General features: G+C 37.9%; 5 protein-coding genes and 1 long non-coding RNA gene across 7 annotated transcripts; 3 read left to right on the plus strand and 3 right to left on the minus strand.

The window, feature by feature from the left end:
• Positions 1-18178: 18178 nt before the first annotated feature.
• LOC131018016 (uncharacterized) lies at positions 18179-21066 on the plus strand. The gene is made up of 3 exons (XM_057946760.1): positions 18179-18749; positions 19047-19176; positions 20566-21066. The coding sequence occupies exons 1-3, from the start codon at positions 18225-18227 to the stop codon at positions 20784-20786; spliced, it is 876 nt and encodes a 291-aa protein (XP_057802743.1). The 5' UTR covers positions 18179-18224; the 3' UTR covers positions 20787-21066.
• A 1346-nt stretch (positions 21067-22412) lies between these two features.
• Positions 22413-26445, plus strand: LOC131018017 (glycosyl hydrolase 5 family protein-like). The gene is made up of 3 exons (XM_057946761.1): positions 22413-23105; positions 24604-25195; positions 25957-26445. Exons 1-3 carry the CDS (start codon positions 22521-22523, stop codon positions 26379-26381), a joined length of 1602 nt encoding a protein of 533 aa, XP_057802744.1. The 5' UTR covers positions 22413-22520; the 3' UTR covers positions 26382-26445.
• A 12396-nt stretch (positions 26446-38841) lies between these two features.
• On the minus strand, positions 38842-41206 carry LOC131018018 (UDP-glycosyltransferase 83A1-like). The gene is made up of 2 exons (XM_057946762.1): positions 40667-41206; positions 38842-39759 (listed from the first exon to the last, which is right to left on the minus strand). Exons 1-2 carry the CDS (start codon positions 41175-41177, stop codon positions 38852-38854), a joined length of 1419 nt encoding a protein of 472 aa, XP_057802745.1. The 5' UTR covers positions 41178-41206; the 3' UTR covers positions 38842-38851.
• A 1320-nt stretch (positions 41207-42526) lies between these two features.
• Positions 42527-52313, minus strand: LOC131018500 (uncharacterized). The gene is made up of 7 exons (XM_057947218.1): positions 52105-52313; positions 44967-45499; positions 44468-44648; positions 44197-44208; positions 43089-43137; positions 42918-43003; positions 42527-42835 (listed from the first exon to the last, which is right to left on the minus strand). The coding sequence occupies exons 1-6, from the start codon at positions 52311-52313 to the stop codon at positions 42989-42991; spliced, it is 999 nt and encodes a 332-aa protein (XP_057803201.1). The 3' UTR covers positions 42527-42835; positions 42918-42988.
• A 3980-nt stretch (positions 52314-56293) lies between these two features.
• Positions 56294-57663, plus strand: LOC131018019 (uncharacterized). 2 transcript variants are annotated; one of them, XM_057946763.1, is made up of 3 exons: positions 56294-56429; positions 56633-56687; positions 56815-57663. In XM_057946763.1, exon 3 carries the CDS (start codon positions 56827-56829, stop codon positions 57637-57639), a length of 813 nt encoding a protein of 270 aa, XP_057802746.1. In that variant the 5' UTR covers positions 56294-56429; positions 56633-56687; positions 56815-56826; the 3' UTR covers positions 57640-57663. The 2 variants fall into 2 exon arrangements, with proteins under 2 accessions (XP_057802746.1, XP_057802747.1); XM_057946764.1 differs by lacking the exon at positions 56294-56429 and having other exon boundaries at positions 56682-56720.
• A 13158-nt stretch (positions 57664-70821) lies between these two features.
• LOC131018020 (uncharacterized) lies at positions 70822-71956 on the minus strand. The gene is made up of 2 exons (XR_009099984.1): positions 71794-71956; positions 70822-71705 (listed from the first exon to the last, which is right to left on the minus strand). It is a non-coding gene; the product is annotated as an uncharacterized LOC131018020 (long non-coding RNA).
• Positions 71957-72089: the final 133 nt, after the last annotated feature.

Here is a 72089-nt window from a genome sequence, read left to right on the forward strand (position 1 = left end):
AACTTTCCAAAGACACTGTTCTCTAAAGCTTCCAATTCTTCTTCAGTGAGAACTTCATCAATCTCCTTGTATTGAGACTTGGGCAAGGTTTTGACAAAGATGAAGAAGAAAAAGTAGTTGACAAGATCCCGAAACTCTTCAGGATTCAGGGTTGCAATGATTAAGGGAAAAGTGGTTGTGACACAGAATTGGGCCAGTTGTGTCACGAAATTTCTGAGGAGAGCAGTTTGATTGACAGAGGATGAGGACGAGGATGCAGCATTGATGTCAGCAGGCTCATCAAACTTCACTTTCTTGTCGAACCCTTCCAGGCAGAAGTGGAAGAATCCTCTGAGAGAAAGTTCTTCTGAATTAGTTCATCTGTTGTCAGTTGCTCGTGTCTCCTTCGGCTGTTGATTTCCTTCATCTTGTGGAGGAGCAGTGGGAGACTGTTGTTGAGACGTTTCAGTGCTTGAAATCAGCACTTCTTCTGAAGCTTTCTGTGCAGCTTCTTCAGGATCCTCATTGGGAGACCTTTGAGTAGTGTCAAGTAAGATCTTGACTGGAGATGACGAACTGTCAAGGTTTCTCTTGATTGAGCCTCGAGTTTTGTAGCGTGGCTCTGCAGTGGAGAAAGGGGTTTCAGTTGACAGACTGACATTCCCTTTGGTTGAGCTTTTCTGTCCTTCGAACAGAAGAATGGTGGAAGACACTTGAGTGGTGTTCTTCCAGAAGCATCGAGTTTCTTTCACACTGTGAAGAATCAGTGATGAAACTCTGGTTCCCTGACGGAGAGGCTTGGAGGAATGGGATTCCTTCTTTTCTTCAGCAAGGATTTGAAGATAGACCTTTTCCCAGTTGAATGGGCCTTTCTGGAGCAAGGCAATTAGCACCAGTTTGTGTGGTCTCAAGAGATGACCAGGAGATCCAAGAGTGCCAAACCAGCATTTCTTGATCATTTTGGCGATTGGTCTGAGATGAGGATGTAGTCTTGAAATGCTCAAAACATTTGTGATGTTGTGGTCGACAGGTGCATCACTCATCAGTGTATCTCTCATGAGATTCGTGGCTTCGTCATAGGTGAAGAATGGTGCGGGTCCGTCAGTTGGGAGATTGAACACTTCTCTTGCTGCTCGTGAGATGTTGATGGAGACCTTCGTGAAATCTGAAAAGTTTTCATCGGTGAAAATAGTGATTCTGTTCTGAGATCACCAGTTGACTCATCAGTCTTGATTAGGGATGTCAAAAAAGCCCGAAACCGACGGGTCGACCCGAATAGACCGAAAAAAAAGGTGGGTTAGGGCTGAAAATTTTTAGCCCGAAAAAAAATTAGCCCGAATGACCCGAACCGAAAATAGCCCGAGCCCGATAGGGTTGGCCCGAAAACCGAGTGGGTTGGCCCGATTAACCGACAATATTCTTAATAATTAATTTTTAAACTTTAATACTTTACTTTTTAATTCGATAATAACATTTTGAAGCTTGTAGAATATGTTTTGATTTTTTCCAACGGTTAATAACAAACATCTATGATATAAAAGTCAACGAAAGATAGTCATTTATGTTAAATCTATATACAATTTTTATCAGAAACGAAATTAATGTTAGATATTATGTAAACTTATGTTAAAATAACACTATTTTTTGTATCTAAAATAAATTGAAATGTCTTGATTTAAAAAATACGACATATTTTTATTACAAGAATATGATTATCTATACAAAAATTAAATATATAAAAAAATCGTAAAACTTGCGGGCCCAAACGGGCTAGCCCGAAACCGAGTAGGTTAGGGTTAGGGTCGAAAAATTTTAGCCCAAAAAATAAAAAAACCGACTAGCCCGAACCGAAAGTAACCCGAAACCGAATGGGCTGACCCGAAACCGAGTGGGCTGGCCTGATTGACATCCCTAGTCTTGATGTTATCATAGAATTCTCTGATGGTCGACTTGTTGAGAAGAAACTCCGTTGAGCATTGAAGGAACTTCATCCATCCATGGCGTTCCAAGATTTCATTAATCTTGTTGAACTCATCAAGACTTTGGAGTGACTCAGATGTTACGATGGATTCATAACATACAACTTGTTGAGATGCGGATTTTGCCATGTGGAATTTGAATGAAGAGAATTTCTGCAAAAATCTGTAAATTGTTTCTCACGGAAATTGAACTGTGGATTTTCACTGTTAGCCTTGAAGAGAAAGCACACTCAAAGAGTTTTGCACAAAAGATTTCTCTGAGATTGAGTAAATCTTTTTCCGAAGATGAAACGTTTTTGAAGAGAATGTGAAAGATCGTGCAAGGCGGTTTCAATAAACTTTTGAAATCCGTGCAAATGGAGACGTGGCACGACGATCAATCCGCTTGTTAGTAAAAAGGGTGGGATCGTGTGATCATGTGTCACCCATTTTTGAACGAAATTTCTACGTGTCATTTAAAAGGAAATGAGAAAGTAAATCTAATGACACGACAACCTAAAAATACATTACAGTCGAAAAAGATAAAGAAGATCAGTCAAAAATGCAAGTGAGCTTGTTGAGAGAAGCTTACACAGTGACTACCACTAGATTAGTCGTTGACTGAAGTGCAAGTTCCCCCTGGAATGTATGACTGGTTCTCCTTCAGTTACGAATCTGTCGACTGTTGCTGCACGTTCTTTTCTCGTTTCATCATTCTTCTGAACTGAAGTGTTTCTTCATGAATCACTTCTTCAAAGACTTCTGACGTCCTTTTAAATTCTGTCTCTATTTCCTCGAGACGTGACAGAAGTTCTTGTTTCTGAGACTGAAGCAGATTCAGTCTGTTGATTAGTCTGCGCTCTTGAACATCCCTTCTGTCAGCTTCGTCTTCATCTGAAATAAAGTAGCGCATGATGATCCTTCGAGCATCTTGCACATGATCGATCTCTCTGATGATCTGTATTTTCTTCCTAAGGAGATTTTCAAATCTCGTTCTTAGGTGTTGATACTCTAGTCGAGTTTGATCATATCTGCTCGTTCCTTCTGACTGTGAGTGGGTTGGACTCTGATTTTCTTTTGGAAAGATGAATCTGTCATCTTGGTCAGAATCCAATGTCCCAATCTCAAGTCCGTTGACTCCTTGAAAGTATGTGTGGACATAGTCGCTGGAGGAGTCTTTCTTGTTCCTGTACATTGGAGAGAAAACAAGGAGAAACACACAGGAAGCAAGAAGAGAACACGGAGCAAGCAATCTCAAGAGGAATCTTGAGAAAAGATTTTGATCAAAAACAAAATACCCTCATTAGGATCTAGTTCAGTTAGAACCTAATCAGAAACAGAGTGTTCTTGCGAACAACCTGCTCTGATACCAATTGTTAGGTCCGGAGGGTCTCGAATAGGTGTATGGGGGGAATACACCTATGGGCTATTTTTCTTTTCCTCAAACTGAGGGATCTCAAGATAGAGATCAAAACGAAACTTTACACGTAAACAGTGATGCCTGTTAACTGAAAACAGTTTTGACCAAACAGGGTTGACGACTGATACTGAAAGCACTTCAGTAAGGAGTTATCAGTTAAGTTACTGGAACTTAACTGATGCACGTAAGGGCTTCAGTCGAGTTTGCTAAAACAGAGATGATAACACTCTTCCTGACTATCAGAAGATAGATCAGTCAGACTGATATCATACGCAGCGAAAATTAAACTTAGTTTCGCAATAGCCTTGGTTGAGCATGTTGTTGGTCTTAGGTTTCTCTTTGCAGTTCCCCTTGGGATGGCCTAGTGGTTAGGGTAGTTGTCTGTTGTCCAAGAGGTCACAGGTTCGAGTACTCTCGGCCACAATAATCACTAGGTGGGGTGTGTGTGTGGTTTGTATTATTTATAATGTAATTTCATCAAAAAAAAATCATTATAAACACTACTATTTTAACCAGGGAGCTTAGCCCACTGGCCACCGGGTCCTCACTTATGTGAAGTGACCCGGGTTCGATCCCTCTTGGGAGCGAATTGGAGATTGGAGATATAAGGTGGATTTGGTGAATGGAGAGATAAGGTGGTTCTTGGAGTGGATGGGGAACTAATTACTAACATCTAACATGACTTTGCCCGATCAAAAAAAAAAAAAAAGTTTCTCTTTGCAGTTATTCAGTATTCAGTTTATCAATTGAAACAACACAAGTAGGAATGTAAAACTGAAAGCTGTAAACAACACAGAGACTTTTACGTGGTTCGAAAAAACCCTTTCCTACATCCACGGTCGGTTGATCAGACCAACAATCCACTCCGCAAGTGCTTAACAGGTGCACTGCAAACCAAACCGTGTGCTTGCCGGGTGCACACAACCGTACCACTGAAGAAACCACTTCCTTAGTACCTACACATGACTCGTGTCGGATTTCTCTTGCTTAGCACAACCCGCGCTAAGACACTCAGAGTCAGAGTACCTTCCTGAACTCTGAATCACTCAAACACTCAAATCTTTCTTCCTGAAAGGAGGTTTAAACAGGTGTCAACTATACTGCAAAGAACAAGTTCTTTGGAGCAAGTTTGACCTTGGCTTTTGGGTAAACAGAGGTTTGCTTAAGGTCTAAGAGAATGTATGTAATTAGCAGTGACTAATTTTGGCTTTGGAATTCTCTTCTTCGATTCAAGCTTTGGGGAGGTTAAGCTTTAGGCTGAGTAGCGATTTTGGCAGAGCTTCAGCTTATGTCGTTGAATCGGTAAAGGTTGAAGTGATCCTCGAGCGCTATTTGTAGGAGAACTCTTGAATAGATCCATTGGCGTAGAACGTCCTCAAGATTTGTTCCGTTGGAGAGCAATTCGAATTTGGGCTGAGGCTTCAATCTTTGAGGTTCCTTATCTGGTGGAAACGGCTCTCTTGAGGGACGAGAGATGTGACGTCTCTGATAAAGTAGCCACCAAATAGGAATGACCTCTGCAGAGATAAGGAGATCCTGAGATCTCTGCATTTAATGCGGCTGTACTTTTGTGAGTACGTGGCTTCCTTTGAACGTTGGAAGATCAGTCCGAGGAAGAATGTTTAACTGATACTTGACTTTAGTATCAGTCCGCTGAGTCCACGCGGTACGCATTAAGTAATCAGTTCCGAACTGATTCTTCAACTGATACTTCAGTTGGTATCTTCAGTCTTCAGTCTTCAGAACCGCAAGTTAAACTAGAAACGAACTCTTAACACTTGAGTTCAAAACAGTTCTAGTCTATTACAATTAAGACCTATGAATTTTGGTATCATCAAAACAAGGATTAGGATATTCCACAAGGTTCCCAACACTATCAATAACTGATGTATTTAAATTGGGGAGCTACAAATAATCTAGTGGTGATTACAATTAGATATTGTTAGTCATTCTTTTGTATTTAAATAGATATTGAATGTTATGAAAGTTTGTGTACAATCTTATGAGCAAACAATATATGTATTTGATAGTACATCTGTAGCTTTATTGTTGTTGTTTAGTTGAATTTAGATCTAAATACGAGCACGTCTTAGTAAAACTTGTTAGATGCTGCGACACACATAATTTAACTTAAATCTTGACTTATAGACTAAAGTGTGTCACCATATGGGACACAGTCATAGTATTACAAACAAAAAAAATCAATACTGTTGGGTATATGTTTGCCACCGAAGATTAATTAATAATTGTTTTTGGAAATAATTATAAAGAAATACTAGTACTATATTTAATGGGAATTATTCAAATGACCCAGAAACTTACAACCAACTTTCTAATTTAAAGGCTAGAGCTTGTATAGACACTATAAACTGCTGCAGTAATTTTGTGTTATTTAATTCAATAAATTGAGTAATATAATCATTAATAAATGGGTAATCAATGTAGTACCATTCACCTATCTAGTATTAATAAGATAAATAAAAAGAAAATAGGTTTATTGGCACCTAAATACGAACATTGGGTTTATTTTAATTTTTTCACGAACTTTGAAAGTTGTTAACAAATACACGAATTTTGACTCATTTTATTTTTTCTCACGAACTTTGAGAATTATTAAAATATACTCAAACTTTGACTCATTTTATTTTTTCCCACAAAATATATTATTATAAAAAATTATCTAAAGAATTATTTTATTTAAAGCAAAAAAAAGTTATATTTTAATGTTATTTTTAAAACGTCGTCGTTTTAATTACGAAATATATTTAAAAATTTTAAAAAGAAAATCATGTCACCATAAATAATTATCATCTATCATTAATTAAATTAGCTAGTTAATTATAAAAGAATTGATGAGGGGTAAAATGTGCAGACTTCTAGAATCATGACACGTGTCTTAAGTTGAATAAAAGCAAAGCCCAACCAGAGGCCAGACCAGAGCGGAGCAGAGCAGATCAAGGAAAGAAAGGCCAGAGCGAAGGGATACCGGCAGAACTGACAGAGCGAAGGGTTAGAGAGTACGATCTAGAGCAGACTCATGTCCGGAGAAGGAACATTCGAGAAGAGGATATAAAGCCAGTTCTGTCCAGCGAAGATAAGCACTCGATGGCTCGCGCTTCAGCAGCAGGTCAAGCTATGTAGGCGGTTAGCACGCAATAGGTGTGACTCTGTAGAATTACTATTTTACCCCTAAGATGTACTCTATAAATACCTGTAACCTTGAAATGGAACACACGCTCTCTCTCTTTTTCCCCTTTTACTCCATTCTTTTGTTTTCTTTCTAAGAACTCTCTGAAAAACCTGAGAATCATGGGAACGCAGGTAAACGATAGTGAATCCCCACCATAGATCCGATAGATTTAATTATAGACTCATCAACTGGCGCCGTCTGTGGGAAATTGAGCTAAGACATGAGTGTTTTATGATTTTTTGGTTACTGTACATCGGAAGAAGAAAAAATTTCCAGATCTCGATTTTCAAAATCGGAGCATGAGCATCTACTTGGTCGATCTCTCTCTAGTCTCTCCCAGTGCCAGATTGGATCGGCTACCACCATCTTGAATTCCGATCAGTGCCGTCGCGAGGGCATCCTACCGCCACTCTCTCTCTCCCAAATCCAGATCGGATCCTTCTTAGCTCCCAGCAAAACTCCCCAATATTGTCGCCTCCAAGTGGGTCGTACATCTGATCCTTGCAATCAATCCATGTTTCTCAACAATTTCGGGGATCCATGACTGCTTCACGGCTTACTTTGCTTCTCCCTTCACCTGGATTCTCCTGGGCGTCGACCACCACGACTAAATTGGAGGCAGTGCCACAATTATATTCGACGAAGATCTAGTGCCCCTAAACCACCTCTTTATCAGACTTCGTCAGGGTGTCGCGCGCTGCCATCGCGCACGTCGACGGCTACTCTGTTAATGTTTCAAGGCTCCGTAGCCCACTGGAATTGTGTTGATCTTTCTTGAATCGCGCCGAGGGATTTCTCTAACTGAATAGGGAAGATTTTCATTTATTAGCAATTTCCTTGATTCATTTCATGCTGGAATCAATTCCCCCAATTTAATTTTCTTACAATCTTTGACGATTACGTTAATTTTTGTACAAGGGCATGTCAATTCTATTTACTGTCATCTTCACCGGAGAAATCTGGATTCGTCGAGTGCAAAATCCCAGACTAAGTTCTCCCAATTTTCAAGCCAGAGCACACCAGCCATTCTCGCCACCGCGACCTCTACTCGTAGGGGTCCTGGGTAAAAAGTTCATGAACGTGAAGGCAGCGAATCGCCACAAAAATTATTGCTCCGACGAGCGGCGAAAACTTCACTGACGTCCGTCCCTTCTGATTCGACGAAACAGGGCAGTGGGCTCTTCTTTTCTTCCTCTCTTACATGTTCTATTCCATTACTTGGTTATTCTATGCCCTGAGCATGCGAAATAAGATGATAACATTGGTATATCTTGTTTGAGTGATCTTTATTCTAATGACCAAGCTATTCATGGACTGCATGAAATTCCTTTGCTGCTGGTTTTGCATGAGCTCATGTCTCTTTGGATTTTGTTTTCGCATATATCTCCTTGGTAGATTGTTATAGAATATAAGATTTTGATGATAAATGGACAGAGCACAATTTATTTATATTTGTCCGTATAAGTTTGTTGTTCATGGGTTTAGATGAAGATTAAACTCTGCTTCCAGATGGGAGCAGAGATTATTATTCAATTGTGATGTGATGTCAATATAAAGATATCGAACAAGGCTCGAATACGTAAGGGAATTGCTAAGGAAACTAGGCGAAACACCACTAGAGCACGATGCTAGGCATGCGTCACTGCATCTCAGCCTCTGCGCTGATATCTGGTCTGTTTCTGATCCGTTATGATAGAGATCTCTCCTGAGCTAAGGTTTTAGTACATTAAATGCGTTGTTCACCAACATGGTGGTCTGGTGTGAGCGATTATTTGAACATTAAGGCTATATGTCTGCATTGAAGCATGGTGATATGTTTATAATATGTTTTATTTAATGGAGCATACGTGTTGATATATGGGTCTTCTTGAAGGGATTGTGTCGATCTGAACTTTGGTATTTGCTATACATGTGCACATATTTTTCTTTAATATAGCTTATAGAAGGATTTGAACAATTAGAGGGTTCTGATTGGTGAAATTTATCATATTTGATAATCTTTTATTCAACTTGTGATTATCTCCACCTATCCATTTTCAGTGCAGTTTAGTTGTAATCAGAATCTCATCGACTCTGGCTTTGTTGATTATTCTCCTAGGCAATTCTGGCGTTCTTCTCTGATCTTAAGCTGCAAAGCAGTTCTGACTTTGCTCCCTGGTCTTAAGCTCCCAGGCAATTCTGGCGTTCTTCTCTGATCTTAAGCTCCAAGGTAATTCTGAGTCTCTGACATTCTCCTATGATCTTAAGCGGAAAGGCAGCTCTGATTTCATTCCTTAAATTCAAGCTTGCGCTTAATTCTCTTCCTAGCTCACGTCTGCCACACCCCCTCCAGAATCAAGTGGGGTTGCTGCCCAACTGTGTGGCGCAGCTTGGTCTGCTCATCTTTGCAGAACTTACGTCAACCAAGATCGAAAAGCTTCAGTTGAAATCCCCAGTAAAGCACCGTTCGTTTGCTACCACAAACCACATCTAGATCCATCCGCAAACAAGTTGGGAAACGGACTCTCAATTCTCCAAACTCTGGTGGAGTCCTGTTCTATCTTTGGTCCAACCAATTTTCTGGTCCTCCTTCACTTCTGGTATCATGCGGGATTGCCAGCTATGGTCCTCCCTGAGCCCTGCGCCAAGGTAGCTCGGGTCTTGAGTAACAATGTCAGCCCTGATCCTGAGCAACACTAGCAGCTCTGATATTTTCTCTGGTCACAACCTAATGTCAGCTCTCACCAAGACAACTTTGATCCCTTAGAAGCCACATCTTAATGGCAGCCCTGATCCTCCCTCTACTCTGGTACCAAGCTGCCAGCTCTGATCCCTTAGAGGCCACAACCCGACCGCCATTGAACCAGGCTGCCCAAAGGCTCAGCCCTCCAACCATCACCCCATTCGAAAATGGATGAATAAAATATGCAAGTATGGGACATCAACCTCGCCGAGGGCAAATTTTGGGAAATGAATTCAATCCGAGCACCATCGGAAATTGCCTCACATTGCACGGCTCGATCGTGGATCAGAGCTACAATTAAGAGAACTACGGCCAAATCTACCAGAGTAAACGCTAAGGAGCAAATAGCTATGCAGACACCTCTGATTGTCGGAGCATTAGAGCAAGAGCAAATAGAGCGCAGCTAAGAGCAAAGCTACAGAGCATATCTATAAAGCAAACTGCTATGCCGACACCAGATGGTTGTCAAGGCATCAGGGCATGGCTAAGAGCAAAGCTATAGAGCAAACTGCTAAACCGACACCGAATGGTTGTTGATGCATCAGCTAAGAGCAAAGCTACAAAGCATAATTAAGAGCAAAGTTATAAAATACCATTCCAAAACAAAAAATAATTATGGAGTACAACTTTCATAGCAATAACTATCAAAGTTAAATTACAGAGCTGACGGAGAGCACAGAACATACTTGTCGGAACAAAAATTACAGAACATAAAGGACAGAGCTTAACCGCGTAATCAACAAAAATTATAGAGCAAAGTGCCAGACAGAGTACTCAATACTACACGACAAAGTACTAACTTTTCGAATCGTGCTTGACTTCTAAAGTACGCGCACGACACTGGGGGGGACTAGGGATGGATACCCCACCCCGCGTTTTCTGAAATTCAGAAACGAGTACCCAGAATACGCAGAAGAGGAACAAAATTATTAACTGAGACATTTACCCGGAATACACATTTCAAACATACAGCACAAGTTACCAAAGTACATACATAACAGAGCAAACAGCTAAAGCAGAGACAACTTTGGTTATCAGAACATCAGAGCAAGAGCATACGCTAACAGAGTAGGTAAAGCAGAGACAACTCTGGTTGTCAGAGCAAGAGCATACGCTAACAGAGCAAAAAGCTAGAGCAGAGACAACTTTGGTTGTCAGAGCATTAGAGCAAGAGCATACGCTAACAGAGCAAACAGCTAAAGCAGAGACAACTCTGGTTGTCAGAGCAAGAGCATACATTAACAGAGCAAACAACTAGAGCAGAGACAACTCTAGTTGTCAGAGCAAGAGCATACGCTAACAGAGCTAAAGCAGAGACAACTCTGGTTGTCAGAGCAAGAGCATATATTAATAGAGCAAACAACTAGAGCAGAGACAACTCTGGTTGTCCGAGCAAGAGCATACATTAACAGAGCAAACAGCTAGAGTAGAGACAACTTTGGTTGTCAGAGCATCAGAGCAAGAGCATACGCTAACAGAGCAAATAGATAGAGCAGAGATAACTTTGGTTATCAGAGCAAGGGCATACGCTAATAAAGCAAACAGTTAAAGCAAAGACAACTCTAGTTGTCAGGGCATCAGAGTAAGAGCAAACGCTAAAACCCAGAGCAGAAAGTTATGTAAATAAGGGCAGAATGTTACGCATTATCTCTGGAACAAAGAAACAAGTTATTGTCCTTGTCAAAAAGTAGGATATACTTCGAACACTATTTTGACTCACACGTATTATCTCTGGATTTATTGGTTTGCATTCCACATGATTTTGCACGCTTTTTCATTTTTATTACTTCATGGCTAAAGTGGTTTTTGAAAGGAAAGAATTCTTATGATTGATGATAAAATATTTAAATTGGAAAAGTAGCAAGTATTAATATATTGTTGGCTATCCTATAATGGATATACATCATAATAACAATGGATCATTTGATAAGTTGATTTTCTTGCTTATGAACCAAAATAGTATGCTATCAAGAGCAGAGCTGACGGATGATCAGACTCTGGACGGTCTCGTCTGACCATACCAGGGAGGAGTAGCTATTAGCTTCAAAATCAGAGCAGAGCTATGATCAGACTCTGGACGGTCTCGTCTGACCATACCAGGGGGAGTAGCTATTAGCTTCAAAATCATAGCAGAGCTATGGTCAAACTCCGGATGGTCTCGTTTGACCACACCACGGGGGGAGTAGCTGATGAGGGGTAAAATGTGCGGACTTCCATGATCATGACACGTGTCTTTAGTTGAATAAGAGCAAAGCCCAACCAGAGGCCAGACCAGAGCGGAGCAGAGCAGATCAAGGAAAGAAAGGCCAGAGCGAAGGGATACCGGCAGAACTGACAAAGCGAAGAGTTAAAGAGTACGATCCAGAGCAGACTCATGTCCGGAAAAGGAACATTCGAGAAGAGGATATAAAGCCAACTCTGTCTAGCGAAGATACGGACTCGATGGCTCGCGCTTCAGCAGCAGGTCTAGCTATGTAGGCGGTTAGCACGCAATAGGCGTGACTCTGTAGAATTACTATTTTGCCCCTCAGATGTACTCTATAAATACATGTAACCTTGAAATGGAACACACGCTCTCTGTTTTTCCCCTTTTACTCCATTTTCTTGTTTTCTTTCTAAGAATTCTCTGAAAAACCTGAGAATCATGGGAACGCAGGTAAACGATAGTGAATCCCCACCATAGATCCGATAGATTTAATTATAGACTCATCACCTAGAGTTGTAATCCCAAATTTTAAGAGGACGTGCCCAAATGACGTCGTTTCTCAGTCCATCTTTACATATTCACATCATCTAAGTTCGTTGTCATATCATTTAAAAATTTGCCAGAAAGTCGCGCTATGGGAAATTCCAAAATAATGATTTACTAGTACGTGCCCGCTCGTGCGATGCACGACTACCATCGAAATTGCACAATAATTTAAATAAATAAATATAAATATTAAAATATTAAACATTATATATATATATATATATATATATATATATATATATATAAGTTAATACAAACATAAAATGATATCAATAAAAAATTAAATTATCCACAATATAATCTCAATAAAAATATGAATCTGAAAATATTCGAATTTTCAATTTTTGAAATAACAATTAATTGATCTAATTCATAATGTGCATACATATGTAAATTATTAAATATCATTGGAAAGTGAAAAAATAAAGTTTAATATGAGATATGTGTCGTTTATTTTCAAAATAAAATATATGCAATTTCAGTAAATTTAAATAAACGTGCTTCTACAAAATTACTCTTCAATTTACTTTTATTTATTTTTTAAAAGAAAATCGATAATTGTTTCAATTAATGATTTTTCAATGAATCATTTTGAAGCTTAAAAATTCGATTTTTAAGCTAAAGAGTTTTAAAATGAATAAATATAAGTTTCATCATTGTAATTGCATTAAACTGATTTAATAACAATATAAATAGTAAAATATAAAAATACTAATATAGAGTAAAAACATACAAAATAAAATAAAAAAAATATGAAAAAATGAATGAAAGAGAAAAGAAAGAGCCATGACATTTTAAAAAATGAGAAATGAGAGAGGATATGATAGAGGAGAGAAGAGAGATGAGAAAGAGAAAAAAATAATTTTGTGACTTTAAACTATAATAATTTATTATTTTTAAATTTTATAATTTTTAAATCAAATTAAAGATATCGTCATTATCTTTAATTTATCATCCATATTGAATATTTTTTTATAAATCAAAGTTGATGATTTTAAACTTATCTTTTATACTCCCTCCGTCTCACTAAAAGTGATATGTATTCTCTTTTAGGCCGTCCCACTATATGTAGCCTATTTCCATAAATAGAAAAATTTTAATCCTTCAAAAAGTATATGTCAAAGTTTTGAGCCACTTTTAATGGGACAGAGGGAGTATTATATATAGATTTAACATGTCGGTGATTTTCTTAATAATACAAAATAAATTAATATAAATCATATTTGAAGATTGAAGTCCTATTTATATATTAATATATGTAAACATCAATCTTATATTGGATTTAATTGTTTAAAAGACAATAGCAAATATATTTATTTAAATAATAAATAATTTATAAAAAAATATAAATACATATTAACTAGATTTAAACCATATAGTATGAAGAGTGGATTTTGAAAATAGCCACTTTTATATAGTAAAAATAAATTTTACCCACTAATATAAAAACTTTAAAAAATACCCACATTTACCATTTTACCCTTACATATAAAATTTTATAAATACCCACTGTTCACTAGTTGTGAATTCGACTCGAATTCACAACTGAATTCAAGTATTGGTTGTGAACAACAAGTGTTGGTTGTGAATTCGCGTGAATTCACAACCAACATTATTTCGAGTTGTGAATTCACAACCGATAAAACTTAAATTCACAATCAACATTATTTCAAGTTATGAATTCACAACCAATACAACTTGAATTCACAATCAACACTATTTCAATTGTGAATTCACAACCAACGCCGATAATTCAGTTGTGAATTCATAAACCTAGTTGTGAATTCAAGAACATTTGTACAAAGTTATGAGCCTCGATCTCATCACATCATTCATCATGCAAGTTGCAACACAAATACCAGAATCCACCAAGAACAAATAATTACAGAAAGAAAAACTCGAGATTGCCAATTGAATCAAGGTAAAAGCTCATTTCTCAAAATTTCGAATTCCAATTGCGTGATTATGAATGCAAATCACCATAAAACTAAAAAAAAAAATAGCCGGAGATGAAATTCATCTTTAAACATGCTGCTCCACCACAATAGCTTTCGTACTGACTATTCTTGCATTTCAGTAAAGTAGACGGCGGTGCGGCAGAAGGCGAAGTCTCTGGTGCCTCTGCAGATTGCGCGGGCGCTGCAGATCCGGCGGCGATGCAGATCCGGGGTGGCGCGGCACTGAGGCGGCGGCGTGGTGAAGGACAGGCGTTGAGGCGATTGGAAGCAGAAATCGAGACAGATCGAGAGAGAGAGAGAGAAATCGGCGTCGGCTGAGATCCGACGGTGGATGCGCCGCTGCCGGGGTTGGTAGCTCTGCTTCTGGCCTCGTCGTGGGCGACAGAGTTGGCGGTGGCCGTGGGAGCATGCGGCGCCGCCGCTTGGAAGAGAAAGATCGAGAGAAAGAGAGAAAAGAGAGAGAGCGTGTATAGAGAGAGAGAGGAGAGAGCGGTAGAGAGAGAGAAGAGAGAGAGAGAGAAATGAGAGAATGAGAGGAAATTAGGGTTTGCCCATTTATATAGAAGGGTAATTTAGTCCTTTAACACAAAAAGTGGGTATTTTTTTATGTTTTTATTTGAGTGGGTAAAATTTATTTTTACTATATAAAAGTGGGTACTCTTATATATTAACACTAGTATGAAATTCTATTTTTAGGTATATAACTGCTTATTTATTTATAAATTTATATTAAAACTAATACAAATTCTACTTGACATTTAAAAAATTGTAAAGTTTAAAGTGAACAAATATAATTTTCTTCTCTCTAATTGCATTAAAAAAATATTTTAATTAAAGATATATGTAAATAAGAAATACTATAAAAATTGATATCTAACAAAAATTTTAAAAATTAAATTAAATTAATATTAAAAAAGAAGTACTGTAGGTTAATAAATTCATTAGGCCGTGGGGACATATTGGGGACTTGGATCCACATTTGCTTTCCCAATATCTCGTGCTGCAAGTCAGGAGAAGTGGAAATTGAACTTCTATTTGCTCTTGGCGGCAGCGAGTAAGTTTCAGAAATTAAGAAGAAGGTAGAAGAGAGATAAAAGTTTTAAGTTAAAGAGGCAAGAGAGAGAGACAAAAGTTTTCTTTCGGATGTGATCTCTATAATCGATTGTTCATCAAATTGTTTTCCTCTTCTATGATTTTTTGTATTCTCTTTGTTTCTACTTCTATAATGATGAGAGAACTATTTGCTTGAGCTGAGCGTGAGCTTTCTGGAGCAGGTAATTGTAATTCATCACAGTTTTTTTTTTTTTTTTTTTTGCAAAAGTTTGTTTTTCTCTATTTCTCCAATTTCTCGTTCTCAACATATTTCCCAATTTCCTTACCTTTCTTGTTTTCGGTTGATTCTCTCAATTTCTCGCTGTCTCCGGCAGCTTTCCCAATTTCCTTATTTTCATTATTTTCGGTATTTCTCTATTTCCTTGAAATCTCCACATCATATTTTCAATTTCTTAAGAAATTACATAAATTTAAGAGTATATACACAACTGCTCTTAGAAGATAGAAACACAATTTGTATTGTTTATATGTTGGAAGAGATCTGTTTCTTTGTTGGAAGTCTATACTACATCTATAAGGCTTTTAGAGGAATTAAACTGCAGATACGAATGACACACACGTTTTTTCAAAATTAGCTAAAATTTTGGGATGTAAAACTATCAACAAAATTGTCGGGAATATATAATACTCCCTCCGTCCGCCAAAAGTATGGCACTTTGGCCGGGCACGGAGATTAATAAAATTGGTGATGATGATGATGTAGTGGAGAAAGGGTCCCACCACTTTTTGAGATGTGTGGTTGAGATTGAATTTGAGGTGGGTTTTTGTAAATAAAGAGTGTTTGTAAGGATAAAATATAAAGGTGGATGGTGGGACCATAGCTTAAAAAGGAAAGTGGAATACTTTTTGCGGACGCCAAATATAGTAATTGTGCCATACTTTTGGCGGACGGAGGGAGTATGAAACAAGAACGAAAGACTTAGAAAAAATTAAAATATTAAAATTTATTATAGTTTTTGATCAAATTTATCCTTACTTTTGTTGAAATTCATATTATTTTTTAAGGATAATTGCCTGTAAATCCATAACGTTTACTCGGAATTGGTTTTTGCTCCCATTTTCGAAGGTGTGGCCTCTAAATACATAACCTTTTATTTTGTCTCGTTTTTCTCCTGTCACCGGTTTTTTCTTACGCCGGCGCCGGAAATTACACCGTGGCAGCCAGAATTGACAAGGTGGCAGCCGAAAATTGACACATGGACATATTATTAACATGTGGAATAAAATTAAAAAAAAAAAAACAAAATTCTCCCAACTCCATCATCTTCTTCCCCTTCCTCCCCTCCCCCCACCCTCTGCCAGCCCCTCTGCCGCCTGCGACGGCGCCCGCCACCCTATCCTCACCTCGGCTCAGCGGCGACGTGGTGGCTATTTCGCTGGAGGGGAGCCAAGGCAAACGCGCGGCGGCGGCGGCGAACCTAGGCGTCAACCTTACCAAGTTTCGTCAGCCCTTCCCACCACCACCACCAAATTCCGTCAGCCCTTCCCACCATCAAATCCGCCATTTTCGCCCCATTTCCGAGGAAGAGAGCTTCACCCAATTCCCCTTCCGCCATTTCCTTCCAGACCTTGAATCTTCCCCAGATCTAAACCCTTAAATCCGAAGCCCTAAATCCCCAAATCCGGTCTCCACCCTCGTCTCACACACCTCTCATTCTCAGGTAACGTCTTCCGCCGCCGCTAGAGTTCCAGTGGGGAGCAGCCGCCTCCCTCTCTACTGATTTTCACAAATTGACAGCGAAGTATCCTTCGCCTATGAACTACCCTTTTGCCTGCTATGCTACTAAAAAATATCGTTCATGAACGGAGCTCGCGAGAGAGGTGAACGGACGAAAGGGGTGGCATCCTCGGCCGGGCACGTCTTCGTCGGCGTGTGGTGGAAGCGGCAGGTGGGGGGGAAGGAGAAATGGGGAAGAAGACGATGGGGTGGGAGGGGATTTTGTTTTTATTTATTTATTTTATTTTTTTATTCCACATGTTAATAATATGTCCATGTGTCAATTTTCGGCTGCCACCTTGTCAATTCCGGCTGCCACGGTGTAATTTCCGGCGCCGGCGTAAGAAAAAATCGGTGATAGGAGAAAAACGAGACAAAATAAAAGGTTATGTATTTAGGGGCCACACCTTCGAAAATGGGAGCAAAAACCAATTCCGAGTAAACGTTATGAATTTACAGACAATTACCCCTATTTTTTAATATATTTGTTTTTTAAGGAATGGGGGAGTTAGGGATGTCAATCGGGCCAGCCCACCGGGTTTTCGGGCTAGCCCTATCGGGTTCCGGGTTAGTCGGGTGCGGGCTAATCGGGTTGGAGATTTTTTCGGGTTGTAAATCTTCAACCCTAACCCTAAACTTTCGGGTTTCGGGCTAGCCCATCGGGCTAATCAGGTTAAAGGCGTAAAAATAAAATTATCATTTGTATTTTATTATTCCTAATGATCTAATGTATAATGTATAAAATATACATAGATATTAAAGATATAAATTATATAGCAAAGCATGAAATGCAAAAATATAAGATATTCAAGATTACATAAACAAAATTATATTAAAATGAGATAGTAAAATTTAACATGTATCAATGCACTAGAATCAAACTGGATTATTATTGAATAATTAGTGGATTTGCCATGCACGTCTGACAGAAAAAAAAAATTGGTATCACTTTAAAATGAGATACTAATAATTAATTTCTAACTAATGAGATACTAATAATCAATTTCTACAAAAAATCCGTAATTAATTTCACTTTTTTAATGAGATTGCGCACACACACACATATATATTCTAACTAATTAATTTCACTTTTTTTTAATGAGGCTACATATATATATTTAAGCAAATACCATAGATCTAAACATAGCAGAAGTTGTAACAGGATGCATCAGTCGCAATTCCGTCAGCCCACTGGGCCAGCCCATCGGGTTTTCGGGCTAGCCCTATCGGGTTCCGGGTTAGTCGGGTGCGGGCTAATCGGGCTGGAGGTTTTTTCGGGTTGCGGTTTTTCAACCCTAACCCTTTAATTTTGTCGGGTTATTCGGGTCGGCCCACGGGTTTCGGGCTGCATTGACATCCCTAGGGGGAGTATTAGAATTGGGCGTTTTTAAAGTGGAGTAGAGTTGGGCTTTTATATGATAGTATTAGGCCCAAAAGTAATTATTTGGAATGTGAGCGACGTCTCTGTTGGTGTCACCGCTTTCCCGTTTGTATCCCTCAAAACCCTCCTTAACCCCACCCCCAACACCTCCGATCCAATGCTGATTCGCCGAGCAGCAATCCACCATCTCCGCCGCTTCTCCACCGCCGCGCTCCTCCAGGAAGTGGACGCTCTTCCTACATTCACTTACCTGGACGGATTCCCCAGGCCCGACCCGAAGTACCACGAGACCATCCATGCGATCCCACGCGATGCCTCCGGTAAGAGCATCTCGGCCGAGGAGAGGAAGGCCGGCCGCGTTCCGAGCATCGTCTTCGAGGCGGAGGATGGCCAGCACGGCGGCAACAAGCGCATCATTTCCGTGCAGAGCAATCAGGTTAAGAAGCTCGTGAATCATTTAGGGCGGTCTTTCTTTCTCTCCAGGCTCTTTGATCTCGAGGTCCGGCCGGAGTTCGGGTCCGGTGAGGTTGTGGAGAAAGTCCGAGTATTGCCTCGGATGGTATGTATTTGAAAAAGGCGAAAATGTCTTATATTCGATTGATGTACTGTTTAAATATTGGATTAATTTGGTCTGATTTTGAGAAATATTGGGGTTTTCTGTGGTGAGATGTGGCTGAGCTAGCTCTAAATGGACATTGAACCTTTGCTGAGCGAGGGGTTTTAGATAGATAGGAAGCTGGATTACATGAATTTAGAAAATGATTTATCATTTCTATAATGCTATTGAGTTTTCATACAGCACTGGTTGGAAATTCTTGGGTTATGCACTGATATAATCTTTCTTGATAAATGTCAGCTCCATCTTCATCCGAGCACAGATGCGGTGCTTAATGTTACATTCATAAGGGCTCCATCTAGTGCTTGGTTGAAGGTTGATGTTCCTCTAGTATTTAGAGGAGATGATGTTTCCCCTGGGCTCAAGAAGGGTACGTAGAAAATCTTATCTTGTGATTTATTACCACTTTATGCAAAGCTCACATTTCTCTTCGTATTTATTAATATAGGATTTGTTTTACTGTAATGAAATGTTGTGTCTTCTCTGTTTCCTGGCTATCTTTTTAAGTAAAAATGCAGATAACTGCTACTGCATTCCTTGAGTTAATTTATTTCTGGTGTGATGTTAATCAGAGAATTCCCTTTTCTTCTATTTTATCTTTACCAAACACATCTTTCTGTGCTTCCTTTATGCATACTCTTTTCCAGAGAAAAGTGGATAAGCTCTAGTTGTGAATTCATTGCCGAACATGTGCTTGAATACCATTTTGCTAGGTTACTGTGGATTAGGAAATGCCAGCTTAGGTTGTATTTTTTTGGTTGGGGTATTTTTGGTTAACATGGGACAAATATATTGATGGTTTTTTGGGCAAAAATGTAATACTATCCTGTGATTTTCATTTTCCACATTGCTTTATCCACTTAGTGGTCTTTCAGTACTGTCACTTAGATATTAAAAGGTGCTTCATAATTTAGCTAATCACATTACTGACTTACAATATCTCTATGGCTATTAGGGATTAGCTACTGCATTTTTCACATGCAGTCAGATGATTTATCTTTTTCTTGTAGCTTGTGGCCAGTCTGCGGTCCATGGGATGGGTTTCTGACCAAAAGAGTTATACGTATTTTTAGAATTGAATTATTTTGAATGCAATGTCACATAATTTCGGATTAAATAGATAAAAGGTAGAATCAATTGGAAGACATGTGCTGGTCACCGTACCTAAAAAGCACCGTTGATTCATATAGGACAATCCTGTAAAGGTCAGATCACTTCCAAATATATGGAGTGGCATCTGGTTCTTGGTAGCCTTGAACACATGTTTAGGTTGCATTTTTTCGGGTGTATTTCTTGCTAGTTGTTTTTAATCATATGCTAGCCTGCAGCCAAATCTGGTCAGAGCCTTTAACCTTTGGATTTTGGCCCTACTGGTCTGGACCCAACTTTCTTGTTTCAAGAACAAGTTTCCTTCAAAATTAATGGATAACCAAGTGGGTTAGGAACTAGAAGAACTAAAGCGAGTTTAGACTAGAAAAGATTCTGTCTAAGACTCTAACCTTGAAAGATGTTGATGGAGGAAGAAGTTGGAAGACTTAATTAGATTTCAGGATGCTAATAGAATTTGGAAACATGCAGAAAAAGTAATTCACCGAAATGTGTTTGTAGGCTGGCATGTCATTGCTATTGCTGATTCAAATCACGTTTTCCTTCGCTCTAGAATATTGAAGCTCAAGCTCCTTAAACAAAAATAAAACATCTGCCATGATACTTCTGCATTTCTACTTACGCCTTGCCAATTGTTCTTCTTGTTCTGCAGGGTCATCTCTAAACATTATCAAGAGAACTGTGAAGTACCTTTGTCCTGCAGATATAATCCCTCCCTTCATAGACGTTGATTTAAGTGAGCTCGATGTTGGCGAGAAGATCGTTGCTGGTAATCTTAACGTTCATCCTGCTCTCAAGTTGCTAAGATCGAAGGATGAAGCTGTCGTCAAGATAATGGGCGCCAGGGTTTCCGAGCAAAGGAAATCCAAGTAAGTTGTCAGGTTCCAAATTTAGTCTTTTGGTAGAGAAATCTTCAATTGAAAAGAATCCCTTAACTGTATAAGGCCACGCAGCCGATATGATCTTTCCATTTTTGCGATTTAGAAGAGTTGCTTTAGCTGAATTCTATCTAGGAGCGATTTTTCCCTCTCATCTACAAAGAAAGCGTGGTGTTATTGAAGCCTACATTTTTAGGGGAAATTGTATCCTATTAACAGCTTTCGCATCGATGATAATGATATAAAAAAAAGTAGTGTTTTCGCAGTTGATCAAATATGGTATAAGCTCATACATTTTCTTTCTAATAATAATACCACGAACTTTGTACGATATAATTGTTGATCATTTGAATAAACTATGCAAGATTTGTACAAAAAAAATGAAAAATTTACACAAAACAAGATAATAATACACAATTCTTAAAAAGTTAAAAAAAATAACCTTACCTTTTTTATTTACAATGAATTAAATTAATCACAGTCTTAATTCTGTTAGCTTTTTTTCAACTGATCACTGAAAAATGCTGTGAGGTTTCACTATGCGCCATATCATCTTTTAGTGGCTGGAAAAATATGGGCAATGGAATTGCTACAAATTTAATGTGAGTTCTTTATTAACTGTCTTAAAAATGGGCTTAAATTGTAAATTAGCTGAAAGGTGGTGCATTATTTGACAATTAACCCTTGTTCTATAACATTTAATATGGAATAATTTCATCAGGCTGCAAACACAAAATAAAGGTGACATTCAAATGTCATTGCATCTTATGAAATGATCTTTTACCCAACCTATATAAAACGTTAGACTTACTATAAATTTACAGCTTGAGCATGCTGTTCTATTTTTAGAACTCAATTCAAATAATTGAATCTAATTTGCCTATTCTCGCACTGTACCATATCTCATAATTATTCTGGACCATCACCAAGTTAGAAAATCGGCAAATTTTTTCAGTAGTGTTCAATTCATGCACTATTACTTGCACCACATTATTTGTATTATATGACCTCATTCACTTAATAAAAGTGGCTAAGAAAATGGTTATTTGTGTGTAAAATTAATATTCAAACTTTCAATGTTTTCTGATTTTTCATGAGAACTTTTTTTAAAATCCAAATACATGAATTTAATGCATATTTAATTTTTTTCTCATGAAATTCATTTTTCCTAACCCCCACAATTGATACCGACGTGTTTCAGAGCTGCCAACATAGTTAAATCGACCAATGGTTAAAACAATATAACTCTGATTTCTTCTAAACATCATCGTTTTAAATGAAAAATGCAATTATTTCTATTTCATGAAAAACGACGTTGTTTTCTACCTTAGAATACAACGTTGTTTTGTCCTCAGCCCATACTGTTGACATGCGTACGCCATGTGGACATGTCAGGTCAATAATATGCTACATAGAAGTCATGTCAATTTTAATTTAATTTGAATTGCTCGCCGTAGAAAAAATCAGATGGGCACTAAGTTCATATTAGATTGAAAATACAAAAATTATTGAAAGTTAATGTATTTACGTGTAAATAACCTAATTAATAATAAAAAAAAAACCTGATTTCTTGTCAATAAAAATGGAAACTAGCACTCAAAATCCTTTGTCGTCACAGAATTTTACCACAAAACAAATTTAAGCAAATGTAATACATCCATATCAACAAACATTAACAAATGTCTATAAATAAGAATGAGATTACTTGAAAAAGGAAAAGTTATAAAAAATGGCAAGAGGAATTCGGAATGACGAAGCGATGTTGGCGTTTCTGCTTCTGCAAATCGTTACCTTTTGCAGCTCATGGCCGCTGTCGACGAACTCGCGATGGATAGTGGACGACGCGAGCGGGAAGCGCGTGAAGCTAGCGTGTGTGAATTGGCCTTCGCACTTGGAGCCAATGATCGCAGAGGGCCTGGAAAAGAAGCCAATCAACGTTATAGTGAAGAAGATAAGTGAAACGGGGTTCAACTGCGTGCGGTTCACGTGGTCGACGTATATGTTCACGAGGCCTGATTACGGGAATCTCACGGTTTCCAAATCGTTAGAGAGATTCAACCTATCTGCTGCGAAAGCAGGCATAGCCAAAAATAACCCTCGATTTTTGAACATGAGCGTCGTCCAGCTTCACAAGGCTGTGGTCGATGAGCTCGGGAAGAATAAGGTGATGGTGGTGCTCGACAACCACGTCAGCCGCCCGACTTGGTGCTGCAGCGGCGACGGCAACGGGTTCTTCGGCGACGCCGATTTTAGCCCGGAGGAATGGCTGCGAGGCCTAGCTGCGGTGGCCAAGGCATATAAGGCTCATCCTGCGGTCAGTACATTCATTTGCTGAGTTTTATACTTTGGTTGCGTTTTCTTTATTCAAATATTCTCTTCGTATCTGTTCTATTGATAATGACATACTTTTAATTTTGATTTATCTCATTAACATTGAGACATTCCAAAAATAACAATAATTAAGGCCCTAATTCTCCTTAATTTCCATGTGTATTTTACACAAAAACGTAACTTTACATCCTAATAAACAACTCTTGGTTAATTCTCGTGTCTAAAAAAAATGTGTCATTATCAATGAGACCAATATAGTATTTTTTTTATTGAATATGTGAAAAGAGTGAAATAAAAAGTCAAAATATAAGTTTTTCATTTCATATATACTATTATAGGGTATCAATGTGATAATATTTTTTCATATTTTTTTTTCCATCCTACACAAAAAAAAAAAAAAAAAATTGAAGACCACTAAAATATGATAACTTTTTTTCTATTTTTATATCATAATTTTTAATAATAAATTTAATTATAACAAAAGAGAACATATATATCATAATAATTACTTCATTCTTTCAATTAAAACTGACTTGTATTTCAGTTTGGCTGTCCCTATTATAAGTGGCTTGTTTCCTAAAAATAACACATCTAGCATATTAATTACATGTATATATATTAATTATTACTATGGCTTTAATTTGAATTTGTTAGATTGATGTATGACTTCAAATTATATTTATCTTTTAAAAATCTTAGTTAATTAATTTTGTAAAATTTAATTATTGCCCGTATCGAAATTTCCAACATAGTAGATTTCCAACATATATGAGGTGAATTGTGAAATCAAAGCAACAATGCCAAAAATGAAATTCCACCTCATTTTCCTCAAATGGGATCACGTCTCTCAATTTTTAACAAGTGTGCGTCACTCTTTTTTTTTTTTTTTTTTTAAAGTCTTAATATTCTTTTCTTCTTCAATTTTAATTTTTTAATATATTATGTTTTGGTATAATTTAAAGATAATAATTAGGATTTACTAATTATCCAATCATGGTTTATAATTTTTAATCTATTTCAAATTTTTAAATTAATAATCTAGAGTCAATTACTCTAAAGTTAGTATATATATATATATATATATATATATATATATATATATATATATATAATTTCAAATTTTAATGATAAATATTAATAAGAATTCATTATATAATACTATTATTTAATTTTTGTAATAAACATTTTAAAATAGTAAAACTAATAGTGTGATACTATAAATGGTGGGACATGGAATCTCTCATTCCTGTAATTTCATACTCAAATTTATGTCGTAAGAAATTTTGATACGGATTATATATTATACTATCATTTTGCAAAATTAAGATCATTTAAAAATAAATTGAACTTCGTCTCGAATAAATAAATAAATTGAACTTGAGGTAATAACCAACGTTAACCTTCATGTCTTAAACTATATATTTAACCCCAAATATATATGACATTATGATTAAAAAAAAAGAAAAAAAATTGCTGTGAAGGTCGTAGGTATGAGCATGAGGAATGAGTTACGAGGTAGCAGACAAAACGAGGCAGATTGGTACAAATACATGCAGCAAGGAGCTAACACAATTCACGCACAAAGCCCAGATTTCCTAGTCATCGTCTCTGGATTAAACTTCGACAACAACCTTGGATTTCTCAAGTCCAAACCGTTGGCAGTTAATGTGAGGAACAAATTGGTTTACGAAGCGCATTGGTATTCCTTTGGCATTCCTGCTGAAAAATGGGCTGCCCAAACCAACCAGTTATGTGCCACCGTCACCAAATGGGCACGAGACAATTATCTTTTCTTGATTGCAGGCAACAACTCTTTCCCTCTATTTCTGAGTGAATTTGGCATTAACCAAAGAGGCGACGATCTGGCCGACAACAGGTACATAAGTTGTCTCTTGGCTGCTGTAGCTGAGGCCGATCTCGACTGGGCTTTGTGGGCTTTACAAGGCAGCTACATACTTAGAGAGGGACACGTTAATCTTGAAGAGATTTATGGAGTTCTTGATATTAATTGGGATCATCCCAGAAATCCTGCATTTCTTGATAGATTGCAGGTTATTAGGCAGATCAATCAAGGTATGAAACATGCAATTACAATATGCAATTACAAATGTTATAGCTTTGCTAATGATGAAACAAGTGAAAATTAAAAATGCCCACTTTGTTAAGTTAGGGTGCGTTCTCTTTGGTTGTAAATTTATCATGAGAAAATGAAGGATAAACAAAATTTCACTCTTTAAATCCTTCCTTTTTTTTCCCACATTTTCTATTTGACTCTTACTCATTCCTCATTTACACTACAAATGAGGGATAATATCATCCCTCCAAAATAGTGTGATAATATTATCCCTCCTTTGTAGTGTAAATGAGGAATGAGTAATGGTCAAGTAGAAAATGTGGAAAAAGAAAGGAAGGATTTAAAGGGTGAAATTTTGTTTATCCTTCATTTTTCCATGATAAATTTACAACCAAAGATAACACACCCTTACATGTAGAAACTACCAACTTTAATAACAACATGGTAGAAGATTGAATGCGATAAAATTTGTGGGAACAGTAACACTAACACTGACAGTTTGAAACGTATTTTGTCGACAAACACTGACTAGCCGGTCGATCGAATAGTGGAAGGTCGACAAACTAATGAATTCGTCGGCCAAAAAAATATGTTTCAAGCGGTCAGTGTCAGAATGTCGCTGATTTTCACGCAAATTTTGTCACATCCAAGGGCTTTTTTATCCCTTGACTTCAAGTTTGGATATTTTCTACCTGTTTTTATATAAGTGAAAGTCGATCCATTTACACTTATAATAATTATAATGTTGAATCTCATTCAGATTTCAAGTCGAAGCACCCAACATACTATATACTGTTCCATCCTTTGAGTGGGCAATGTGTGCATGTTGTAAAGAATGGCATAGTTGTGGCAACCTGCAAAAATGCAAGCCGATGGGATCACCACCAAGATGGTGGCCCTATCAAGTTGGCGGGAAGTCCATGGTGCCTCGGGGTGGCCGGAGACGGGACGACACCCCGTGTCTCGAAGGATTGTTCGAGCAAGTGGAAGCTTGTATCAAGTACTGGTCTCCATTTGGCTGCCCAAGATGGGAGAGGGAAACACTTGTGCTTAGAGAAGAATGCTTCGGATTCTAAGCTTGTGACTAAGAAATGTCTTTGTGTTGGAGATAATCTTGCTGATTTACCTACTTGTGCTCAGAATCCAGAGGCACAATGGTTTAAGCTTATTCCAGCAAATATTTGATGCATGCAACGCATTATGTTAGAGAATTTAATTTGCATTGACTTGAATAATTAATAGTACGTGTTTGGACTATATTTTAACTTGAGAAAAAAGAAAAAGATTGCGTGGCACATGTTTTTTACTCCAATCTCTATTATAACCTGTCTGATATCATCCTAGCTAGCCTATTTCAGTACTGCTCCCGACACTACAACAATTCTTGGGTAGGCTTTTTATATTGGATGAAAATTCTGCCTTTATTTAGTTCATGAGAATCCGCAATATTATCTTGCATGCGTACGGGGTAATTAAATTCATATTTTTGTGCAACAGAAAGAAGAGTTGTTCTCCTAGGTAGTTCTTTCCTTATGACGCGTGCCCTAGAATCTGCAGATCCTCCGGGTATGACATGATATCGTGTGAGTCTTATTCGGCCCAACTCCTTGGAAGCCCAAACCCACACACCAAAGCCCATCCTGGCAGGCCCATATCCTAGCCTACTTAAGCCTCTTTGCCCTAATTGCTAAGTGAGGAAAAGTGTGCAGAGAAGAGGCAGCTTGAGTTTGAAATTGGGAGAAGCTCTTTCCTCTTAGTGAGATAAAGGAGAGGCGCAGTTGAGTGTGAGAGAGAAGACGACTATTGTCGCTGTTCTTGTGTGATCGAGCGAACCGTGTTCTCTATCTCTCCATTCACCTTCCTCACGTGGATCGAACAAGAAGCTTCGTGTCTTGCTTGTTCTCTCCCTGTTTCGTGTCTTCCCGACGCAGCTACTGTAAGGAGCCGCCGGAGAGGGTCAAGGGTGTCGTGGGTGCGTGGAGCTATCGGAGTTAGTTGTGGTGCACGTTGCTGTGCGCTTAGAGAAGGAAACGGGACTGAGCCGAAGCTTTGCCCCCTTGTTGCTCGTGTTTCTACAGCTGGAGCTGGAACGTCGCCGCGGCGCAGCTGCTCCCAAGGAAGTCACTGCTGCTGTCACGCTCCTGCTGTTGCTGCTGCTCTCTCCCTCCAAAGCTTGAAGAGCTCGTTGGCTTCGTGCTAACGAGTACGTGGACGACGACGTGCCATGATAATACCCAACAGTGGTATCAGAGCCACGGTTGGTACGTCGTCGCGTCCCTGACCTGCTGCATCGGAACGCAGCGATTCAAATCGCTTTTGGTAAGTCGCGGTTCTGATCTTAGGACCTTGCTCAGGTAAAGTGGCGAAACCTCCCCCGTTGTCTTATATTTAGAAAACTGCCGAGTGGTGCAGTTTAGGCTTGGGTTTACTGCTGTTTCCCAATGTGCGTTTTGATTTGAGAGTAATTTGACTTAAGCTGTGTGCTTTTATCTTATTAATCTGAAAATTGTTGTTTGCCTCGTGAATCTGCTCTGTTTTGCGTTTTTCCGCTGCATTTGTGATTCTGTGAAGGCATCTTAGTGTTTGGTCTCGGTGTTTAGCTTTGTTGTGTCTTGCTGTGATAGCTTGGTATGGCGTCTTTCTTTGGTATGGCTCCTTTTGATGGAAAATCCGATTTTAGTATCTGGAAGCAGAAGATGAAGTGCATTTTAATTCAGCAACATGTGTTTAAAGCTGTTGATCATTCTTATGCTGAAAATGAGACTGAAGAAAAGAAATCATATACTCCCTCCGTCCCAATAATCTTGTCCCACTTTCCTTTTTGGGTTGTCCCATTATTCATGTCCCATTTCCTTTTTGGGAAAAAATTAGGGGTCTCATTAAGGTTAATTAATTAGGGTATTAATTAATCATATTAATTTATTCCAGCTGTCCTCTTCAATTATCTCTCCTCGGCTCTCTCTCTTTCTCTCTCTATCTCAGCCGACCTCTCCATTCCTCTTCGAAAACCCTAGATTCGCCGGTCAAGATCCACCGGCGCCTCCTCCCCTTCCCTCTCTGTATGTGTGCGTTGCTCGTCGCCGCCTCTGCCTCTGCCTGCCTCTTGCCTCTCTTCTCACGCCGTCAGGTCGCCTCTTCTCCTCTATTCCGCCGCCGTCGCCGCCTCCCTCCTTCCCCCTCTGTAAATCAGTCGAGCACAAATTTGAGTATTAATTTGTTTTTTCCCAATTATAGAGAACCCACGCTCCGAAAAGCTGCTCAGAAGTTTCTCTCTCTAGATGTCAATGGCGAATCCAAACTCTGCTGCTTAACCGCCGTGGACACCTGACTTTTTTGTTCTGTATCTGCGCACTTCGAACTGCCGGTGAGCAAATGCTCAATTTCACGGATCTTTTTATTTCCTTTTGTTTTTCTCTCCGAGTGTGGATCTGATCTGAGTTTGAGATCTAGGTGGATTTTTGGAATGAATGTTATGAGTGATTTGTGTTTTTTTGTTGTAATGGCGTAATGCAGGTTTTGTTTGATCTGGAGGCTTTTGTTGTTTAATTCGCGTGGTGATTGATTGAGAATTGAATTTGTTTTGTTTTCGTTGAGTTCGGCATTGGTTGTTGCATTTTCTGTTCTTGATTACAGAAGATGATGAAGAATTTGCAGAATGAATTGTTGAAATTTGTTGAGGAGGATGAAGATTTTGTTGAAATTTGAAGAATTTTGTTGTATTTTCTGTTCTTGCATATTTTGTTGAAATTTGTTGTAAAGATTTGGTTGAAATTTGCAATTTTTTTGTTGTTTAATTTACAGAATTCAGTTTTGCTAATTTTACAAGAATGATTAGGCCATATTTACTTTTTCTTAAACATGTGGGGCCTTACACTTTACAACACTAATTCAACACTCCTTAGTCTCCGTGCCCAAAAGAAATGGGACATGATTATTGGGACGGAGGGAGTATGAATGAACTTGCATTGTCCTCTGTCATACTCAACTTATCTGACTGTGTGCTTAGAAAAGAAGGAGTATGTGATTCTGCTAAAGATTTGTGGTGTAAATTGGAAGAGCTTTACACTGAAAGTCGCTACCATCCAAATTGTTTTTACTCGAAAGATTTTTTCAGTTTGAACTTGATTTGTCTAAGGATGTAGACGAAAATTTGGATGTGTTTTCAAAACTTGTGCAAGATATTAAACTGACTGGCGATGAACACATTGATGATTATGCCCCTATTGTGCTGTTGCATGCTATTCCTGAGTCTTACAGTGATGTCAAGTCTGCTATTAAGTATGGTAGAGATAACGTGACTTATGATACTGTTGTGAATGCTTTGAAAAGCAAGGAACTTGATTTGAAGCATAATGTTGGGAGGGAATCCGAGATCAAGGTTATGCATGTGAGAGAGAGAAATCAATTTAGGCCTCAAAAGCATGCTAGTAACCAAGATAATGATGTCACTAAGAAGAAGAAGAAGAAAAAGTCTTATAAGACAAGGACTAAGAAGTGTTATAACTGTGGTAAACCAGGTCATTTTGCTAAAGACTGCCCTAGTTCTAGTTCTAGTTGTAGTTCTAGTTCAGATGGTGAGTCAGAGTCTGATGGTGATTTGCAAAATGAGCATGCTAATTTGGCTTCTTGTAGCGATAACATGGGTGATTTATTTTCGGTGGTTGGAGCATGTGATAACAACCTGTTGAAATCTATGCATTCTGATTGTCTGTATGAAAGTGAATGGTGTGTAGATTCTGGTTGCTCTTTTCATATGTCGCCGTTTAAGAATCTGTTTTCAAACTTTCAGACTGTTAGTAATGGCTGTGTGTCTATGGCTAATGGTGTAAAATGTCATGTTGTTGGCATTGGTGATGTGCGTCTTAAGTTTGAGTCTGGATATGTTTACACTTTGAAGCATGTTATGCCCCAAACTTAAGCCATTGTTCGTCCTCGAATAATGAGAAGAACACAATCAAAAACACGAATGGGTAAGAACTCTAGCTCATTGATGCCTCTGAAAAATAAAGAATAATAAAATTCTCAAATCCTCAATAATTAAACACAAAATTCACCAATAAACACAACCTATAGCAAAATCAACCTTGACATTCCAAACAATTGAATCTCACAAGGTATGTGTATCACTCAACTCTCAATTTGATGGAATATATAGGACGTGTATGCTCTCATCGAATTCAATGCAATGCAGATCTCTTACCATAGGCTTGCCAATCGTCTACAATCTCCATCGCTAAAAGTGTGCCAGGACTAAGATCAAAAAGGTCTTTTTCTTCGGGTTATAATGTAGGGACATTGGTTAAGGTAGGGAAATATAGGCTAAGTGACTCAAATAAATCAAGAACACCAACCTTATGACTTCACTAATCAAGCATGGAATAAATTCCATCTTCCACCCAACTATATCACCATAAACAACACAATTCAAGGGATTTAATCATCACAATAAAGAACTAAACACTCTTTTATGCTCTCAATTTATTTCCAACACACAAAGTCGATTTTCTAACAAATTTCTCAATGTACACTCGACTTCATTTTTTTTTCTCAACAACTTTTTTTTTTATTTCCACAACTTTTCTAGAGCTTATAAGAGTAAATAGTAACACAAATGCATCCCTTCTTTTTCACAACCCACTATGAATATTCACCACACAAAGATCCCCATATACTTCATCACCCCCTATCATCCGGCTAAAGAATAAAAGCTAAATAGGCTCAAAGGGGATAACAAAGGATAATTTTTCGTTAAGGACAGTGTTTGGGAAAAATTGTAGGTAACAAAAGATGGCCTAAAATCATCTCCTAATCCTGGGCACAACAGCAACCTCAACACAGAAACCATGACAAGTTCTAGAAGATCACCACATGCATGACAAAACTCACAACAAAGAAAAACTGTGTATGAAAAATAGTTATGGCTCAAAATCTCACAGGTTTATTCAACGTCCAAAAGTCAAGGTCAAAATCACTCTAGAATTATGCAAATTAGTTCCAATTATACTTAAATCATCAAAGAAAATCAAATTTCAATTTTTTTTCATAGAAATCATCATTGGCATCTCACCAGAAATCTAATGGAGCAATAATTATCTCAAAAACAAAACAAACACACACCACCAATCAAGCAGGATAAAACAATAAAGCTAACAAAAAGATAAAAGTGATACACATATCTACTCTCACCCCCCTCCCCCAAACTTATTACAGAACATAAGTTCGAAAATAAGTTTGGAGGGATGATGATATGTGTGTCACTACTCACAGAAACACATGCTCCACGGTGGTGATATGAACAAGGCGCGAGTTCCCGCATCTTCCAAGCTCAACACTGCACTAAAACCCCAAAACGAAGAAACAAAGAAACAAAAGAAAACAAAAAGAAACTAAACGAAAGGAAAACAAAACAAAGAAAAACAGTTGGGTTACCTCCCAACAAGTGCTTAATTTAACGTCTAGAGCTCGACGATACCTCAAAAACTCATGGAGGTCGGAAACAACACTCTAACCATTGGAAAGCTTTTCTACTCTTGGGTGCCTTCTCCACCAAAACACTTCTCTTGGCTCGAACATCCTCCACAAGCATTGCCCCCTTCTCATTCTTGTTCCGAAAAATTCGGAATTTCACTTTCTTCTTCTTGGGGGTATGGGTTTTCAAAGACCCCCCATCATGCTCCAAAAACAAACACATCTCAAAAGTCATAACTTCTTTTGGCTTTGGAGTTTTTTTCTTGGCTTCATACTTGGGCAGCTCATTCTTCTCAACCTCTTCATCCTCCAAATTTGCTAGAAAACTGTCAGCCAAATTAATCACTTCATTCTGGGGAACTTCCTTTGGTGGAGGTTTCTTGAAAATCACAGTTTCCCCATAGGCTCCCAATGTCATCGTCCCCCTTTGCATATCTAGCTTTGCTCCACATGTGGCAAGGAAAGGTCTCCCTAACAGCAAAGGCATCTTTGGATCCTCCGGAATATCCAACACTACAAAGTCGACTGGGAAGAAAAAATCACTCACCTTCACAAGCACATCTTCCGCAACTCCTAGAGGTTTAGAGCAAGACTTATCAATAAGCTGAATTGTCTTGTTGGTTGGCTTCAAATCCCCCAGCTGCAACTTCCTATAAACTTTGAGAGGCATGACATTTATGCTTGCTCCGGTGTCACACATCACTTTCTCAAACAATGACTTTCCAATCTTCACAGAAATATTGAAGCTGCCCGGATCTTCTCTCTTTGGAGGCAACTGATACTCCTTCACTGCGAGCACCTCCTCAAATTCATTGAATGCACTCTTCTTTTCCATCACAGCCTTCACAATTTGCACCTCATTTGGCTTGTTTCTCAAGATCTCCACGGAAGGAATATTCACAGCCAGCTTCTTAAATGTCTCCAAAAATTTGGAGCTTTGCTCATCTAATCTTGGCCTCGGAGCTTTGCTCATCTAATCTTGGCCTCGGGAATGGAAGAGGAGGAGAAACAGAAATACCTTCATCCTCAATTAAATTATCAACCACCCGGATGGAATGACATTGCTGATTTTGCTGAGGCTGTTGATGTTGGCTCTTCGGATTGAACTGAGTGTTGCTAGGAAATTGGCCTGGCTTGTGCTGTGCAGCTGCTTGGTTGGCCATCTGACCAACTTGAGTCTCCAAAATCTGCACTTGCTTGGACAGTGCTGAAAAATTATTCCCAATATTTCCCACCTGAGACTCCAAATTAGTCATCCTTGAATTAACAGTTGTCTTCATGCTAGACATCTCTGTTAACATCTGCTGCATCATATCTTCAAGTGATACTTTCTTCGGCTCATTTATAACTCCTCCGCTAGATACAGAAAATCTAGGTGGAGGCTGCAAAGCATTGTTCGGATTGCCGTAAGAAAGGTTAGGATGCGAGCGCGCTCCTGGCTGGAACTGCTGCTGACCCTGCTGAAATTGTTGACCTCTGCCATACATTCCTGGCTGTCCTCGCTGGAAATTCTCATAATTTCTGCCATTCACATTATTGACATTTTCCATTCCTGACGGGTCTATCACAGCTTGCTCATGACGTCCAACATTCAACTCACCAATTTTTGTAGTCAGCTCTGCCAGCTGTGTAGCCATCGCTGCCTGTTGAGTAACCATTGCTGCCATAGGATCAGAACTTGACGCAGCTGCAACCTTCTTCAATTGTACTCGCTTAGATGGCCATTGGTAGCTTGTAGAAGCCATGCTATCAATAATGCTCCATGCTTCAGAACTGCTTTTCTGCAATAGAGAGCCACCTGCAGCTGTATCCATGTGCATCCTTGTACGCTCCCCGCAGGCATTGTAGAACATTATCACGAGCGTGCCTTCATCAAATCCATGGCTTGGGCACTTTCTGAGCTTCTCCTGATACCGCTCCCAAGTCTCCGCTAGCTTTTCTCCATCGTACTGTTGAAACTGCACGATGTCCATCTTCAACTTCAACGTAAGGCCAGGCAGATGAAACTTGCGTAGGAATGCATGAGCCAAATTCTCCCACACGATATTCTCTCCCAGCTGCAGCGTATGATACCACGACTTCGCCTTATCCCGCAGTGAGAAGGGAAAAAGATGAAGACGGATAATGTCATCAGGGACACCATTCATCTTCACCGTGCTACACAGCTCCAGGAAATGCGCCAGGTGCGCATTAGGGTCTTCGATCGCCTGTCCACCATATTGGCTCTGTTGGACCATCGTGATCAAACCCGTTTTCAGCTCAAAGTTGTTGACGTTCACTCGTGGGGGCTCCTGGTACACATACTGTGGAATGAACGCTTCATTGATGGCTGGTTGTTTCTGAGCCTCTCTCATCTCCTGTGCATCAAGCAGCTTCTTCAACTGCTCTTGCAGAGCTCGAATTTGGATTTGCTCAGGAGTAGCCATCGTATCTGTCTCAAATAAAAACAAAAATAAAAAAACAAAAAACTGCAACTAAAGAATAAAACCTATAGTACTGTAGAATCCTATCGAAAATATTAAAGCAACTTCTTAACAGTCCCCGGCAACGGCGCCAAAAAGTTGACCACTATTTTTATAGCAACAATAACTGCAACTAAACAGTGCAATTGTAGTACGCAAATAGCAAGCAGAGTATCGTATCCACAGAGACTGTAAAACAAAATTGCTATAACTATTTCCTAAACAGACTCTAACAGTAAACAGGTAAAACAAATTTGAAGGTGAATTACGAACTAAGATTAACTAAATAAAAACTAAAGAGCATGTAAACTATGATAATTAACTCAAATATAAGGAAAGCTCTGACCCTAGGGATGTATTTTCACTAATCAACTACATGTATTCAACCTATTGATTCAATTACCAATTTTAATCCAACCCTAATGAAAGATCACTATATTATTCACAAGCGTCTCTAACGACCACCTATGAATGTAGATTAATTAATCCCTTTTCGCATTCAAGACTCCAAGGAATAAATTAACTCCAAATAGCACATAAAGAATAGCTTCCTATAGCTTCACCTATCGCATTCAAGACTCAAGGCTAACACTATATCATGCATTCCTGAATCGGCTGAACAATTATCGCATTCAAGACTCAAACTGAACAGCTAAACATGTAAATCATTGATCAGATAATTCACAAGAAATTAAGCACCAGGAATCATGAATCACAAGTTGGAGGGCAAATTGATATCAATAAATCAAAAACACATAATCAATCAGCTATATACAAACCCTAGGTTCAGAATAAAAGAACTAGCCAGACATAATAAAATCAAACATAAACATAATTAAATTGAACGCAATTGTAAAAACAAATTGTATAAAAACCGAATTAAAACGATTGTAGCGGCTTGAATCTTCAATCTTGATCCAAGCCTTGAAAACTGGAAAGCTAAAATATTCTAAAGCTATAAAACTGAAATATGAATGTTGGGAACTGAAAAACTAAAGCTGGGAACCCTAGATAGGTCAAAAGAGGACCTATTTATAGTCTTAGGGTGAAAAACCAAGTTCTAAACCGAAAAGAACTTGAAAAATCGTAAAAACGCGGAAAAAACGAAAACACGCCTAAAAACGGCGACCCGTTCGGCGGTCGCCGAACCGGTCGCCGAATTTGGCCTGAAAACAGCTGAAATTCGGCGATCGCCGAATTTTCTCCTCAAAGCCAATTTCGATCCAGGGATTTAGGTGACCTACTCGGCGATCTCCGAGTTGGTCGCCGATTTTGCTCATAAAATCGCCCAAATTCGGCGTTCGCCGTTTAGGTCGCCGAATTTTGACTACTGCGCGCGACGTTGTTGTTTCGGCCATAACTCTCTCGTCCGAACTCCTATTTATGATCCGTTTGTACTCAGGAACTCGTATCGAGACGATCTACAACTTCTGTTTCAGAACATTGTTCCAAATTCGAACTCAATAAATCTGAAAATTCCTTCAAAGTTCGAGTAAGAATCATATTTCACAAGATAAAGCAAATTAAGCACAAAACAATCATCCAACACTCAATTTCCTATAAAATTAACATCATATGAACATTAAAAACCATGGAAACATGAGTGTTATCAGAACATGTGATAACAACCTGTTGAAATCTATGCATTCTGATTGTCTGTATGAAAGTGAATGGTGTGTAGATTCTGGTTGCTCTTTTCATATGTCGCCATTTAAGAATCTGTTTTCAAACTTTCAGACTGTTAGTAATGGCTGTGTGTCTATGGCTAATGGTGTAAAATGTCATGTTGTTGGCATTGGTGATGTGCGTCTTAAGTTTGAGTCTGGATATGTTTACACTTTGAAGCATGTTAGGTATGTGTCTGATTTGTGTTTTAACCTCTTGTCCTGTTCTGCCTTAGAAAGTGATGGGTTAGAAGGTAGGTGGGAAAATGGTCTAATGAAGATTATGATAGGATCCTTGATTGTTTTCACAGCTGAAAAATGTGATAACATGTATGTCTGCCTTGCTGATCCTGTTACTGTTGTGTCTAACTGTGTGGATGACACCCAAGTTGAAAAAGACTTGGATTGGCGTGTATTTTAGTCTGTCTTATGATACTGCTCACTTTGAGGTGGAGTTGTTCACCCCTCTTAGTTTATGTGATCTGAACATTTGTGTTTCTGTGTGTTTGAGCATTGTGTTGCTCGTTTTGTTTGCTTGTGATGTCTTTGTGACTTTACAGGTTTGATCTTTGTGATTGTCCAACTGTGTGTTGAGTCTGTCCTTCGTGATCTGCATGGTCTTTTAGGATTGTTAGATCTTAGTGATCTATGTGTTCTTTGTGTGTTCTACTGGTTGCTTTATCTTGTGTGATTTGCAGGTGTTTGAACACGGTTAGTTTACACGGTGATCTGTGTGATCGGAGCTTACTTTGTGTTTGCTCACTTTTTTCCCTTGTATTGTCTGTGTGATTTTACACAGGGATCTCGGCAATGATGAATCCCATTGTCCTTCTCGTTTGTGCACCACGATTGGGCCAAAGGTGGAGATTGTGAGTCTTATTTGGCCCAACTCCTTGGAAGCCCAAACCCACACACCAAAGCCCATCCTGGCAGGCCCATATCCTAGCCTACTTAAGCCTCTTTGCCCTAATTGCTAAGTGAGGAAAAGTGTGCAGAGAAGAGGCAGCTTGAGTTTGAAATTGGGAGAAGCTCTTTTCTCTTAGTGAGATAAAGGAGAGGCGCAGTTGAGTGTGAGAGAGAAGACGACTGTTGTCGCTGTTCTTGTGTGATCGACCGAACCGTGTTCTCTATCTCTCCATTCACCTTCCTCACGTGGATCGAACAAGAAGCTTCGTGTCTTGCTTGTTCCCCCCTATTTCGTATCTTCCCGACGCAGCTACTATGAGGAGCCGCCGGAGAGGGTCAAGGGTGTCGTGGGTGCGTGGATCTATCGGAGTTAGTTGTGATGCACGTTGCTGTGCGCTTAGAGAAGAAAACGGGACTGAGCCGAAGCTTTGCCCCCTTGCTGCTCGTGTTTCTACAGCTGGAGCTGGAACGTCGCCGCGGCGCAGCTGCTCCCAGGGAAGTCACTGCTGCTGTCACGCTCCTGTTGTTGCTGCTGCTCTCTCCCTCCAAAGCTTGAAGAGCTCGTTGGCTTCGTGCTAACGAGTATGTGGACGACGACGTGCCGTGATAATACCCAACATATCGCTCTGGGAAGATGTACCTTGCCTTAATTTGCCTGTGTGCCCCAACTGTGCCCATATGCAAACTTCTCTCTTGGCCTCATTTCCCTTTATTCCCTCGTCCTCTGGTTACGTCCCTGTCATTTAGGCATTCCACCCGAACACAACCCAATTCCGCGCAATACTCAATATGTGTAAAGCGTGGTCTTTGCCTATGTATGAAGTCGGGTACTTGCCTCTTTCGCGGAATGAAGCCTGTTCCAAACCATACCCTCCACACTCGTGTGTCCAACACATGCCCTCACAGGCACAAACACACACACAAACATACATAAAAACTCGATCTAGACCTAAAAATGGACTAAAAAACAACACAAAAACGGGCTCGTCAAAGGACCCCTAAAAAATGAAGTTTCAAGAAATTGTAGCAAATTTGAGATAGTTATACACCTGTAACATTAATTATAAAGTGCAATACACTAGAAAACAATGATCAAATAATTATAAAAGTAATTTAGATCTTCTAAAGAAGGCAAGTAGAATCGTAGCAGGTGCAAAAAGAGAGAATTGAGAGAAGAGCCTCTCGAGTCGAGAGAGAGATGAGATAGCCATTTCTGTTCTGATTTCTAAACTCTGAAGCGAGAGAGATAGAGTCATTTCTGTAATTGTGTGATACCGTTGAATATACCATTTTTTTTTTCAGTTTTGTTGCTGCTCTGTTCGCTAGTTTAGGTAGAAATAAGATATTTTTTTTAATAGGGTATGATAATTTTATTGGGCTTATATTTTGGGGCCCTGGGTCATTGCCCCACTTCCACAATATAAGGGTCGGCCCTACTCACAGGCACAGACGGAGGCGCGCAAAAGCGCACCGACCACCAACTCTCTCTTGGGCGAAACAATGATGATGAGCCGTCGTTGTTGTTCTTTCTCGACTCAGTGACAGGACACGCACACACATGGCACAGGCCAATCGCTATCGTCCGGATCTCAAGCGGCGGCGGTGCCTCCATCACTCACCCCATCTCTCATAGACCGAACAAGGGCCGAGCCCTCGTCCCCCAACTCCCCACTTAGACGCCACCCTCATCGATCTCCGGCAACTGTGTGTAACGCCCCGATCTTCCCAAGGAAAAAAGAAATAGGAAAATAATGGAAAATTTTTGACTGAGCTTAATGAACTTAGCAATTTACACTTTAAATAGGTTATTCATATCTGAAGAGATAAAATGAAAGACATTGAGTGATGCTAATCGAATGACACCATTCAAACTCTCAAGATAGCATAAGTTTAGTAAGAGCTTGAGCTTTAGATACAACTTTTGTATCTAGCTAACTAACTACTTCAAAATATAACTAACTCGATAGTCATAACAGAATTCTCAAAACAAAAAATACATAAAATATAAATAATCTAATAGTACATGTCGAAAGTATCCATTAAGTAATAATCACAAAGAAAATTCATAGAACAAACAACATTACACAAAATATATATTAAATTGAAACCACGAAAAATATTAAATCTTTCATGGGCAACGCCTAAAAATATTATATTATGCACTTTCTTTAAGATGATCGATAAATGTCATCAAATTCTTATAAGATGAACCCCCTTCAGCAACACTCTTGGCACACGTTTCCTTGAGTTTCAATGCATTTTCTTTAAACCTACTCTCAGATAAAACCATGTCGATCTTCTTCTTGATTTCATATCTCGATCTAATCCCATTTTCATCACAATCGATTCTCAACCCAATCTCCCACTTATCACAAATATAGCTCTCATTATGTACTTGATCCGAAAAATATGGCCAACAAAGATACGACACCCCTTTGCTAACGCCTTCGAGAGTCGAGTTCCATCCACAGTGAGACACAAAACACGCAACAGCAGGATGAGAGAGAACATCATCCTGCGGCGCCCACTCAACAATCTTCCCAAACCCGGCCACCCTCTCCAGAAACCCGTCTGGGAACTCGGCATGCGGCCCGTTCGCAATGTCCCGCTTGACAACCCACAGAAAAGGCCGGCCCGAAAGCTCGAGCCCGAGGGCCAGTTCATCCAGCTGTTGTTGTTCATAGGAAACTGCAAAGCTGCCGAAAGAAACGTACACCACTGAGCCAGAGGGTTTGGTGTCCAGCCAGATCAAGCAGGATGTATCTTGAGCGTAAAAGTTGCCGGAATTGGAACGAGATTTCTCCGGCGTCTTCGCCGCCTCGACTAAATGCAGCGGCCCGACAGGGAGGATATTTGGGTGTAAGTCGCAAGCTGCGGGTTCGAGTTCATAGCAAGTATTGGAAAGCAAGCAGTTTGCTTTATCAGCAGCTTTGTATGATTGGACACAGTGGAAGATAATCTTTTGATGTTTGAGGTCGCCGGGAAAGCTCCATGGAAACTCATTGTTTCTCCAGCCTGCTATTTCGTCGGAGAGCCTGATCATGTCACTTCTCTCCGGTGATCCTGTAATTAATTGCAGTAAAACTCATAAAATATGGGAGAGTCAAGTCCAAATTCAAATACTAATGAAATACAAGCAAATTTATATTTAAAATTATATATGAACTTTGTCCATAATATTTGTTTCCATTCATAAACTTTAATTATACGGGCGAACATGAACTTACAGTTTGTTGTAATTTTATCCTAAAATGAAAATTTGGCAAAATTAAAATTTTAAAAATATTGTGGCAATATGATAAAAACCTTCTATTTGTCTTAGTTTGAAACTTAGGGATATTCCAATTTCTTGATAATTTTTTCAATTACTTGAGCTAATTTTGTTGATTATAAGCATAGAATTACAAAAATACTAATAATGATTAATGAAGATAAAAATATTCATAATTTATCTTATCAATTATCAAAAATTTGTTGGGAATTAGACATAACTAATTCCACCCAGGATCTAGTGTAACGCAATAGTTAAGATATCGATCGATATGAGAACCATAAAAAAGATAACATTGATATTTTAAACGTGATTCAGCTAAACTGTCTACGTCCACGGACCCACACCAATATATTAGAGAATCTCGAAGGGATGAGTACATAAAAAATACCACAATGTATTTTGTAGCTGCTTGCGTAGAGGCTATCTCTCAACTCATTTTTACCACTCATGTATAACTTTAACACTGAAATTTTTTCTCACAATATTTTTTCTCTCTCTATAACAAAAGGAAATGCTTCTGTTTTTGGTGTATTTCATGGCTGCTACGAGGCCCCAATTTATAGGCAAATGTTAAACGCAATAATTGAAAACAATGCAGGAGCTATACAATAGCCCATTTGACTAACAAAATTAACGTCACTAAATATAAGTTTTTCTTTCGAAAGAAAAATAGTAAAAAAAAGAGAAAGATTGTACCGTTTGTGTCAAGATATCCTTGTTGAATGAGGTTTGGAATGTGAAGCAGTATGGCGAAGGACGCAAAGGAAGGGGTTGAAAAGCCCACAAATTCAGCTCCCATTTTTTGTGCTATCTCCGAAACCCACCCAAACGAAAGATCAGCGATCACACAGCTGATTTTCTGGTCTGGATTGTCACCGTTAATCCTCTCAATCAATTCTGGCAATGTTTGCGGCATCGTCTTCGGAAGAGTTTCAAACAGGGTAAAGGGGTTGTTCGGATCGTGCTCGGGCGATAGCCCGTCGGGGACTGCCGTCATCACTATGTTGGCGTCGGAATCATTATCATCTTCTTCTTCAGCAGCAGATGCAGAAAATATTTTGTGATGTATAGATTGGGCGTTAACAAAGGTGACCTTAATGCCGTGTTTGGCTATTTGGCGGCAGAGGCTCATCAGCGGCTTCACGTGGCCTTGGGCAGGGAGTGGAACCGCCAATACATGAGGTTTGTTGCCGGAAACTGCAGCCATAGATTAAGCTTTGATGAATGCTTCCAATGTGTAAGAGTAAGAGTGTAGCTAATTAAGAAGTTCGGTAATGACACGTGAAATAAATAAAGGTTTAATTTTCTATTGTGAATGTGATCTCAATAAAGAAAACAAGTAAAAGATGGAAACATATTAATTTATTTTTTTGAGGAAGATGGAAACATGTTGTAAATGAGATTACGCATGTTGCACGCATAACTTCTTACTTAACACAATTTAATTATTCTAGGTAATAATATATTTGAAAACAAATGAAAAGGTTATAATAATACTACTATTAAAGTATTAATGGTTGATAATTAACTTCAAAATATTTGCAAGTACGTGTAAGAAAATAGATAAAAGTTAAATCAAATTTATATATACTAGCGTGTAACCCGTCGAATTTCGACGGGTATCATTTAGTGTTATAATTTATATAAAAAAAAGCGTAGAAATTATTTTTTAATATATTTATAAATTATAGAGATTATCCACTAAAAATTTATTAATATGACATAGATCTACGTTATATATCAAATTAAAATGAAAAAATAAATTAAAGACTTTCATCTCTAACATGACTTAACGAAACGTATATTCTAAAAAATTATTTGTCACATACTACTATTTGCCACCCATACCCGCGACCCGCGGATGCCCGCCACCACCCGCTACTCGTCGAATACCCGCCACCTACTACTAATCGGATACCCGCCGAGGCTTGAGAGGTCGAATACCCGCCACCTACTACTAATCGGATACCCACCGAGGCTTGAGAGGTAGGAGCGCTGCTGGTTCTTGGCGTTGACATCCTGCAATCACCCAACAAATGCAATAAATCGTCCAACAAATAAATAACTATGAAATTATAGCAAATTTTGGAGAAAATTTCAATTTTTTGTATATTACTATTTCTTGCCCATACCCACGACCCGTCGGGTATCCACTAACCCGCTACCCATCGAGTACCCGCCACCCGCTATCCATCTGATATCCGAAATTAATTTAGAAGATCTATAGATCAACAATATAAAAAATAATCCTTTGTACTATTAAAATAAATAAATAAAATAATCCTTTATTCTATCCTTTTGCACTGTCAAAATTAATCACAATCATATTATTAATTCTTCTCAATAAATCCACGATGCTATATATATAAATTCCACAACTTTTGTATCATTGTTTTGGATTTTGTATAAAACTTGCGGAATCAAAATTAATTACAATCATATGGTCAACTTTTCACCATATTAAGAGAAAGATGACATAGATTATTATGCTTCATGATTATCACGAATTATATAGGATGACCCACTTGATTCTAAAAAATTAATCGCAATAAGTAATTGAATAACCAAATGATAATGAATTAATATAAATATGTTCAAGAAACATTGAAGTAGGATAGAAATAAATGACACATTAACTATAACTTTAATTAGCAACTGCAAAAGCCCTTCTGTTTCGCCGGCTAGAAGCTTCCTGTGCGAAACCAAATGAGAAGCAAATGTAAACAAACACACAAGCAGCAGCAGCAGCAGCAGCAACAGAATATGCATCTATCTGAAATCATACTTGAAGTAAGAGTTATCAAAGATGAGAGGGTTAGCAGTCCATGGTCCCTCAAATCCTGATGGTTCCTTGTGGCATCTTCCCTGCATCACACATCATTTTTATTTGGTTGCGATAATCCTAAATTGTTTCAAAATCAAAACGTTGGGGAAGAAAAATACAAACCAAAGTGTGGCCACCAGAGAATGCTACAATATCCTGGTCGCTCAGACCCATTTGTTTGACAAAAACATCTCTCAAGTGGTCACATCCTGCAAAAGATATAGCACCGCATGAAAAACACATCAGCACATTCAAATGGAAGCAATCTTCCAATGTTCAAACAGTAAAACTAACCCTTGGTGGCATCGAGCAAGCGACCTTCCATCGTGGGCTCGTCCTTATCCTGAGAATTTTACCACGTACCAACCAGTAATCACAGTTACAAGGATATCATTATAAAACATATACGTACAATCTTGCAATGTGGTAAGGAAAAGAGATGGATAAAAGCCATTGGTCAATTCAACTAATGTAGATCAATTCTATTGTTAATGCAAAATGTAGAATATGAGAAAAGGATGACAGAGTGCTACAATATGTATTCTCCAACTTTGGTAAAAAAAACATAAATTAACATGAATTTGAAGTTTCTAGGATCAAAATGTTCCATTCAATCTGCTGAAAGAAAAAAGGCATTTATCAAGAAGATCTAATATCTTATTTGCAAAACACATGATACTTCAAATCAAAACTGAAAGGCCAAAATTTGAATAATTAACTGGAATCAGATAATTCCTCAGCAAAAGTGCCATTCATACAGAAAAAATAGAATCCACACAAGAGTGACATTTTTATCTAACGCATACAACAGTTTCAAAGTATACATTATCACAACTGATGATGCATGAACATGTTAATGAACAATATGCAAGATCGCATATCAAGTCGAGGTAGATGGAAAAAATCGCTAGGGATGGAGACGGGAGAGAAGAGGTTTTTCAGATTAGGAGAAGCGCAGTCAAAGGGTTGAATGGTCTGGACAGTCATGGTTTTCTGTTATTGACAGTAATTATAATTGAAATGTTTGCTTGTTTACAATGGAATATTGCTTACAATAACCATAAAGAATTAAGGATGATAATTAGGCAAAACCATAGACATAATCTGTAACTTTCAGCCTACAAATACGCATAAAATTGTAGATTTAGCTTAGACTCTGCTCAATACTACCAGAGCCCTGTAGAAAATGGCAGAAAAAGAGCTCCAAAATACTAATACAACAAATCATTCAGAAATATTCAATACTTGCTCCCCTACACTTCAATCCATGAATCAATCGCAATTCATCACGAAATCAGTAAAAGTTCAAAGCCCAAAACTTATTCACTACTAAAAGAAAAGGCAAAACAACTAATCTACACATAGCCACCAAATTCAGTCGAGATTCAAGAAGAGCACTCACTTGCAATTGTAGCTGAAAGCAAAAGCAAAAAGAAGGAGAAATATCAGTGTTGCAATATGGAGAAATGCATGAAAGAAAAGGCAAATTATAAACAGAAATATTTATCAACAAAGAAAAGTGAAGCAATTAAAAAAGAAGAAAAAACACAGCAAAATAAGAAGAAAGATACCTTGAGTTGGCTGTAAAAACACGATACAATAAGCTAGATAAAACAATACAGAACCACAACCCCTAATTATGTCTTTTTAAGAGATGTTTAAAAGCAAATTACCTGTCTGTGTGAGACTCTCCTTTCACTTGTGAGAGCCCGGGGTGGCTGCCTTGTTCGTCGAGCAGATGACGGCACAAGGACAACGGTGAGTCTTCAGGAAGGGGAGGCAAGGTTGAACGACAGCCCTCGCCGAGTTTTGGAGTACAGCGGCAGTTCGCTGGACCCGAGCCGATGACAACTGCTGTAAACCTCATTGCGGCAATAAAATTTCACATTAAAACTAATGAATTTATAGCTAAAATGTAGGTTATAAAGTTTCCATTGTTAAGCCTAAACCCTAAGAATTTGCTGATTATTAATCGATAGGTAAATCTTTCCAAATTTTCATATTTCTAAAATTTAGTACTAATCATAATGAAATGTAATCTATCCTAACATAATAATTTTCCATTGTTAAATCTTAACCCTAAAAATTGACAGATATTGATCGATTGGTAAATCTTTCCAAAATTTCATTATTCTAAAACACATTCAATTTTTTTCCTAATATAATACTTACCATGGCTGATGGCGGTGGGGAGGGGAAGGTCAGAGAAATGATAGTCACTTGAGGCTGGACGACGAATCGCGGTGGGAGAAAGGAAAAGCTGGTGAAGCAGATCGTGGCGGTGGGAGGGGCGGGGCGTGGTGGGGCAGATCGCTGCGAGGGGCGGGCACGGTGGGTGGAGGGATGGAGACGGCGAGGCAGATCGCGGCGGTGGGCGGGACCAGGCAAGGTGGGGCAGATTGCGGCGGTGGGTGGAGGGATGGAGACGGGAGAGAAGATGATGGGTGCCGGCGCGACGAATCGCGGTAGGGTTATAGGCAGATCGCGGCGGTGGGTGGAGGGATGGAGATGCCGGGCACGGTGGGGCAGATTCGCCACGGTAGGTGGAGGGATGGAGACGGGAGAGAAGAGGTGGAGCCGTGGAGGGATGGAGACGCCGGGCACGGTGGGGCAGATTCGCTGCGGTGGATGGAGTGGAGACGGGAGAGATGAGGTTTTTCAGAATTAGATTGCTTGTTAGAATGGAGATGGAAGTGGCGTAGAATCTTAAATGTACAATTAAAAAAAAATCACTACTACATTATTTATAAAATATATTATTTTTAGTATATTATTACATGTGGAGTTATATTGCCACGTCAGTGATAGAGAATTGAGCTAGAGGCTCTAGAATTGCAGGGGTTTTAAATCTTGAATTCTTAGATATCTTTGGCGCGACCCGGCCCAGATCCGGATCCAACTTATATATTAAAAAAAATATAGATATATTACATTATATACAACGTGAATGAAAGCAATGTAAATAGTGTTCCTAGCGTAGTTGGTTTAGGTGCTTATTGTGCCATTGATAGGTCCTATGTTCGACACTCACTAGAAGCATAAATTATTTGCTTCTCCTTTTTTCTTCCATTTATTTTCCCTTTTTTTCTTTTTCGTGTTTTACTTCTTCTTTTTCCTTTTTTTTTTGTTTTTTTCTTCTTCATTTTTCTTTTTCGTTTCAAATTTTTAATTATTATTTTTTTATTTTATTTTACCAAAGCTCTCTTCTAATCACATCAAAAAGTATAATTTTTACATATTAATGTTGTCATTTACTAAGAAAAATAGTATCATTTAAATATATTAAAAGTGTCCTTTAGATATAAATATAGTGTCTTCTTCTTTTTGCTTTTTCGTTTCAATTTTTTAATTATTATTTTTTTATTTTATTTCTATAGTTTCTTTCTTTTAAGTATATAGTTTGTTTCTTTTTTACTTGTAGTTTCTTTCTTTTATAAGTTTCTATAGTTTCTTTCTTTTAAGTATGTAGTTTTTTATCTTTTACTAATACTTGTAGTTTCTTTCTTTTATGTATGTAATTTCTTTATTAAAATAATACTTGTAGCTTTTTTTTGTAGTTTATTTCTTTTAAGTATGGAATTTCTTTATTAAAATAATATGTAATTTCTTTTAAGTATGGAGTTTCTTTATTAAAAGGTAAGATTTTATGTCGTTTCTTTCTTTTAAGTGGGGAGTTTCTTTCTTTTAATACTTGTAGTTTCTTTCTTTAAATACTTGTAGTTTTTTTCTTTTTTCTATAGTTTCTTTCTTTTAATATTTGTAGTTTCTTTCTTTTTTCTATAGTTTCTTTCTTTTAATACTTGCAGTTTTTTTCTTTTTTCTATAGTTTCTTTCTTTTAATACTTGTAGTTTCTTTTAAGTATGTAGTTTCTTTTTTCTTCTTCTTCTTTTTTCTTTTTCGTTTCAAATTTTTAATTATTTTTTTATTTTATTTAGTTTGAAAAATAGTATCATTTTGTTCTATATTTTAGGTTTCATTTAGTAAGAAAAATAGTATCATTAATAAATGATATTAAAAGTTTCGCTCTTTTTTTTGTTCTATATTAAAGGTTTCATTTAGTTTGAAAAATAGTATCATTTGTTCTATATTAAAGGTTTCATTTAGTTTGAAAAATAATATCATTTGTTCTTTTTTTGTTCTATATTAAATGTTTCATTTATTAAGAAAAATATTGTTTGATATGATACTTTAACATTTCAAATGGCACTATAACGTTTCAAATGACACTACAATATTTTGAATGTCACATTGACATCCAAATGACACAATAATATTTTAAATGACACTATTCCGACAAATAAATGACACTATAACATTTCAAATGACACTACTCCGACAAACAAATGACACTACAAGATTTCAAATGACACTTTAACATTTCAAATGACACTATTCCGACATACAAACGACACTATAAAATTTCAAATGACACTACAAGATTTCGAATGACACTACAAGATTTCAAATGACTCTATTCCGACAAACAAATGGCACTACAAAATTTCAAATGATACTACAACATTTCAAATGACACTATAAGATTTCAAATGACACTACTCCTAAAATTCAAATGACACTCGAGAAATTCAAATGACACTTTAACTATTCAACCTAAACCTTAAACCCTAAATCCTAAACCCTAAACCTGAAACCTAAACCCTAAACCTAAAACCTAAACATTAAACCTGAAATAACACTTGAAGAATTCAAATGACACTTCAACACTTAAAATGACACTTTGAAATTTCGAATGACACTTAAAATGACACTTTGACATTTCATATGACACTCGAAGAATTCAAATGACACTTCAACACTTAAAATGACACTCAAAGAATTCAAATGACACTACGACATTTCAAATGACACTTCAACACTTCAAATAACGCTTGAAGAATTCAAATGACACTTCAACACTTAAAATTACACTTTGAAATTTTGAATGACGCTTCAACACTTCAAATGGCACTCGAATAATTCAAATGACACTTGAAGAATTCAAATGACGCTTGAAGAATTCAATTAACACTTCAACACTTAAAATGACACTATGACATTTTGAATGACACTTCAACACTTCAAATGACACTTGAAGAATTCATATGACACTTGAAGAATTCAAATGACACTATGACATTTCAAATGACACTTCAACACATCAAATAACACTTGAAGAATTGAAATGACACTTGAAGAATTAAAATGACACTCGAAAAATGACACTATAAAATTTCAAATGACACTATGACATTTAAAATGAAACTTCAACAATTGAAATGACACTTGAAGAATTCAAATGACACTTCTAAATCTTAAAGTGTCATTTCAAATGTCATTTAAAATGTTATAGTGTCAATTCAATGTATTAATATTGTCATTTGACAAGTAGTGAAATTTCTATTTACGAATAGTGTCAATTATAGACAGTGTCATTTACAATGTTATAGTGTCAATTATTATAAGTAGTTCCATCTATATATCTGAATAGTGTCAAGTATAAAATGTATCATTTACAAGGTTATAATGTCAATTATTACAAGTAGTGTCATTTATATTTTCGAATAGTGTAAATTATAGGAATTGTCATTTGCAAGGTTATAGTGTTGATTCGACTCCCCGTTCCCTGCAACTTCAAGCAGCAGCAATTAGATTTCCTTTACAAGATCCAAACCAAGCAGCCGTCAATCACAAAAGAACATATAAAAATAGTGAATGACACTTGAAATATATGTAAATGACATTATCTAACTTAATAAATAACACTATTTATTTATTTTTGTAATCATTGAGTCATTTTAACAAACACCTTGTCCACAATCCTCAAAGATAGGCTTTTGTGCAGCCGATGGACCGAACCATGTTCCGCAAATTAATAAAATAATTTAGCTGAATATTGCAACATTGGTTTCAAAAATTTGATGCATAACACGATTAGCTACAGAATTAGGGAAATTGTTTCGAATGGAGAGACATAGACGAAGGGAATGTCACCGGGGACGAAGGCAAAGCCCTCACTCGCCGGAGAAGGGAGGCCGCGGCGGCGGCGGCTTGCCGGAACTGGGGGAAGGATTCAGGGATTTCTTTTTAGAAATTGGTATCTGCAGATTTAGAACAAATGAGAGGGAGACAATTGAGCAAGGAGATGACATGAGGCGGTGGCGGCCGGCGAACTTTTCCGCCGGAGATCAAAGGGAGAAAAGAGTTAGCTGAGGGAAGGGATTGGTGTCTACCGCTGAGAGAGAGAAGAGGGAGAGAGAAGCGCTATTCTATATATGACGGGTCGATCGACCCGGATTCGGAGCGGGTTCGGGCATGGGGATCCGCGCTCACTGTGAGCGCACGGTTTGTACGGCGCGCATATAAGTTTTTGTGTTTGAACTTTGAAAACTGTAGCAGTAATAATGATAATTTATTATATAGTAATCAATTTAATTAAGTAAGATTAGAAGTAACAAATACAAATCATTATATATAAAAACATATTTGGAGGTGGCAGATTAAATATCCTATAATACGCACTATCAACATAGGAAAATGATGTAGATTTTCTATAGAGAACAAGTTGTTTCTTTGGGATCTCCAAAACAGATTTTGCCGTTAGGGTGCGTTCTCTTTTGTTGTAAAATTACCATAGGAAAATGATGGAAATGAAAAAGTGGGAAAATTTTATCATTTTCACTCTTGTTATTTCATGTTCTCTTTGATAGATTTTTTTTTTTATCCTATACTTTATTTAGAGTGAATTTTTAAAATGACCACTTTCATATTGTAAAGATAAAAAATGTCCACTAAAATAAAAAACTTAAAAAATGTCCACTGTTACCAAAATGCCCTTCACATTAAAAATTAAAAAAATGTCCACTTTACATCACCCCTTTAAAAAATCCCGCAATTCACAACCAAAAATTTTATGGTTGTGAATTCACACTGGTTGTGAATTGTAAATTCACAACCAGTCGAATTCACAACCAGAATTTTTTGTTTGTGAATTCACAACTAGTCGAATTCACAGCCAAAATTTAATTCACAACCAAAATTTAATTCACAACCAGAATTTTTTGGTTGTGAATTTACAACCAAACGAATTCACAACCAAAATTTAATTCACAACCAGATTTATGTTGGTTGTGAATTCACAATCAGTCGAATTCACAACCTGAATTTAATTCACAACTATAATTTATTTTGGTTGTGAATTTATAGATTTGATTGTGAATTCAACAATATTAAGTTGTGAATTTATCGAGCTGGTTGTGAATTTAAGAACATTAAGTTATGAATTCATTGAGCTGGTTGTGAATTCATAGATCTAATTCTGAATTTAACAACATAAAGTTGTGAATTCATAATTCTTGAATAGTACATCAAAGGAGTATGTACTATTCAAGAAGACCTCATCAAATAACTAAAAATGAGCGAGTTTACAATTCGAAATAAATCACTTCTCGTCCACAAGGACAGAGTGCACTATCTCTACCTAAATCCAATGAATTACACCAAAATATGTAACTCAAAATCATCAGTAAAAAAAAATCACACAATAAATGGGATTGTGTTCACATTAATTGAATCAGCTAGCGATCACGTTCACTATCATGATACGAGAGCCGAAAAACCCATTTGGATATTGATTTGGTTCTCGATCTCGCATTGCCGGTTTTAATTGCAGAAATTGAATCCACATACGATTTGATGCGCCGAATTGCGAGCTGCAGTGTATCTTCGAACATGTTGGCGAAGCACACGCGGAACCAGCCCGGTTCCTCATCCTCCACGTCACAGCCTTCGCCACCAAAACCATCTCAATCTCCAGCATCGCCGACCCGCCGCCACCGGCTGTTGGAGGCGCGGAGACGGACGGTGAAGGAGAGGTAATCGGCGAAGGAAGAGCTGGCGGCGAGAAAAAGGCCGTAGGAGAAGGAGAAGGCGATGAGGACGCAGGAGCCGCCGCCGCCATTTCAAGCACTCCAGATCTCCAGATCTCCGGCGATCAACGGCAACGCCACTTCAAATATTGGAGCTCGAAGTCGGAATCAATGGATTCGGTGCTCTAACCACTGCGATGCCTCCGATTACGCCACCGATTGATGAATCCAAGGAATCGAGATCGCCGCGCGACGACGGCCACGGCACGCACACTTTCACCACCGCCGTCGGATCCATCGTCTCTGGCGTGAGTTTGTTCGGTTACAACGGCGGCGCAGGGATGAGATCGCCGGCGATCTGAGCTCGAAGGGAGGGAGGGAGGGAGAGAGAAAGAGAGAGAGAAGGGGGAATGGAGTTGACTGTGAGGGAGAAGAGAGAGAAGAGAATGAGAGAAAAAGAGAGAGTGTCTATTTTTAAAGGAGGGTATTTTTGTCTTTTCAATCAAAAAGTGGACAGTTTTTATTATTTTTATCTTAGTGGACAATTTTTATCTTTACAATATGAAAGTGGATAGTTTTATATATTAACTCCTTTATTTATCCTATACACATGTTCACTTTATTGAAAAATAATGAATAAATTGTTAAATGACTATATTACCCTTATTATTTACTTAATTATTTTATGTTATACTTTCAATTTTTCCGTTGACCCACCCACCCACCCCCACCCCACGCCACCCCACCTCCCCCCCCCAAAAAAAGAATTATTTTTTTAAAATTTATCTTGCCACCCCCACCCCACCCTAAACGCCCCCCCCCCCAAAAAAAATTATTTTATTTTTTAAAAATTTTTCTCGCCAACTCCACCCCACCCCCCACGCCCCCACCATACCCCCTCCCCACCCACCCACCTCCACTCACCTGCCCCCCTCAAATTTTTTAAAAATTTGAGTGGGGGTGGCGAAAATTTTTTTATAAAAATAAAAAATAAAAAAAATAAAAAAAATTTGGGTGGGGGCTTCGGGGTAGGGGGTGGGGAGAAAAAAAAAACAAATTGGGGGGAGGGGTGGGTGCGGGGTAGGGGGTGGGGTGGGGTGGCGAGAAAAATTAAAGAAAAATAAAATTTAATGGTTCCGATCCGATTAATACACCCATGACATTCCTAGTGTTAAGGGCAAAATTGAAAGATCAAAAAAATATACATCATGAAAAAATTTTATCACACCTACAGCTCATGATAATATTATATAGGGTTAAGGTGCAGATAGGCCCCTGAAGTGTGAGCCCTTATAGCGATTTGCTCTCCTTACTCACTGTGTGTGCAACTTACCCCCTAAACTTCAAAAAATCGCACATTTAAGCCCCTCTGACCTAACTCCGTCAGTCAACGTTAGTTAGTAATTTTTTTTATTTATTTTTTATTTCTAATTATGGGGCCCACCTTCCTTTTTCTTCTTCTTCTACCTTTACACTAATGGCTTCTGATCCAGAATCCACTCTAACAACCTCACTTTCAATCTCAACTAATGAACTCGAAGACGATCTCCGCGCTTCCTCCTCCTCCTCCTCCGTCCTCCTATCCACCGCCTCCCACCCCCACTCCCCAAGGAAAACCGCTGCCGCCACCCTCATATTCATCTCCCTCGTCATCTCCACCGCCGTCGCTCTTCTCCTAGCCTGGGTTCAACCGTCGAGCTCAAGTACCTCTCTTTCCTCTTTTTCTGTAGAATTGATCCCTAATTTGTGAATTAGGGATTTTGCAGTCCATTCAATGGCAAAACTCGGGGATCCTTTAATCTACATGAGAGAGAAAGAGAATGAGTGAAGGATTAGAGAGGGTGGCGGATAATGGCTTGTTATGAGGCGGTGGTGGCTGTTCTTCTCCATTCAGACGAGGTAGTGGCGACGGGTGTTGCCTGTTGTGGTGACTCGCGGTGATGGAAATCGGAAATATTGTAGATGGGCAGGCCGATTTAGTGGCGGATGAGGCGGCCGTGAGTGGTGGATCTGGAATTTTTGAGGTCGTTTTCCGACATTGATAGAGAATTGTAGAGGAACACTTATTTTGGGATTAGGTTCAGAAAATCCTTAACTATGAGCTTGAATGATGCCCGAGCTGGAGAGGGCTTTGAGAGGCGGTGGCGGGCGACTGGTGTTGCCGGAGTTCCGCCGGAGAGTTTTGGGGAGAAAAAAAATCGGCCGATGGAAATTTCAGGGTTTTTGGGATTTTTTTTTTTGGGGGATGAAGCAATTTTGCAACGAGGATTGCCCAAATTTTCGGGAGATTCGTCCCTTTTTGCCAGAGAATTTCAGAAGAAGATAAAATAAGCAATTATTATTGCCAGAGACTGGAAAAGAAATAGCTGAAAAATATGAAAATATTGCCGGAGAATTAAACATTACAAGTGGGCCCCACAATTAGAATAAAAAAAATAAAAAAAATCACTAACTAACGTTGACTGACAGAGTTAGGTCAGATGGGCTTAAATGTGAGATTTTTTTGAAGTTTAGGGGGTAAGTTGCACACACAGTGAATAAGGGGAGCAAATCGCAATAAGGGCTCACACTTCAGGGGCCTATCTGCACCTTAACCCTATTATATATCATGATTTGGGATGAAAATGTGGGAAAAGGGGCTGCCCGTGAAATTTTTTCTTTCTGCTCGGAGAAAATTTACTAACAAAGAGAACACATGAAAAAGATGAAAAATGAGGGAAATTATTTGTTTTCCATCCTTTTCCCACAAAGAGAACGGAGCCTTAAAGTAAACATGATGTCTTAACTATGGTTTGCAGCACGGCAACAATTTTCCAACTTTGAACTTGAATGCAAACTTCCATTGGAATAACACAAACACATAAAAGGGGATGTGTTGTTCATATTTTTGCCCTCCAACAACATGTTTTCAATGATAAAATCTTATCTTATTTTGCAAAATAAATATAATTGTACCAATATTAAAATAAGATTTTATTAAAAAGAAAAAGGAAAAAAGAACCAAAAACCCTTAAAAGCACATGAAGCAGACTAAAGGTTGAGCCTCGTTAAAACCTCTCAGAGCGAGAAGAAAAAAAGTACTCATCTAGAAAATTAACAAAAATGACAAACGCAGGCAGCAGAAAAGTGAGAATACTTCAGGAGCTCCGGCCTAACCATCGCTCCCAAGTAGACCCGGCATTTCCTGAGCCGAAAAAATAAAGGAACAGAGACCAAGAACTGAAGGACTTATAAGAGAACAAAGCAGCGCAATGGCAACTAACCAAGTACCCCTCCTGCTTGGAACGCTCATCAAGGAGCAGAGCCCAACACATCAACGACCAGTTATGGAGGTATAGTATAAATATAATTTTATCAGTATATATATCTTAATTTACGACACAAAAGCATATACTAATTATAATGTAATCATTTTTTGTTGCGGAGGTATATATAGTTTCGTGTTCGAAATCATGGATGCAAATGAAAATGATGAAGTGAAACCAGTTATGCAATGATAGTTTTGAAGAGGCAAAACCATCGTTGGAAAAGGCTCTTAAGGAGGCAAGAACATCATTGAATATGAAGCTGAGTATCTCGCTTTGCAAATTAGAGATGCGATTGTGGTGCAGTCAACGTTGAAGAGAAGTCTATGTTTAATGATAGAGGTGAACGAGAAGGGATAATAAAAATACTAGCTGCTGCAAATTCTTTTACATAAGGGTAGTTGGCCTAACCTACGAACTTTCATCAAATTTTAATTTTGCACCTAAACTAAAAATTCTTCCCTTAAATAAATACATTTCAATTTATTTTGATTTTTGACATTGTTGGCAGTAGCCCCAAAAAACTTTATACATAACTTAAATAATAGGTATACTAAATAGTATATAATTGGATGCTATGATGTACGGATTCTTCAAAAATTAGCATGTACGGCGAATCGGATTCTTTTAGGGTGCGATTCTCTCGGATTCTCGTCGGATTCGCACCCGATTCGCCACGTGGCGTATCTTTTAAAATAATTTATAAAAATAAACCGGATTCGCAAATTTCATAGGCGAAATTCACGTATCTCGTGCACGAAAGGTCTACACAAGGTTATTTTGATAATTTTATTTTTAGTTATGACTTATATATTGAACTAATAATATTTGAATCATTATATTGTTGCTCAATTAACTTATATAATTGAAAATGCTTAACTTTTAGATAAAATAAAATGTAAATTACATATAATTAATTTAAGAAAATCTAATTGTATATATTTTATAAGCATTATATATCATAAAATTTTAATAATTAGATGTATCCTTGCCGAATCGCACCCTATAATTTTTAAAAATCTGTATCCCCGTACTCGTATCGTATCGCCCCCGCACCCGCACCTCCGTACCCATGCAACATAGATTGGATGTATAATTGCCAATTCCAATTCATGTAATTCCTTGGAGATTAACATGGTGCATGGCAGGATTCCACAATATAAAACACCATTTTCTTGAGATTAATGAAGCAGCCGAGCAGACCATTACACCAAAACCCACGATCTTAATAACAGACTCCTCGTGCGAGTTAAGAACAAGCCTGTGGCGTTGGGCAAAAGATGCTTTTTTTTTATGAAGTTTGAGTTGGTTTTTGATGAATCTTCGCTGCCAATCAAACAATGCCATGACTTGGAAATGCATCGGAATCTCAAGAGCTAGAGATGTCCCTCCAAGTCTTGACTCAATGATTTCTTATGGAATACAAAGGAGAGAGAGTTTGTTGCTTAATTTTACTATCCATAGCTCATACCCAGATGACAAACACTCTTGGTACTAAAGAAAATATCAAATTTTTATTTCTCTCGAAACATCAAATCTCGGTATTTAAAGGTTGTAAACAAACCGCTAAACTATTCTAACACAAACAGATGAAGCTCTCTTTATTTTTTGTTTTACAGTTGTGGATTTGCTAGTAGGATCGGATGCCGTATTTAAGGAGCTCCTCATCCTCCCACCACCACTCCTCCAAGGGCGGCGCCGTCAGAAAAGTGGGGTCATACACTTGGATATCACAGAGAGGGCATCGGCTGTCCCTCTCCAACACCATTATAATACAATGAGAATGAAACGCACATCCGCAATCTAGCTGGGTTATGAAAGCCCCCAAGAAGAATAATCTCATGCGGCACACCATGCAAACACCATAACATATCTCACGCCATCCCAGCTCCTCCTCCGAGTTGGCTCTCACCCTCGGCAGCCAGAACAGAAAATCCATCAGCTCATAACTCATCTCCGAGCGCACCACCGTCTGCACGTGCCATATGTGCAACGGGCACATCTTCTGCGGCAACACCGCCCTCCGCTTCGCATCATACCACTCCTCCCCGTCTTGCTGCACTGTCACCACCTCCATGTGCACGATCACGGGGACGCACATCTCGGACGCATGCTCCGGCTGCGCTGCCTGTCGGTTGCCAAATGCAGCCGCTTCTTGGCAGAAGTTGTGCATTCCTTCCTCGCTCATCCAGTACTCGTCCAGCCTCCAGTTTATTACGTCCCCGATATCCTTTGCGTCGCAGCCCACAGCCAAGCCGCTCAGATCGTATCTCTCCGACCAGATTGTTTCCCGATAATCACCATCGTCCATGACGAAGTCAGTTCTCATCTCAAAGATCAGGATCCTCTGCCGCCCGTACGATCTGTATGCTTTCTGCCGTGAGTTTATATCTTCCAGTTTCGCAGCCGAGAACTCGTAAGCGTGTGAATATCCACGTCGAGAATCCATCTGCTTTAGGGAGTTGTGAGTTGGGTGTATATAGACTAGTTGGTGGTATTTTCGCTAATAGGTTTAAATTTGAGCTATGCGATATCGAAATATTCAAGCGTAGATTGAGAAATGCATTAGAATAGGGCTTATATGTAGGATCTGCATAACAAGAATTAATTCCGTTGGCGAGAGTCTTGGCGTACACAACTAATTTTTTTTTTTTTTTTTTGTTATAGCCATAGGTAACATCACCAACACCATCTTTAATTCTTTATCGGCTGGAAAAGTGAGGTGAGAAAGCCGTATGCTACTCAGACTTTCAGTGTACGTATGTTGATGGATCAATGTATATGTCATTCATTCCTTTGGTTAATTCACTGATTTTGAAGATTAACTTTGATTATGATTTTTGAAATAGGTTTGATTAGTGATGAGGGATTTTCAAGTGGGATATTCACAAAGCTACGAGTTTTTGCCTGCAAGACTGGAGGAGATTAGGTCACGGCAGAAAGCATACGCTGAGGCTGAGGGGCGTGAGAAAATCTTTTTGTTAGAGATGAGAAGCGAGTTCATGATGAGCGAGGGTGAGCAGATAACAAGAATCGGTAGTGAGCAATACGATATGACATGCTCGTGCGATGCAACGTCATTGTTTCACGAATTGAGGTGGAGGCTGGAGGAGTACCGTATGAGCATGGATGGAATAAACAAGTTATGCCAAGAGTTGTGTGCATTTGGAAGACAACTGGTGGCAGTAGCAGAGGCCGGGCAGGCCTGCGTGGCTGTGATTGTACGTATGGATGTGGTGACAGTGCAGCGAGAGGGGGAGTCGTTGGATGAAGTCAAGATGAGGGCGCTGATGCCGCCCAAATTGAGCCCCTTGTACGTGTGGTCAGACCAGACAGTGTTGCGCAGAGTAATGAATGATAAGCATATGGGAACTCTCTGGTATCTTTCCATATGCAAACCAGAAGGCGAAGACGAGGGTGTATGCTCCATCTGCCTCTTCATGAGGGCATCCATTGGTGCGCCTATAACAGAACTCGAGTGTGGTTGTAGATTTCATTCCCATTGTATCATTAGGAAGTTGGAGAGGGACAACAAGTGCCCTCACTGCGCTTACCAAGTGTTTGATGCTGCCTATCTCACTGTATCTGCACCACACCAATGCTATGAACCATTTAACAGGAATCAAGACCTCGCACAATATGGTGTCCCAAACTTGACTAGTTGGTATTGGTAGACTACATGTGGAATGCCACTTCATTTCAACATTTTTATTTTTTCAATTTATTTATTTTTTGAAATAAAATAAGATTTATTTATTTTACTGTATTGTCTATATTGTACTCCCTCCGTCCCACTTATCTTGGCACACTTTCCTTTTTAGTTTGTCTCATTTATAATGACACTTTCCGAAAATAGTATCTCGTCCCTACCTTCTCTACACACATTAAATAAGTGGTCATCATCCACTTTACACTCTTAACCCCTTATTCTTAATTGGGTTAATTGCATATAAATTATTGAACTTTTAATAAATTCTCATTTTGCATACGAACTTTAAATTTTTTATTAAAATTATTCAACTATTAATTTATTCTCATTTTGCATATTTGTCTATTTTTCATCATCATGACATGGCGTAAATATACTCACTTGGCATGAATATGCTTTCGTAGCATAAATATGACCATGTAGAAAAATAGAACCGACGTTGTAATGTATAGTTGGATGGAAACGACGTCATTTTAGGCCCAAAATTTGGCCGAAAAATGGACAAATATGCAAAATAAGAAGAAATTAATAGTTGAGTAATTTTTATAAAGATTTTAAAGTTCGTATGCAAAATGAAAATTTGTTGAAAGTTCAGTAATTTATATGCAATTAACCCTTCTTAATTTTCTTATTTATATTCAATTAACATTTTTATTTATTTTTTGAAATAAAATAAGATTTATTTATTTTTACTTATTTCTTTTAAATTGTATTTTTTATTTTTTATAAAAAATAACTAATATAACGTTAGTAAATTTATATTTACTTTACAAAATAAAATAAATAATTTTTTTTTTCTATTTAACTAGTTTGTGGGTGACCATAATATAACTGTTTAGCATCACCCTAAAAATTACGAGTAACATAATCAAATTTAGCATGTATCAGTTTGATCACATGATGGACTTAGATATTCGATTGTGAAGAGGGTGAGGCTCCCTAGAAATATATATATTGCTTGGTGTGTTATCTATTAGAATGTTGAAATGGAAAATTTATTGAAAAAAGAAGTACGGAAAAAAACCTTGAAAGCACAGGCGCCAATAAGGAGATGAGCCTAAAAAAAGAAAGCCCAAACAAAAACGGAAAAAACAACAAACCCTCGCAAAAGGGAGTAAAGAACGCAAAAGGAAAACAGCAACTAAAACAACACAAGGAAGAACAAGCCACCCTTTCGGCTTAGGCTGCGCAGAGCAGAGCAGTAGAGCAAACTACACCAGAGCAGCCGCGCCAGAGCAGACCTCGCCAGGGCAGCAAATACTAGAGCAGCCAACACCAGTTCCCCAGAGCCAGAGCAGACCAGCATCAGCTCGGCAGAACCAAAGCAGACCAGCTGCAGCTCGGAAGAACCAGATCAAACCAGAACGGAAGGACTAGAACCTACAAACCATAAGATAACATAAGAATAAAACACATACTCCCTCCGTCCCAATAAAAGTGGCCACATTTTCTTTTTGGGTGTCCCATTAAAAGTGGCTACTTTCTAAAAATGGCAAAAGTTTACTTTAATTAAGTCAACAATTACTCACTAATTTGGTCAACAATTGTAGGCCACTTTCTAAAAATGTCAAAATTACTCACTAATTTGGTCAACAATTGTAGGCCACTTTCTAAAAATTACTCACTAATTTTGGTGGATCACACTCAATTAAAACATAACAATCCCCTTCTTAATTTCCGTGCCCAAAAAAAAGTGGCCACTTTTATTGGGACGGAGGGAGTAAGACATTATCTATTAGAATATGGAGAGTTATTAAGTACGAAAAGAATAAAACACATGAGACATGAAAGTATGGGTGGATTTTATAAAACTTTTGGTGTTTTTATTGTACATCTTTTTTTTATCCATATGATATAAACACACAACAAAACTAGCTAGTAACTCACACCACACTAAGAGAGTATTTGGTTAAGCTTATTTTAAAGAGCTTATAAACTTTTAAAGTTTATAAGATGCAGTTTCTTAAGAGCTTATAAGTTGTCAAAGTGTTTAGGTAATTGAACTTATAAACTAAAGAGAGAATTTTAATTAGTGAGAGAAAATCTTTGTTAGAGAAAAAAGAAAAATGAAATTAGAATGATATATGATGAAAATAAAAAATTATAATTAAACATTATTTTATAATATGAGAGTTGTTTATAAGATAATGAGAAAATAAGTTGGGGTGGATGAACTTATTTTTTGGGAGCTTACAAACTCTTAAAGCTTATTTTCACAGCTTATAAGCTCTTTAAAAACTTATTTTGCCAAACACTTTGACGGAGCTTATAAGCACCTAGACAGCTTACAAGTTGTTCTAAAGAGCTTATAAACTCGGTCAAACACCTTCTAACACATGACAATTATTTTAGCTAGTAATTTATAATCCACTAAAATATGACATAAATTGAATAAATATAATTTTTTTTATTTTTTTTTAATGATTTCAACCAATTCTCTCAATTTTTGAAAGTCTTTAAAGTTCACACTACAAAAAAATCGGGATTTAAATTGGCGCCGGTAATCACGTCGATATCGCCGGAAATACGCTCACCGGTGACACCTCGCTGTCGGTATTTCGCTCGTCAGTGACTTGTATACTGGCGGTTACCGGCGGTCGTCGCTGAACGAAGATCTTTTGCCAGAGATATATCAGCGGCGGCCTCCCACCGCCAGTAATGTTGACCGAACGGCAATGGCGCTATTGCCGGACGTCACTGGCGGCAGCCGCCGCCGGTATTCTCGTCGGACGGCGGTGGCCACATGCTGTGTATTACTGGCGGCTGCTGCCGCATGTAATTGTTATTTTTTTTGTTTATTTCTTTATTTATTTTATTTATTTATTTATTTATTTATACCCTACAAGTATTTTCGTATTTATACAGTATTGCATACGTTAGACGAACTTTCCAGTCGGTCACCCATCTTAGTTGTACTCTAAGTCAAGCACGCTTAACCTTAAAGTTCCTTTTGAGTGGTCACCAGTACAGAACACTCGTATTATTGATATATCTAGTACCTATTAATTCATTTAAACTCTATTTCAGTATACAATATCATACATTCATAACCTTAGAATATGTCGAGATGATATCTAAGAGACGTCGTTAATTACGAATCGATCTCGTTTCTCTCCGTATTTTTGGGTCAAAAAATATTTATTTATTAATTTTGTATTATTATTATTATTATTATTATTATTATTATTATTATTATTATTATTATTATTATTATTATTATTATTATTATTATTATTATTATTATTATTATTATTATTTATATCAATTTAGTTTATACATCATAAGTATTTTAATTTAGTATTTGTAATGTATTTTGAATTCAATTGCATACGTTGAATTCAATCGAGGTTAGTGCAATGTTGTTCCAAAACATGCATGAAATAAATAGTTCAACAAAATATAAATACGTAGAAGACAAGACGATGGACCGAGGATCAGAGACCTAATAAGTAGGGGATCGAGGACCAGGTAGCTGACCCGACTGCCTCATAAACTCCTCGAACATAGCCACCCGCTGCTCAAGGGCCTCACGTGCTGCTCGTTCGGCAGCCTTATCCTCGTCAGCCATCTGCAGCCGCTTCTCTAGCGTGGAGATCCGTGTCTCATACATCTGCTAAGACATCTCGAAAGTGACTGTGCTTATAGTAGACCCCCTACTAACCTGGCTCACACCGGTACTTCCAGTGCCGTAGAGCCGTGACCTGCCGGGATGTACGAGCTCCAAGTAGACCTCGTCCAGCATGTCCTCTCGTCGAGCAGCAATGCGATGAATCTCTGTCTAATTAATACATAACAATTCATAATTGTTAGAAAATAAATACATTTCACTATGTATTACTAATATTTGATTAAACTTAAACACTTAAATCAAGTCTGGCATCCTTCTCTAACATATAACTTCCATCCGCGCGCATGTGGAGGCGGAGGAAGCTGCTATAGTTCTATGTAGTCGGGGGAGTCCACTCTTCAAGCTCTGTTCATGCATATATATAAGATAAATAAGTTATTATTTGTGATATATATATATATATATATATATATATATATACTTATGAACTTAATTGATAATTACTAACCAGACTTTGCTGAGGATACGAGTAGATTGAGATCCTCAAACGCCCCTGCTGATCCTTGTACCTGGTCCATTGGGCTCAAACATCCGGTTCACACGCGCTCGCCTGGAAACCGCCTGAACATCCTCTCGCGCCCAGTATTCCTAGATCCCAGTCCAGAAATCGTCACTCATACCCACAGGTCTATCCATTGTCTCCCATGTCTGAGTCTTCTCCTTGAGCTTACTCTTCAAGTCGCTCTTGTTGTGTACCTTTTGCGGGCATTTCACTCCCACATCGTTCTCAACTCACTCTCATCCTCAAGCTCCCAAACATACGCTTTCTATTGAAAAAAATGGTTAATTTAATATATAACATTTTAACAATATATAATGATAAATTTATATGTACTAGAAATTTAATTACCTTGAATTCCTGGAAGTACGCCTCTTTTACAGGCGCTTTATCAAACGCATTAAACCGTTTGAGCACTTTCTAAATGTAATGAGATTGTGTCAAAGTTGTTTCATCAGCGGTCCTGAGAATTTTCATTCCAAGGATCATGTCAGCTAACCCTATGTCTTTCATGTCAAAATTCTTTTTTAACATGTTCTTCGTATCATTAATAATACGACTGTTGCTTATATAAATGCAGACCATAATGTACCCGTTATTGGTACTTTTGATGTAGACACATTTGTCACACTCGTTGATTTTGAAGCCATTTGACAACATGACATTGTCAAAGTTCAAGTGCCATTGCAGTGGCGCTTGTTTTAATCCATATAGAGACTTTACTAGTTTGAATACATTTTTCTCTTGTCCAGGTACTACAAACCCTTCAGGTTGCTCCATATAGACTTCTTCTTCCAAATCATCGTTTAAGAACGCAGTTTTAATATCCATTTGGTGAATCTCAAGATTGTGCAAAGCAGCAATCACGAGAAGCACTCGAATGGTTGTAATCCTCGTTACGGGTGAATAGGTATCGAAAAAATCGTATCCCCCTCACGCTGCTTAAATCCTTTAACGACTAAGCCGAGCAGACCATTACAGCAACCCATGATCTTAACACACTCCTCGTGCGAGTTGGTGTTGGGCAAAAGATGCTTTTTTTTATGAAGTTTGAGGTGGTTTTTGATGAATCTTCGCTGCAAATCAAACAATGCTCTGACTTGGAAATGCATCGGAATCTCAAGAGCTAGAGATGTCCCTCCAAGTCTTGACTCAATCATTTCTTATGGAATAGAAAGGAAAGAGTTTGTTGCTTAATTTTGCTATCCATAGCTGATAGGCAGATGACAAAAAATCTTGGTACTAAAGAAAATATGAAATTTTTATTTCTCTCGAAACATCAAACCTCGGTATCTATCTGAAGGTTGTAAACATACCGCTAAACTATTCCAACACAAACAGATGAAGCTTTCTTTATTTTTAGTTTTATAGTTGTGGATTTGCTAGTAGGATCGGATGCCGTATTTAAGGAGCTCCTCATCCTCCCACCACCACTCCTCCAAGGGTGGCGCCGTCAGAAAAGTGGGGTCATACACTTGGATACCACAGAAAGGGCATCGGCAGTCCCTCTCCAACACCATTATAATACAATGAGAATGAAACGCACATCCGCAATCTAGCTGGGTTATAAAAGCACCCAAGAAGAATAATCTCATGCGGCACACCATGCAAACACCATAACATATCTCACGCCATCCCAGCTCCTCCTCCGAGTTGGCTCTCACCCTCGGCAGCCAGAAGAGAAAATCCATCAGCTCATAACTCATCTCCGCACGCACCGCCGTCTGCACGTGCCATATGTGCAACGGGCACATCTTCTGCGGCAACACCGCCCTCCGCTTCGCATCATACCACTCCTCCCCGTCTTGCGGCACTGTCACCACCTCCATGTGCACGATCACGGGGACGCACATCTCCGAGGTCTGCTCAGGGCCGTCTCTGAGGGCGGGCCAGCATGGGCGACCGCCCAGGGCCCATCATTTTTGGGGGCCCAAAATTTTTTATATTCTCTTATATATACTATTATTATTATTGGCCTAACTTTCTTCTTGTGTATACTATTAGCATTGAATAAGAAAAAAATGAGGCCCAAAAAATTTCATCCTGAATAATTTTGGGGCCCCCCAAAATTATAAGGTCTAATATCATTTTTTGTGTATACTATGCGCCTTGACTCTATCATGAAACAATTAGAAGGTCTAATATCTAATACAAGTTTGACTATTGCTAAGAGTTTTGCATCTAATATGAATATGGAGCCAATATTTTTAATAAAATGTCATTTAGAATTTGAATATTTTGTAGTTGTTGTGGACATAACGATTACTTCTTTAAAATGTAGATTTAAAGAAATGAAATCATTTGATCATATATTTGGTTTTTCATTTGATTCGAAAACTTTAAAATTTTTGGATAGTGAAAAATTAAGACATTAATGTGTTAATTTTAAATCTACTTTTACTCAGTTAGATGATTTATTTATTGAATTAAAAATATCACAAATGAAATTATCAAATAAAATAACTTCAACTATTGAAATTCTTGAATTTATTAAAATTACAGATTGTTATCCAAATGTTGCAATATTGTTAACTATGTCTGTAACAGTAGCTTCGGCTGAGAAGAGTTTATGGAAGTTAAAATTATTGAAGACATATTTAAAAACGTCGATATGGCAAAAAAGATTAAATAGTTTAGCAATTTTTTGTATTAAAAAATATTTCTTAAAAAATATTGAAACAAATGTTCTTATAGATGACTTTGCAAGTAAAAAAGGCGAGAATAAGTCATTTTTTTTAATTATTAATATATTTTTTACTGAAATATTATAATGACTTTAAAAAAAAGTATTTTTTTGTGTTGTTATGATGGTGAATAGAGGGCCCATTTTTATCGTTTCGCCCTGGGCCCATTTTTCGTCAGAAACGGCCCTGGGTCTGCTCTGCCCGTCGGTTGCCAAATGCAGCCGCTTCTTGGCAGAAGTTGTGCATTCCTTCCTCGCTCATCCAGTACTCGTCCAGCCTCCAGTTTATTACGTCCCCGATATCCTTTGCGTCGCAGCCCACAGCCAAGCCGCTCAGATCGTATCTCTCCGACCAGATTATTAATTCCGTTGGCGAGAGTCTAGGCGTACACAACTAATTATTAATTTGTTTTGTTATATATAGCCATCGGTAACATCACCAATACCATCTGTAATTCTTTATCGGCTGGAAAAGAGGTATACTATATATGATTTTTGAAATAGGTTTGATTAGAGATGAGGGATTCTCAACTGGGATATTCACAAAGCTACGAGTTCTTCCCTGCAAAATTGGAGGAGATTAGGTCACGGCGGAAATTATGGCCTAATTTTAAGGAGTGTGAGAAAAGTTTGTTGTTAGAGATGAGAAGCGAGTTCATGATGAGCGAGGGTGAGCGGATAACAAGAATCGGTAGTGAGAGATACGATATGAGATGCAACGTCATTGTTTCACGCATTGAGGTGGAGGCTGGCGGAGTACCGTATGAGCATGGATGGAACGAAAAAGTTATGCCAAGAGTTGGATGAATGATGATCATAGGGATACTCTCTGGATTCTTTCCGCATCCAGACCACAAGGCGAGGACGAGGGTGTATGCTCCATCTGCCTCTTCATGAGGGCATCCATTGGTGCGTCTATAACAGAGCTCCAGTGTGGCTGTAGATTTCATCCCCATTGTATCATCAGGAAGTTGGAGAGGGATAACAAGTGCCCTCACTGCGCTTACCAAGTGTTTGATGCTACCTATCTCATTGTATCTGCACGACACAAAAACTATTCCGCCTGGAATGAAGACCTCGCTCAATATGGTGTCCCAAACTTGACTCCTTGGTAGATGTGGAATGCCTCTTCATTTTAACATTTTGCAATTGCACACTTCCGATTTTCTATATAATTAGGGCCGCTTCTCATGCTTTGTGCCACCTCCCTCTATACAATAAAAATTACCCTCTTCGGCCACGGAATATTATCCTAAGCGAAAGAGGCACGAATTTAAAAAAAAAAAATTTGTGTTGTTTATTTATTAAGTGGAGAAAGAGACCCATAAATAAAGAAAGATGGAAAAACATAATTAAGTTAATCAGTGAAGAATGTGGCTCACATGTTAGTGAGCGGAAAAAGAGACCCACAAATATTACTAAAAATAGATTAGGATAATGTTTTGTGGACATACCAAAATAATAAATTAGGACAACATTTCATGGACGGAAGGAGTACAATAAATCCATTCAGCTACATTAATTCAATTGTGGTCATCCACAAGCTAGTTTAATAGTGAATTTATTTATTAAAATAAAAATAAAATTGAATGATTTTAATGTATTGTTTATATTGTATTTGTTTTTTAAAATAAATGTATTTTTTATTTATTTTATTTTTTATAAAAATAAAAATTACAAAATAATAACTAAAATGTCAATAATACAGTAAAATGACTAAATTTTTATTTATTTTAAAAAATAAATTAAATTAATTTTTTTTCTATTTAACTAGTTTGTGGATGGCTATAATATAGTTGTAGTTGTTTAGCATCACCCTAAAAATTATGAGTAGTGCTATTTGCACAAAATTTGTCCAAACAAAAAAATGTTAAATATTTTAAAAATTGATTATTTTAAAAAAAATGTTTCAAATTTAAAAAGGATTTAGTTAGATTTTTTTTTTCTTTTCACATTATAGATTATTTTGTAATATAGTTTAAATACTATCTCCGTCCCATAACAAGTTCCTTTGTTTCGATACGAGAATTTAGATGAGTATGATTAAACAGTAAAAAAATAAAAAGTGGTGTAGCCTGTTAATGTTTTCAATTGTAGGCGTGTTAGCTGGTGTGTTGCCAACATGTTATGATCACGTGCTAGTTGGTGTGTTACCAACATATGTTGTTGTGTGTTAGTTAATGGTTAACTAAGAAACATGAAAACCATTACTTATTTTATCCATGCGGATTATTTATCCATGTGGACTATTTAATCAGTTTTATCTTCCTATTTTATCTTGTATCTTTTTCATATAGTTTCTTTAGGTTATACAATAAAGAGAAAAAGCAGTTTTCAAAGGAGTGGGCGGCGGTTAAGAAGATCATAGGTGATAACTACCTAAGGAAGTTATCTCCACTTGTGCAACTGAAGTTCCATGAAGACCACGACCGGTGAGATGCTTATAAATACCAGAGACGACCTCATTTACGAGGTTTTGTATTTGGAGATTGAAAAACTTGCTACAAACTCGAGAGTTCTTCCAAATCATCATTCTGCATGCCTACCAAAGTTAGCTATTGCGTTTTCTGACAGAGGTGTTGTGAGTCCAGAAAATATTAGGAAATTTGTGAATCTTCAAACCCAATTCTTGCAACGTTTTAGAGGAGCAACACAAGTGTAGGTGGTCTTAACTTGATTAGTCGAAGACTAATCATGTTTAGATAAAGAATTTCTTAGGTAGATTTATAAGATGCAAAGAAATTTTTATCTTGTTGTTTTACTTGATTATTCGAAGAATGATCAAGTTGAGATGGAGAGTTTAGTAGGCAGAGTTTTTATCCTTCCATTTTTTGAAGGATAATATTATCCCTCGTTGAAGTGAAAATAAGGAAGGAAAAATGGTGAACTTCTCTTTTGTATAAAATGTGGAAAAAGAAATTAGGCATAAATTTTTGTTATCCCTCATTTTTCCGTGATAAATTTATCCATCAAAGTAAACACAACCTAAAAATATAAAAATATATAGTTGATAGTATTCATGAGTATGCATTGTACTCCCTCCGTCCCAATTCAATAGGCCATGTTCCCTTATTTAGACGTCCCAATTCAATAGGCCACTTTTTAAAATGAAAAATCAATACATAACAAATATACTCATATAACTCATTATTTACACCAAATGTCATTGTATTTCACACATAATTATCTTTTTCCTTATTTCTCTCTCTTACTTTTTGGTAGGGGTGTAATCGAACCGCGCCGAACCGAATAGTGATGTGCTCAAGTTTGGTTTGTTTAGTATCGAATCGATCCCGAACTTTACTTACCGAATACTTTGAGGCTTACGAGCGGCTCACAAACCTATACGAACTTTCTAAATTTATATCTATATTCAAAATATTGATTATTTTATTTTGAAAATAAAATATTTTATTCAAAATAATAAATATATTAATTATTTTCTTATAACAAACAAAATAAGTTAGAGATTTAATACGATTACTATTAATTTTAGTGGATAAATATAAGTGCATGTATCTATTAATAATTTATATTTTTTTAGTTAAATCACTTGACGAACACGTTTACGAGCTAACGAGCCGAATACCACCAAGTTCAAGTTTGGTTTGTTTATTTACCGAGCTTCTCTAAACGAACTTGAACGAGCTTTTTTTTAGACGAGCTCCGAATAGTGTTCGCAAGCGACTTGGTTTGTTTACAGCCCTACTTTTTGGACACATATATCCTCAACAAAAGTTGTGTTATCTCTCATATTTTATTATAAATTGATCATTTCTTAACATCTGTACCCAATCTTGTGGCCTATTGAATTGGGACAAAGGGAGTATTATATTATGCTATTACCCTTCAATTAATATACAATCATGATATGATAGAAGATTTATCAATCTTAAAAGGCATTAATGTGTTTTTTTTTTAGTTTATGGACATTGTTTCGCTTTACTAAAAGGATAAAAAAAATGCTATACCGCATTATACTATATATTTTATGTACAACATAATGTAAATTATTAAAATGAATATTTTTTTTATAAATAAAATCAATAAATCACGCACGAGGGGCGCAATCCAAAACATAAAACAAAGTTAGGAAAAAAAAATATAGAACCTACATATCAAAGCAAAGTTTTGGATTGCAAATCCAATCACTCAAACTAAAACTAGAAAAGCTATGAGATAGATTACAAATCTAAAATCAAAACCTAACATTTATTAACTCCACCAAATCATCACTGTTGCTCGTCCCATTCTTGAAGATCCTCTCATTTCTGTGATTCCAAATATTCCATACTATACAGATCCACAAACCTTCCATCCTCAACAAGATTCTTCTTTCTAACAATTCTCATGTGATGCTCGAAACTAGAAATTGGATTCATGTGATCCACATAATTGAGTTGAAACCAACTATTGCAACTCACCCAAACTTTATGAGCCACTTGACATGAGAAAAATAGGTGCTCAACTGTAGTAGTCCCACCTTAACTGTGTTACTATATATATACTAGAAACTAAAAATTCTGCACCGCATAGGACGCGGTGTTTCCATAATTGCTCCGTGAATTATGGGACCAATAACAGCGTCGGTCGAATCATTTTTAAGTGTAGACATATTATACTATGACTTGTAGGTCACAATTGTAATACAGTTAGGAGTATTTAAATTGTACAGCTCGGAGCACACAATCTACACAATACAATTTATATTTAAACTATTCAATATCCTTTTAGACATTAGACGTTATATTATACATATCGCATTAAACCAAAAACTGCATCAAGGCATATACAATGTACATACAAAAGGTAACCTCAAAATGCTAGTAGAACCAAAAGTCATAGCTAGAGAATTGTACAAAGTACATACAAAAGTTGTGTAACACCCCGGTTTTATTAAGACAAAGATAAATAGAAAAATAATGGAAATTGTTAATAGAGCTGAATAAACTTGACAATTTACCCTTTTAAATGGGTTATTTATAATTTGAAGAGATAAAATAAAAGGCATTGAGTGATGCCAATCAATTGATAATATTTAAACTCACAGGATCGCATAAGTTTAGTTTCGCGACTCTGATCATAATCAACAATAACTTTATTAATAGAAATATGAGTTAAAAAGCCTAAGTTCAACAAGATAATATTGCACCATATAATAGAAGTTCTTAGTTTAGGGAATTGAAAGACAAGATAACAAGCTAGTCATTAGCGGAAGCAAAAGACAGCGTGGAACCCTAGCCTCAGCTCAACCCTGTCTGCACCAACCGATCAACCTGAAAACATTTGAAAATAATTTGGGCTGAGTACTAGTGTACTCAGTGAACAGGAGTTTACAAGATATTTTATGAAATAATTAAATAAAGCAATTTATCCAATATCACAATCATGACTCAGAAGGTTTTAAAACAGAAATCCACTTCTAAGCATGACAAAACTTTTCTCATTAAGTGGCGCCATGTAACGTTCGATTGTTACTCGCTGCTTATGATCCCGGACCTCTAGCCACCGACGGATCGCTTTCTTTTCTCCCATTTATCAATCTCGGGACGCACCCGGTCAGATCAATAATCATAACTGTGCTTCGGAACACATCCAGACAAGCACCCTTATAACGCCTCTTAGCTTTGTTAGTGCACGATGACGATCAACCCATCGAGCCACTAACCTTGTGTACACAATCCTCATCTAACGTGTTAGGCTAAATGAGAATCTCGATCGATGCTTATGCGAGCATTAAACAATACAGAACGCACATAAAAATATTTATATTGGATAAACAAGTAACTTTCATGAAATATCAGAGTTTATATAACTCAAGATACATTTATAAAATAAAGCCCACCTTGATTGGACAAAGTCCGAAGTCAAACGTAACTCGTAAAAGCAATGCTAATCCTCTTGGTCAATTGAGCCTACAAGATAATCTAATCTTAATAGGTCTCGTGATACTAGCCTTAGATAATAGCAAAACGAGGCTACTAAGTTCTGATTCGCTATGCCCGGATTTTAAAACTCACTTAATAAACTTGAAAATAAATTTTCAGGTAAGGGCACCAACAATACCCTTGCTTGACTTTTAACTTAAAAACAATTTAAATGCTTAAATATTTTATTGCAAAAACATATTATAACTAAAGCTCAAATTTCAATTAAGAAAAGAGCCAACTTAAAAAGAATAAGCCCAGCAATTAAATCAACCCAACACTAATAAAAGACTATGCTGAAACCCAATTAAATGAGCCCAACTGAAATAAAACCAAGCCCAAACCACTTTTCTCTCTCCTGTTCATTCTCATATGCGTCTCTCTCTCTCTCCCCCTCACATAAATCGCCTTTCTCTCTCCCAAGCCGCCGTCCACCTCCAGCAAGACCGGCGGCGCTTCGCCGGCGCTCATCACCTTCACCCTCACCAGCATCTGCATCTGCCGACTCTCCCTCTCAACATCTCGCCCCACTCTCTCTGTCTCTATCCCTTCTCTCGCCATAAACAGCTGCGGTCGCCGCCGCTCTTCCACGGCTGCCGCGTCGCCGCCCCCTTCACCTCTCCGCCGCCTCTTTTCTCCATCTCCATCCCCCAATTGATCAAACCCCCAGATACAGAAACCCAAAATCTCTCTCTCAAGGCTCAAATTAGAAAACCACTCTCTCTCTCTCTTCCTCTCACTCATCCGCCTGCCACCTTCTACCCTCCTCCCTCGCCGGACAGCCAGTGGCCGTCAAAATTGCCGCCGCCTCTCCTCTTTTTCTCACGGCGAACGGCGAGATTCACCGTCGCCCCCTTCTCCTTCGGTCCGAACAGCAGCAGCCCATCAGCCGCTGCCGCCGCTCTCCCTGCTTCAACCCCTCCTAGCCCCGATTGAACTCACGCCATACTAACACACACAACAAGAATCAAGCGCAGCAAGATCGAAGCTGTAAAGACTGAAGTTTTATCAAAATTTTAAGGGTTCGTTCTTCTCTGTGTTTCTTCAATTCCTTCACAAGAGTCCGGTTCAAAGTGTAAATGTCAAGGCACAAGTTTGATGGTATTGTCTATGATGATTTTAAATCAGCAGAATTTTATTCGTATATTTCTTGTTTGTTGGTTTCGTGTGTCATCAAAGTTCATCAGAACGAAAAGAATAGTGTGGGAATAATGAAGTAAAGATGGGAACTTTGGGGGTACCGTGATGTGATTATGAAGAAGATGAAGAGGGCTGAGCTCTGCTTCTGTTCTATCTGCAAGTAATATATGAACTGAATATGTATGTTGGTGTTGTGAAAATATAGAACAAGTCTTGTACGAAATTGAGTATGAAGATAGAACCTTGATGAGGTGAATGTTTTTTTTTACTGCTTATGCTGCTCTTGTTTAGGCGCTTCTGTAAAGAAAAAGGGCGAAGTTTGTTTACTTTTATTTGGAAGAAATCGAATTTTGGGAAGTATAATTGAGATGAAAGTGATGACATTCATCTGTGGTGAAGTGTATGGGGTAGGGCTGTGTAGGGATGTCAATGCAGCCCGTAACCCGTGGGCCGACCCGAATAACCCGACAAAATTAGAGGGTTAGGGTTGAAAAATTGCAACCCGAAAAAACCTCCAGCCCGATTAGCCCGCACCCGA

This window comes from Salvia miltiorrhiza, chromosome 3, assembly GCF_028751815.1.
Source record: "Salvia miltiorrhiza cultivar Shanhuang (shh) chromosome 3, IMPLAD_Smil_shh, whole genome shotgun sequence".
NCBI classification, from domain to species: Eukaryota; Viridiplantae; Streptophyta; class Magnoliopsida; order Lamiales; family Lamiaceae; genus Salvia; species Salvia miltiorrhiza.

What these genes read in the sequence shown, in the direction of transcription:
- LOC131018016 (XM_057946760.1), top strand. Translation starts at nt 18,225, where the DNA reads ATGATAGTATTAGGCCCAAAAGTAATTATTTGGAATGTGAGCGACGTC. An exon ending in TCCGAGTATTGCCTCGGATG is followed by an intron (nt 18,750 to 19,046) that starts GTATGTATTTGA and finishes GATAAATGTCAG; the next exon opens with CTCCATCTTCATCCGAGCAC. An exon ending in TTCCCCTGGGCTCAAGAAGG is followed by an intron (nt 19,177 to 20,565) that starts GTACGTAGAAAA and finishes CTTGTTCTGCAG; the next exon opens with GGTCATCTCTAAACATTATC.
- LOC131018017 (XM_057946761.1), top strand. Translation starts at nt 22,521, where the DNA reads ATGGCAAGAGGAATTCGGAATGACGAAGCGATGTTGGCGTTTCTGCTT. An exon ending in CATATAAGGCTCATCCTGCG is followed by an intron (nt 23,106 to 24,603) that starts GTCAGTACATTC and finishes ATTGCTGTGAAG; the next exon opens with GTCGTAGGTATGAGCATGAG. An exon ending in TATTAGGCAGATCAATCAAG is followed by an intron (nt 25,196 to 25,956) that starts GTATGAAACATG and finishes AATCTCATTCAG; the next exon opens with ATTTCAAGTCGAAGCACCCA.
- LOC131018018 (XM_057946762.1), bottom strand. Translation starts at nt 41,177, where the DNA reads ATGGCTGCAGTTTCCGGCAACAAACCTCATGTATTGGCGGTTCCACTC. An exon ending in AGGATATCTTGACACAAACG is followed by an intron (nt 39,760 to 40,666) that starts GTACAATCTTTC and finishes AATTAATTACAG; the next exon opens with GATCACCGGAGAGAAGTGAC.
- LOC131018500 (XM_057947218.1), bottom strand. Translation starts at nt 52,313, where the DNA reads ATGACGAGGGAGATGAATATGAGGGTGGCGGCAGCGGTTTTCCTTGGG. An exon ending in GAAGAAGAAGAAAAAGGAAG is followed by an intron (nt 45,500 to 52,104) that starts GTGGGCCCCATA and finishes TGTACATTTAAG; the next exon opens with ATTCTACGCCACTTCCATCT. An exon ending in CCCCACCGCCATCAGCCATG is followed by an intron (nt 44,649 to 44,966) that starts GTAAGTATTATA and finishes TGAGGTTTACAG; the next exon opens with CAGTTGTCATCGGCTCGGGT.
- LOC131018019 (XM_057946763.1), top strand. Translation starts at nt 56,827, where the DNA reads ATGAGGGATTTTCAAGTGGGATATTCACAAAGCTACGAGTTTTTGCCT.